Below are 63304 nucleotides of genomic sequence, written 5' to 3'. Positions count from 1 at the left end.
GTGACTTGGCCCAAGTGTAGTCAGGTGCCTCCTGAGTTCCCTCAGCTCACTTAGCCTGCCCCTTACCGGCGAGCCAACTCCAAGGGGCGCTAAAGCCAGCACCTCCCCAGCAGGCCTGCCTGTATCAGCACAGAGTAAGGACACGCTCTGAAGACATGGCCTGCCGAGTATATTCTGTGCCAAGCACTGCATGACCACACGGACACCATGACCAGGACACAGTTCCTCTCCAAGGGGTTTTTGTGGAGAAAACGGAGCTATGAACAGTCCAGGTCACTCAGGAAACCCAAAAGGATGGAGGAGCCAGTTTTGACCATGAGAGTTCACAAGAGGATTCTAGAAGTGCTATATGAGTGAAGTTGTGAAGAATGAATACTAGTTTTGGATCCACGAATATGTAGGGATGGCCAACTCTGTATGAGCCAAGATGCAAAGGTGAAATGACTAGCAGGGAAGATGGGGTGATGCAGAGATGAAGCCAGAGTAGGGAAGGACCCTTCCACCTCAGACAAAGGTGTTTGGTCTCATTTATATAAACTATTGGGAGCCCTATAGGGTTTTATGCAGGAGAATGACATGATCAGACTTCAAAGAATTTCTTCGGCAGCGGGGAGGGTAGCGGACTTGAAACAGGACCAGGGACAAAGAGGTCAGCTAAGGGGTCACTGCAATAGATGTAGCAAGAAACAAAGGCACTGGTAGGCTGGATGGCCCGGAGTTGTGCGTGTTTACCGATGGGGGCTGCGTAAGAAGTTTCCGGCTGGACAGCTGCATAGACGAAGTCAAAAAGGCAGTGGCAAGCAAGAGGAGCTCCGTCTGGACGGTCTTAGTTTGAGCCTGAACGAGGCCTTCCAGATGGTGGTGTCTAGCAGGCACCTGGCTCTACGGGATCTAGAGTTCCGGGGATGGAGCTGGGAAGTTGGGTCACTTTGAGGACCTCACCACAAAAACGGTAAAGCCACGGTGTTGGGAGATCGCATGAGTAAAAAGAGGGCAAAGGCATTGCTCAGATGATCACGAGCATATAAGTGGTGGCAAGGGAGCCACTAAGAAGGAAGTCAGGTGAGAATAGAGTTTTTTGGGGTTTTTTTTTAAGTCAGCAGTATGCGTGCAGGTCACTCAAGATGAGGGTTGAAAGGGGGCGCCTGGGTGGCTCAATCGGTTCAGCGTCTGCCCTTGGCTCAGGTCATGATCCCAGGGTTTTGGGATCGAGCTCCTCGGCGGGGCTCCCTGCTTCTCCCTCTGCCTCTGCCCCTCTTCCTCCCCCTGCTCTCTCTTCTCTCTCTCAAATAAATAAAATCTTTAAAAAACAAAAACGATGAGGGCTGAAGGGAAGCCAGTGGCCATGGCAGTCAGGTCACCCGTGACCAGAGGAATGCGACACAAACGAGTACTAGTGAGATTTATACCTGGGATAACGAATACATGTTTCACACAAGGGACAGAAATTACTGACGTGACGTGGGAGAGGGAAATGAAGTAACAAAGGCGACCGCAGAGTGTTCCTCCCAAAGCAACAACCCCACGCCTCGGCCGCAGCACAAGACCAAACCGACCAGCCTCCAAAACCCCGGGCTGTATGGCCTCTGCGAGTCACTGCAACTAAGAAACGTCTCCGGGAAGCTTCCCTCAGCTTCCCTAACTCCTCCAGGTCCGCTTACCAGTACTGTTACAGCGTACGAACTTCGCAGCTCGTGCTGCGTGCTGGTGAGCCACTTGGTGGGAATTCTCCAGCTTCCCTGCAGTTCAGGACCGCGGGAGGCTCCCCAGTGCACCCCGAGTGCCCAGTACCGGGCTCTGTATATGATGGATGCTTCTGTGTGATTTGGGCTGAAAGTACGCCTGCAAAAGCATCATGGCGGTGGTTTTTACGTCCGTGTTGGCTTTCATAGATCATTCCAGGGAAATGTGTACTACCTAGCAAAGGAAAATACCATTCGCTGAATCCTTTGAGTTCCAGAAAAAATACCATGTGGGGTTACACACAGAGGCCCAGGAGAGACAAACAGGAGAGAGTGAAACCCCAATACGCCTTCCAAGGAACCAATTCAGAGAAAAAGTATTAGCATTTGGTGGTAGAGGATTCCCATTATGCCACACGGGTGAGCTTTGAAATCACAGCCTGCTATTCAGCCTGAGTATTAATCCCGAAGGAACTCGTCCGTAGCTTACTTTTGAAAGTAAATCTAAAAAGAAACAGGTACCGCGGGGCGCCTGGCTGGCTCAGTCGGTAGAATGTAACACGCCTGATCTCAGCGTTGAGTTCAAGCCCCATGTTGGATGTGGAGCCTACTTAGAAAAAATTAAAAAAGAAAAAGAAACAGGTACCGAAGAAAATCCTGATGCACCCTCGAATCAAGAGGAGACTGGAGGACATCAGCATTCAGTCTCACTTCAGTATGCAGTATGGTCCCAGTCCTGTTCCCTAACTCCCCCAGGAGAGGAGGAAGCAGAACTGTGTGTGAAGAGGACCGACACCAAGCCAATGGTTCCCAACATGTCTCTTGAAACCCTTAAGTTTTGCAAAGACAACACACATTCTGGCTGCATTCAGCTTCCTCCTGCCTGCACTTCTGATCCCGGATGGCCTTCGCTCCTCTTGCCTCTTCCTGAGGCTCCTTTCCCTAACCCAGAGAAGGGGCCAATGAGGGCACCCCACAGGACTCCTGCTCTGGAGGACCCAGCAGACTCGGCAGGAGACCCAGCCCAGGAGCCTGTGAGCTTCCTGGTCGACCGCAGGCTGGGTAAACAGCTGTACAAATGTCCACCAACTGACAGCACTTGTCAGCAGATGTCCCCTTGGCCTTGCTGCAGGGGGAGGCCCAAAGTCCCACAACCCTGGGCCGGGTGGGAAGAACACATCACGGGGCCAACAGAAGATGGTCTCTTTATACAAACGAACTCCGAAGACTCGTTCTCAGGGAAAAAAGCAGGCCCCAGTCTCCGCGACAGAAAAGCATGTTGCCTAAACATGGTGATGAAGTGTTCCAATGGTCTGCAGACGAAAGGGTTAAAAGAAGCCACCGACACTCTGGCCCCTTTCAGTTACCAGCCACATTTGTTTTGTTTTTTTTTTAAGATTTTATTTATCTGAGAGGCAGAGAGCCCAACATGCATGAGGCTTGATCCGAGGACCCTGAGATCATGACCTGAGCTGAAGGCAGACGCTTAACCGACCGAGCCACCCAGGCGCCCCCACGTTTGCTTTCAAACACAGCAGATTCACAATGTTTTCACACAGTTTATTCAGAAGTTTAAAATGTGGGCATTTTCCCCTAAAAAAATCATCCCCTGCCACTCCCCCCACAGAGAACCACCACTCCTGTGAACTTCTCTTTACCGTGCTTACCACACACACTTGCAAAACACCTGGCGGTCAGAGCCTCAACTATTTGGTAATACAACGCGACTACGAAGTTACACAAAGAATCTCATATACTGCCTTTGCACTGCAGACCATGAGTGAAAGATTAAGGGGCAAACATTACCTTCGTCCAAAGTTAATACTTCCCTAATCTTTTTTTTCTTCCTCTAAAGACATTAAAACCCGAAGCAGTTTCATTTACTACTGTAACTCTGATATCCCATTTTTCTTTTGGGAATGGCTAAGCCGGGACATCCTTTCGAGCTGATCCGAACCTCAAGACCGGCAGAAAGCGGACTCCCAGGGGGGCTTGGCCATGACACTTGGCAACAGGCAAAATCACCACACAGGTGCAAATGATGCTTTCAGAGTGAGCAAACATTTTACAATAATGCATTAATATGGAGCCTCCACATTTTTCTGACGCAGCAAAATTCCTCTTAAGGTGGTGGCAGCTGTGAAAGAAAAGGCACTTTGTGCTAGAATTCCGAGGGTCTCTCAGGAGAGCGCCACAGCAGCGGGGCCCGGTCAGCCCAGGCTGCAGGCTACCCTTTAGGGTGGGGAGGAGCACCCCCCAGGAAGGCATCTGCAAAGGAAAAATCTGTAATCGTGATTCCAAGGCAAAATGGCTAAACTGGGGAGGACAAATACGAGACCGAGAGAGGAGACGAAACACAGCTGCTCCCCAGGCTGAGCAGGGAGCTTCACGGGGATCTGTAGCTGGCTCTGCACTTTCTCCTGGGCCGCTTCCTCCACTGCCAAGAAGGTTCTGGAGCCAGAGCAGGAGCAGCACCTTAGCCATGAGGGTTCCGGGCCTGCCCCTCGGCCTGCACGCTCCCTGCTGTGTCCCAGGAGCGGACCGAGTTCCTGCCCGCAGCCCTCGCGGCTACCGCCGGCCCGCGACAACGTCCGTCGTCGGGATTTCGGATACAGCCGTGAAGACGCGGGAAGGGTTTCCCACGGGATCTGGGACGCCCTGGCGAAGCCCAGGGGCTTGGGTCTTCTGAGAGCGACAACCGATCACGCCCGTCGTCCCCCATCGACACTCAGAAGAGCAGCATGAGTGTCTGCGACGGGCAGGGGGAGGCCATGGAGGACGGAGGGTCTTTATCCCAGCACCATAAATAAAGTGCACCGCGGATGGAGGATCAGGAGCCCTCGGGGGGCCGAGGCGTGGGGAGGAACCACATCGCCCCCCGGCGCACAGGGGCGCCGAGCACCTCCTTCAGCCACGATGCTGGCTGCTGAGGCTTTCGTTATTGCTTTATTTCCTTAGTACTGGGGAGCCTTTAGCGGGAAAGGAAAAGGAAATACTTGGCGGGCTTGGCGGGAAGCACGTCTGTCACAAAGTCACAGAAATTGGCTGATAGTCAATAAGTCTGCGTTACAACCTCAGTAATGCTTGATGATGGCTGGTTTTTTCCTCCTTCATTCTGATGAACTCAGGAGAACACGTTTTTTAAAACCTCTATCAAATTGGCTCACGAGGCTTCTAAAGAAGCAGTACAGCTGTTTCCGGCCGCCGTGGTAGAAGTGGCTGTCTCTGCTCTCCAGGTTCCCGATGCGTCATGGAAGACAATCCACTTGCTGTCACACTCCAGGAGAGTTGGCCGTGACACACTGGCGGGTTCCAGAAACCTCTTGGAAACGCTTTCGAAAGAGTGTGTGAGAGGAAAACCGGGATGTTGTACCAAGAACTCTGCTCCACCGCGCGTTCTGATTCAAGGGGACTATTTGGCCGCTTTCATGTAGGAAGGTATCGCCCCCCGAGCCGTCAGGCCCTCGAAGCGCTTGTACGTGTAATTGATGAAGACCCAGTCTTTGTTCTTGTAGTCGGTCTCGGGGTGATTACTTGTAGCCACTGGGAAAGAGACACATGTGAGAGCTGACTCACTGCCTACCCGAGGGGCCACCCCGAACCGAGGGAGGCCACTCTGAAGAGGACGAGCACAGTTTCTATTTGGGAGAAACTGTTTATCACTCTGCGAATCTTCTACATTTGCTTGTCTATGTTCTTTGAACCTCCTATTTTTCACAAATATTTTTAAAGTTTTATTTCCCCATTTCTGTCAGTTCAGGTTACCTAACCTTTAATTTAATAAATACAAACAAAAGAACAAACCTTTGTGATTCCCCCACCCCGTTCAGCCACTAAACACGGGAGTTTGGTGTTCATTCTCCACTCGACAGGGCGTCACTGCTCCCCACTGCTCCCCACTGCTCCCCAGCACTAGCACTGGGAAGACACTTACAAAGAGCCCGAAGCACTAAAACCCCTCTAGCTGACCCGTAAACACAACCCCCAGACCGGGGGAAATAACGCGCTTCTAATGCAGCAGGAGGCACTGTTGGTGATGTTACCTGTTGGCTTAAGAATATCAGATTCTGGAAACTCATCGAAGTTTGAGGTATCATCAATGCTTTTGATTTCAATAGATATTGCAGCAGGTCTCTCTCTGCCAAGAACAGACATGCCAGAAATTACTACGGTTAGTAGTCACGGGGATCACGGCTGATTACGTCTGTCTCCGCAAAGCCCCTGGCCTGACACGGGGAGACTGTCCACTGGCAGGCAGCAGTGACTTTCTCTGAAAAGCTTCTGACACTGAGCAACCACGCCACCTGGCCACATCCAAACAAAACGCGAAAACAGAACTAACAATGATCTGTAGCTGGGAAGAAAGACAAAAATAATGAGAAAAGTTAAAACCCGAAGTTAATGCGCGGCCCTCGGGGCTGCCTGTCTGTACGAAGGGTAACCGACCCTCCGGGCGCCCCCTCGCCTGGGCTCTGCCCTTCCACCAGAGGTGCGAACGAAGAGCGGGCTAAAGGTAACCGCAAAAAGGAGCCAAAGGTAAAACTGGGAATACGCAAATCGGAACACTATGGAAGAGCGGACAACGTCTTGCCCGTCTGCCTGGCCACGGCCGAATGCCGAGTAAGAAGGGCTGCCACTGGCCACACTCCGCAGCCCCCGCGGCCCCCACCGTGGCCAGCTCCGCTCTCCCTCCCCACGCCCCTCCTTCTACCACTCCTTCCTTCCCACCCTAGCTCCCTGTGGCCAGCAGAGCCCTGGCCCCAGCACTGCAGAAGCTGGTGCAGTCCCGGTAAGAGCAAGGCCCACACGCTGCTTAGGTGTTCCCTTCCCCGCGGAAGCCACACGTCACTTCACTTAGGAAGTCGCTGCTGGCTTCACCATACCTCCTGGCACAGGGCTGACGGGAAGCCCTAACTCCCAATCCTCACCACGAACGGTAAACAAGAGAAGACCCTGAATTTCTAAGAAGCCCTCTTCCTTACCTGGCTTGCCAAATAATGGCGCTTCTAAATTAGTATTAAGCAAAATACAGCCTTTCTGAAATAATCCTGAAAGTGTGTATATGGATATACCTGATATGTTCCCAGTCAACGCCTTCAAAAAAAGAGTTACTTTTGATTTCCTCAACTCCAGGGGCTCCAATTCTATGTTCCCACTCACAGCAGAATCTGGAAAAGACAGAGGCCTTTCAGCATACCTCAAGTAGTCTCCTTGGAGAAAGAGAAGGAATAATCTCCGCCCCCCCCTTTTTTTACAGAGAGAAATGGAAGAAAGCAGGGGACAGACCCAGGTAATAATTAAAGTTTAAAAAAAAATGAATTCACTCATGTCAAAAAACCTGGGTGGGAGGTGGGGGAGATGTTCTCTGACTAATACCTCAAAATTAGATCCTTGGCTTTCTCAGAGATAGGAACTTCTGGAGGAAAAGTCAAAGTTTCTTTCCAGTTCATCACCTTCTTATATGTCTCTTGAGGGGTCTCAGAACAGAAAGGTGGGTAGCCTGTAATAAAAAGGGAACTTCGGAGCTTTTACACCCCAGAACTTTGAATCTGACTGAGAACATTCTCCTTAATACGAATCTATACATCTTTAACCCTCCATAACCTCCTCTGTGACTTCCACTCATTCCAGAAAACATCTAAACTAATTTTTCTTTTTCCCCCCAAACTCCTAAGCCCAAAGTGAATTTGTGCTTCCGGTACCACAAGGGAAGCAGCCAACAGCTGAAGCTGGGAATAGAAAGGAGGACATACACAGCGTCACACACGTGGAAATCACTGTGCCCAAAGAAGAAACGAAAGGATGAAACAACATCACTGAGAAAGGACTCTGTTCTAGGACTATCCTTACGTGGGTACAGTGCAAACAAGTTGAATAAGAAAAAAGCACAGGTGTTAAAGGTGACCACCATGCCTCTTTTTGAGAACTACAGACAAGGGAATAAATACTGTCAGACCATATTACTCCGCGTGCCCTCCACACAGACCACATCCGCCTCCACAGGCGTCCAACCGATGTTCCCGAAGACAGTGCAGCCAGGAGCCACACTAGCCACCCACAGACGCACGCACTCAGTACGGCCATGGACATACTTCGTCTCCGAGTGCTCTCCGGCATGCGGCCACCCCCCCAAAACAGTGTCCCCTAAATGCACAGACACACCATCCGAGTAAGAGGGAGAGAGATCAGCGAGTTCCATGCGCTGAAGGCTTAGAGAGACGAAGGGGACAGCAAGAAAGTAAAGAGTATGCGAGGCAACGTCCGTTACTCTGCATATAATGAATGTTGAAGAAATGCCAGACACTGAAATAGCTGCTAGGAGAGGATGAAAAAGGGAGAACAGGAGAAATGATCCGCACAGCACCCCAGGATGCCAGGAAGCCGGACCGCAGAGCTGGCTACTTGCCGGCCACGAGCTTTCTACCTAGGAAACTTCCCATGGAAAGTCAAGAGGGAAAGTGCTTAGCTCAGCCGCAGCTGAGACAGTCCGCTAGCAATACGGGACTCCTTCTGGCGGCACGGAAAAGTCCTCCGAGAGCGCGCAACTTACCGATCAGCATCTCATACATGATGACCCCGAGCGACCACCAGTCACAGAGCTTGTTGTACCCGGTCTGCATGAACACCTCGGGAGCGATGTAGTCGGGAGTGCCTACTGTGGAGAAGGCCTGAAACACGGACCACACATCAGGGGCGCCCGCAGGCAGGAGGGTGCCCAGAGGCCTGTGCTAGAGACCAAAGGTTCCAGCACCGCCTACGGCTACCCAAAAGTAACTGGGCAGGATGGCCCCGTAGCTAACGGCAGGCCTGCTCTGCCAGAGCGCTTCCACAGCGAACAATGAAGCTTCGGGAGGCGGGAGACCTTCCGAGATACAGCCAACGCCATGGTCGCTCAGGACAAAGGTATCATCCTAACGACTAGTACCGTAACTTACTGAGCACGCAGTGAGTGCCAGGCTCCATACTTCTTAGATGCTTCTGAGCCCAGTTCGTCCTGACACGACCTAGCAAAGGACTTTAAGGATTTGTATTAAGCAGATTAAAAAATCTGACGCCCAAAACAGCTTTGTTCACAGGCTCAGAACTAATTAAGTGGCAGAGCCCAGTTTGAAAATGAAATGCCTTGTCTAAATCATCCCTCTTTCTATCATAAATATTCCTTGATTTGGGAAAATCATAAAGGGAAGCTTTATTATTACAAGCTAGTCATATCCCATAGGTTAGAGATTTAAGTCTATTTCCCAAACGTACTCATTTATGTAAACAATTCTCAGAGGGATATTTTCTAAATTCAAGTAATCTATTCTCATATACCAGGACTACAATACGACACTCAAAGCCTTCCCATGTGCTCACCATTTGGGGGTTTACCACATAGAAGCCTCTAATCTAAGCATTTTTGATAGTATAGAACTTCTAAGATAAAAAATAACATCTGTGTTGTCTTTTGAAAATGTTTATTATGGAATACTGCAAACATACAGAAAAAAATAGATAAAACAACACACATGTCCTATTGCCCACATTAAAGAAACGTTAATCATCTGCCGTATTAGTCTCAGATCAACTGTTTTTTTGAAAGACACAAAACTATAGAAACAATTAAACCCAGACAGCCCCTCCCCCTTCCCCAGTGAAGTCAAAACCACCCTGAAGTTGCTGTGCTACGCTTGTATGAAGATTTGCATAAATGACATAATATTACTTCCTGAGTATTTCAACTTTTAATAAAGCGCTTCACTCGGTACTTCATTAGTCTCCAATGCGACAACTTGTGCTGACTCGACATGATGTTGCGATTTATCCAGGTAGCTCTGGCTCACCCATTTCACTGCTGTACACACACTCCATTTCACAAACATCACAATGTTCGTTTTTACCCATTCTTCTGTTGCTTCCAATGTCTACGACAACACCTGAATAAACATACCTGTGACACCTCCAGGGCACGAGAGCAAGAATTTCTCTAACGGATACGCCAGAGGGAGTACCCCCGGGTCTTGCCTTATAAACATCTTCAACTTAACTAGACATCTTCCAAGTGTCCTCCAAAACGCCTATTTCAACTCCCCCAGTGGGGATGAGCTCCTGCTGTTCCATATCTCACCGACCCTTGGCTCTGTCAGACTTTTTAGCTTTTGCCAATCTGATGAATGTGAAATGGGACCTCGCTGCTCTAACTTACATGTGCTCTATCGCTCATAAGGCTGAGCGCGTGTTCGTTTACTGATTGGCCAGTCAGCTCTTTTTTCTCTGAATCCCCGTTCAGATCCTTTGCCCGTTTGCTTTTTAGTTGCATTGTCTGTTTTCTTATTGATTCGCAGGACTTCTCTATGAATCCAGGGCATTAATCCCGATTCGGGACATAATCCTTTATAGTTTTACATATTGGAAATAACTGCTCCCAGTGTGAGGATTATCATTTTTATTATGGTTTTTAAGTGATGTAATACATGTTATATACCAAAAAATGTGCAATTATCAAATAATGAAGAATAATAAAAATGAATAACCATGAGTTCAACTGAAGGAATGAATCATTACCAATGTCATTAGAGCTAAACGTGCACTCCTCTCCCTTCCATCCTTCCCCCTCTCCTAACCCCTATGGTTCAATTTTATTTATCATTCCTCTGCTTTTAAAAAGAAAAATTAATTTTGCCTTATGTCTGTGTCTAAATAGAGATCTTAGCTTTATTTTGGGGCTTTGTAAAAATGGTATCACTCTACATGCAGTCTTCTGCTGTTTGATTTTTCTTCTCAATGTTTTGTTCCTAAAATTGATCCATTATGTCCCATGTATGTAGCTGTAGTTCAATCACTTCCACTGCTATAAAATATTCTACCCCATAAGGTAACCATTTTCCTGTCAATGGGACATGGGGTTATTTCCAGTTCTTGCTATTACAAAAATACAATCAACATTCTTATACATGGCTCCTGGTTCACAAGTGCACATTTTTTCCAGACCGTATGACTAGGGGTAGATGCGCTGGGTTGTAGGGTATGCATGTGAACTGTAACAGAATTCCAAAGTAGTGGGACCATGTGGCTTATCTTTTCATTTGTTTATGTCTTTTGATATATAGAAGGGTTTTTTTTCCTTTAAAGTAAGATCAAGTTTTCCTTTATGATTTGTACTTCTGTATCTTAATATTTTTTAAAAATCCTTACTCCAAGATCATGAATATACCACCTGATACTTTCTTCCAAAATTTTAAAGTTTTATTTTCCATCTACAACTTATTTTTCTGTATACTGTAAGGTAGGAATTTATTTTTTCCATATAGAATTGTATACTGTTTTCTTTTAAATACATGTATTAAATAATACACATGCCAGCTGCTGTTTTTAAAGCTTTAAAGTCTGAGACTGCGCTCTCCCCAAGAATTATTGTCATTCTAATTACAAAGATTAAGAAACTACAGAAACTTCAATTTAGAAACTAGATTTATTCCAGCAAAGCTGAATGTTAAGTAAATCTCACTTGTTAAAAAATTCCTATTATAAAACCAGAGAGTGGGGAGCCTGGCTGGCTCAGTCAGTAGAGCATGCAACTCTTGATCTCGGGGTTGTGAGTCCGAGCCCCATACTTATGGGTACAGAAATTACTTAAAAAAACAAAAATAAATATATTAGCACTGTGGCCAAAGGTTAACTCTTGGCTTGCTTTAAAAATATTTTTTTAAATCGGAACATTCTCTACCTTTCATTAGCTTCCGAAACACAGGTAAGTGTCAGTCCCAACAATGCAGGAGCTATGGTTTGAGAAACAGTCTCTTCAGTGGAGGGTCTCAACCTTCGCTGTGCAGTAAAATCACCCAGAGTGCTTTCAAAAAATCAGACCCAGATTATATACCCCAAACCAACTGAATCTGTCTCCGGGAGTAGGACCCAGGCATCAGTAGGTTCCGAAGCCCTCCAGGTGATTCTAATGTGCAGCCAAGGTTAAGGTCAACTGCTCAACGGAGAGACGCAACAGAAGCATCTGACCCAATTCGTGCCTGCCACTTCCTAACCCTCAGCAAGCTCTGTAAACAGTTTTTCAACCACATACAGAGTTCAGACACTGAAAGAGTATCAGAGTCCCTACGGAAAGGAGACTCTGATGTGACTGACTATACCAACCTTAAGTATCCCCAAGTTAATGTCAGGAAAAGATATCAAAGACGGATTTCAGCTATGACATCCCCAGAAGTGTTTGGTTTAAGATAATGCCTCCCCCAGGGCCCCGGCTGAACAACAAAATCATTATACTCAAAGTACGGTCTGGCCTGAGGCCCACCCGTGGGCCTTAAAAACTGCAAGCCTTTCTTTTGATGCTTCTGAAACAACCTTAGAGGCATCCATTCTCACTAGGACGGACAGCTACTTACCAGTGACCTACTAACCAAGTTATTAAAGATACTACAGAGAACTCTAATTCAGTATTTTACGAAGAAGTCTGACTGAAATACAGTACTTGGCAAACCCGCCAAGTTGCCACTGAACAGGCTGCCAAGCAGAAGAGATACACCTGCACGACCATCCTTCCGAATTAGCCACTGCTTCCCACGGCCGAGGTTCTTGCTTTCTACAACCGTTAGTTTAGCCTTACCATCATTCATTTCATCCACTAGAGGTTTCTGGCAAAGCCTAAGGATGTGGTGATACACATTTCTATTATCTCTGGTCTATAATTTTCCAATAACTAGACACTGCGACGTACAGATTATACTTCAGATATAAACCAATGAATCAGAATGAAAGTCTGCCTGGACAGCAATATTTTGCTGGTGAATTTGTACTATTTAAATAACTTCCAATAGATCATCAAGGTAAATGCAGTAATGTTACTTATTTTTAAGCTTGTAAGGTATAATTTTATGTGTACTTAAATACGTATAAAGTTAAAAACACTTTCCTTAAATTCCTCTCCAATTTTTATCACTAAGTTCTCCTTTCCACCACAAAGTAGGAAAGGGTGGGGCAGGTGAACTGAAGTCTTGACTTGCCTAAGTGAATCAAAATTTTAAAAGTTTGAGAACCACTGCCTTAAAGCTCTGGGTAGGCATCTGTAAATTAGTTTTATCTTGAGAAACCTCTAGTTTAAATATATCCCCTTTACACCACCATAAAAATAGGGAACAGGTGGAACAGGAAGGAAAGGGGTTGTCACCAATGTAAAGGGTCGGAATGAAGTCCTCCATTAAAATGTCACACCCAAAAGAACCTAATATTATCTTCCCTCCTTAAAAAGATTACCTTTGGTGTCACCGGCAGTGTGACAGTGTTCTATTAAGGTAATCTTAAAAGCAAGGAATAGATATGCTGTAAACGTTTACTGAATGCAAATTTATGTACTTATTTTTAAAATTTATTCATACTCAGTTTGTAGCATTTAGGAAGCCACAGATATTACTTACTAGCTGACGTCTATTTCTTTTCCAGGTCTCTGCTTTCCTTTTGGAATTCATGTTCTGGAAAGCTAAAAGCAGAGAGAAAAAGTCCTCATCAAAGTTCAGACAGGGATGTTTACTGCTTTTGAAGGCTCTGGTTCAAGCCACACGGGACCTTCAAGTCTTGCCTTTCCACCCACACATCACTAACTCTAGACACGAGACCACACATCAGTACGTACGTATGTAACTCTAGACCCAGCAGCAGTGACCCTACACACTGCCAGCAAGTCTGTAAACCCAAACCAAAGGCACGGAGGCATCAGCTCAAAGAAGCACACAGTCACGTGGGTCATGCGGCCAGAGAGGATACGGGCCTTCATCAGAATTACGGGAAATACAGTTTCAGCAGCAGCAAAGGTCCCAAAGTGGACCTAAGACACTGATAATTCCTCAAAATTACCATCGAGTTTCCAAGAGTAATAACTGCTACATATTCAGAGACTTCTGCATTTAGAATACATTTTTGGCATAAGCTTCTCCAGGATGAACTGTAATTGACTACATAGTTTCAACGGTTTAACAGTGCGGGGGTGAAAACAACACTTATAAAGATCAATTTCCTTCTGCCATGACAGAAAGAAGCACCCAGGATAAAGCTAATCTGGAGTTGGTCCCAGGACTTTTTCCTCTGCTTTTGCTTGCCTGCCCTCTATTCATCCCCAGTAACCTTCTCAACAGAGCTCCAAAGAAGGTTCTTTTCAACATCTGCCTTAATATATTTGGTAGCACTCATCTTGCCTCATCATACAATAAAAACCACAGGCACACCTGGGAAGATATTTTCATTCTCTAGACTCATGCTGTGAAAATCTTCTAATCCGTCCTGCATATATTAGTTACCAGGGGAACAGCTCTTCTAGGCCCAGGAAAGGGATAAAATGGCTAACACCACTGTTTACACTTACTGAAATCACTGGGGAGGCTGTGGTTCAGATTCCTATAAAATTCTGTCCTATGTGCTTTTTTCAATCCTGTGCAAAGGCCAAAGTCAGAAAGCTTCACATGGCCCTAAGGGGAAGAAGAAACAAGGTACGGATGAACACTCAGGAACGTGGAACAGACGTTATCCTCCAGCTCCTTAGCAGATCCATTACAGCTCCACTACAAAGTATGCTTTTTTTGTATAGGGAAAAATAAATAAAAAATAAAATTTTAAAAGATCCTATTATACTAAATACTACTAATAAAAGAATTTCAATTTTTATATATTATCTTTTTGCCCACACATAAACTTGCCAACACAGCTGAACCCTCCATGGCATCTAAAGATACTTTTACCACTTCTTTAAAAAAAAAAAAAAAAAGATTTTATTTATTTATTTGACAGAGATAGAGAGAGAGCACAAGCAAGCAGAGTGACAGACAGAGGGGGAGAGGGAGAAGCAGACTCCCGGCTGAGCAGAGAGCCTGACACGGGGCTCAATTCCAGGACCCTGGGATCGTGACTTGAGCCAAAGGTAGACGCTTAACTGACTGAGCCACCCAGACTCCCCCGCCCCTTTTTTTAAGTAGGCTCCATACCAGCGTGGAGCTCAATGTGGGCCTTGTGCTCAAGACTCCCTGATCAAGACCTGAGCTGAGATCAAGAGTCAGACTCTTAACCAACTGAACACCCAGGCGCCCCTCTTTCACTACTTCTTAAACTCACTCAAATATTCCTCTGTGTTTCTACATGGTTTTCAAAATCACCATTTTTAATGTCTACATAATATTCAAATGACTTAGGAGCTGCCTTCGGCCCCGGTCATGATCCCAGTGTTCTGGGATTGAGCCCTGCGTCGGGCTCCCTGCTCGGCAGGAAGTCTTCTTCTCCCTCTCCTGCTCTTGCGCTCACACACGTTCTCTCTCTCACTCTTTCCCTCTCAAATAAATAAATAAAATCTTAAAAAAAAAAATTCAAATGACTTAGTACATCATTATTTACCTAACCACCCTCCTAATTCTGGATGCTTACTCCATTTCTGATTTTTCACTCTCATGTAATGTGGATTCTAAGGACCCCTGTGATAGAGTCTCTGTTCCCAACCCTAACCACGCATGGTACAGAGGATGGTGTAAATAAATGATTGTTAGTTAAATAATGAGTAAATGAACAAATCGTTGTTCATGTAACTTCTCCTCTTGAATTGTTTCATTATGATACAGTCCAAGGAATAAATTATTCCAAAGACAGAGAATTAATGTTATTGCATAGTTCCTGACAAATGTTACTATACTGTATTTTAATCATAAGTGTCTGGCTTTATCATTCTCTTCAAGGAAAACTCACAACTTCTCTGAGCCAGGCCCCATGCTTTAAACATGCCATCTCATTTATAACTCTTACGCCACCGTCAATGACTCAGACTCGTTAAGTAGCTTGCTGGTGAAATGGCAGAACCAATGCCAGAAATCAACCTATATTCCTTTTCTCCAGACCAGGATTACCTACTCTCTCCAACCCCCTGATCTCACCTGGAAAACGGAAATAATGGTATCTTCCTGGCAGGAATGATGAGAATTAATGCATGGAAGGCTCCTAACCTAGTGCCTGGCACGTAACCGGTCCTGAGGAAGAGGCAGGTGTTCTTGGGGTGGTGAAATTTCAGGTAGGTAAGGAAGTAAAGCCAAAAACAGGGCAGGGAATCCTGATGCTCAGGGATCTACACTGCTCAAGGTCTCACGATTGGAAGTGGTGTGGCCAAGGTTTAAGCCCCAGTGACTTCAACATCTGTGGTACACCTTCCTTCAGGACATCCTTATGCCTTAACATACCAACTTCTCAGGATACAAGGAGGCTACAGAAGCCCTGCTCAGATGGATCAGGTTTTATATTGTTTTGTTTTGAAGAAATCCCATTCGGTTTGGCCATATCTGTGTGTGTGTGTGTGTGTGTGTGTACGCACGCACGCACAACAAAGTAAACTGCCAAACAAAGACAGGTTTGAGCTTGCTAACCTGGTATCATTTTTTTTTCAGATTTGCAAATAACCTGTTGCACAAGTCAAGGAACAGTTTAACTACTAGTTCTCAAAACTACATTTTACCTGGATACCTCTAAGAAAGGAACGTGTCTTAAAAAGCAGTATGTGGAGCAAGTGCTAGTCAAGGCTACATTTTCAGGGAATTCTGTGGCTACTCTACGTACGCAGCAGGAACTCAGAACTTCTGCAGCTGCACTTCTAGAATCTGTATGGCTGAACACCTACATAAGCCTGCTCGTGGGAACATTTTTCTACAAGTCTGGGCTAGCATCCTGTAGAGAGCAAATGTGCACCTAAAGGGGTTCCACACTCCTCCTCAGCTACATTGAGGCCCCAAGTCCTTGGCTTTCAGTATGTTTGCTGGACCTCCACAGAGACTACAGGGTGCAACTAAGCCTGCTAAGATACCCGGGGCCCAGGACCAGGGCATCTGAACCCAACCACATGAAGTAGGGCCAGCACGCTATTAAAAATATATCTGAACAGAATGACATAGAAGAATAATTTTATATACACTAACATTTTAAAAGCAGAATACCAAGCTACTTTTAGGATATTAACTATATATAAATTATAGACACAAGCAGTAAAGGTACTGAAGCTATTGTACCAAAATAGTAGCTATCTTTGAATGATGAGATTATAGGTATTTTTCTTCTTTATAACTCTTCGTACTGTTCGAATTTTCTACTACGTATACACATTATTCTTATGATGAAGAAAAAAGCTACTAACCAGAAGAAATTATTTGGTAAATCTCCTGCCACCTTGAAACTTTATCTAAGTTTTTTAAAGAAAGTATACCAAAAAAAAAGGAAGGAAGGAAGGAAGGAAGGAAGGAAGGAGGAAGGAAGGAAGGAAGGAAAGAAAGAAAGAAAGAAAGAAAGAAAGAAAGAAAGAAAGAAAGAAAAAAAGTATACCAAAAGTTCAGGTTTTTCAAAGATCACAAGAAAATTATCAAAAGACAGCAAGAGGGGTGCCTAGCTGACTCAGGCAGTGGAGCATGCTTGATCTCAGGGCTGTGAGTTCAAACTCCACACTGGGTATAGAGATTACTTAAATAAATACAACTTTAAAAAAGAATGGCAAGAAAGAAAAATATCCTAAGAATTAAATTCACTGTCCTACGTAAAAGAAAAATTCAGTCCAGACAACAATTCTGTGTAACAGAGCATAACATCCTAAAAATTTTAGAGCTGGAAGGGACTCTGGAGCTTCTCTGGATCAATATATTCACTTTATAGATACATGAGGTCTGGACAGTGGGGAAACTTGCCAAGGAGCAGCCAGCAATCTAGCAGCACAGGCATTCTCTTCTCATTTGCTGTGAGTTTAAGAACCAAGCAAGTGAACTCATTTGCATATCTAAAGAAAAATACAAAGAGGCCAGTACAGAGGTTGAGTAGGACTCTTCTTTAAGCAGAGGGCAAATGAACTGGAACCTGAACTTTGGGATAGACTGTTGTTGTTTTTGTTTGCCTAACTTCCTGGTTCTTGGCTGGGTTCCTCAACTAATAAGGTTGCCCAACAGAGGGGTTCCCAACAGGTGAAGCATTAGTAGAGTTAATTACATGCTAGGAAAAGATGACTATCTTTGGCTTTATTATAAAATAAGCTTCTAAATCAATTTTCTTCTTAATCATTTTCAAAAATGTCCATTATTATTAAGAAGGCTGTTCGATCGAATTATAGAATCATACTCCTTTCAGAAAAGGGAAGTAACAGCAAACTTACCGGTAAAAAAAAAAGAGAGAGAGAGAGAGAAATATACAAGGCAGTTCCCAGCTCCCTTACCATGATTATCACAAGTGGCGCAGGTGTGAAAGCGGAGACCGCCCAGGTGAGGAAACACACACGGGCATGGCACTCCCCTAGCACAGTACCTTGCTGTCCAGGAGAAGGTTGTCTGGCTTGATGTCTCTGTGGATGAATCCAAGCTGGTGAATGGAGTCTATGGCTAACACTGTTTCTGCTATATAAAACTGAGTCTCCTCTTCCGTCAGGGTATCTTTTTTCATTAATAGGGTCATCATGTCCCCTGGAAACAAGAAGACACAAGCCACCACACACATACACACACATACATACACACACACACACACACACACACACACACAACAATACATGAGTAAGTGCCAGTTTTCAGATAGTTCTTCCCTATCTGCCTACATAAGGCAGTGCTAAACAGGCTCTTTTGTGTTCCAGAAACTGACCCCACACTGCCAATATAGGTGGAAATGGGAAGTAGTCTCTAACACTTAAAGGTAAAATTCACAGCCACAGAGATCAAAATGCTTTTAACCGAATCTGATGCTGACCACTGAGCAGTGATTTCCACTGTACTTTGGAAAGCAAAAGGAAATTTCTCTCCCTCCCTCCCTCCCTCCCTCTCTCTCTCTTTCTCACACTCACACACACACACACACACACACACACACACACAATTTGCTTAGGGTAATTATTTGGACTGGGGGAAAAAATTACTTTACTTTTCACTTTGCCTGCAAACTTCTCTGTACCTAGAACCAACTGGCATTTCCACACAGGTTATATTGCCACTGTTAATAGATAGAGGCCGAAATGCCAAACAAAAACTAAATATATGAAGAGGCTGAAAACAAGTTCTCCAGTCTCTACTTAACAAAACACTTGAACGTAAACAAATAAAAAGGTGGGATTTAGGTAGCAGAGTGTAAGTCAACAAAAGTTAAAAAGGAACTGAAAATGCTACCTACTGGGGTATGTAACGGCTGCCTCCCCAAAGTGCAAAGGGAACACCTCCCAAGATCAGTGGAGTTTTTTCTCCAGTGTTTTATTTAGTTCAATATACACCGATATGCTTTATGCAACTTTTACAACACAGTATCAGTAGTCTAGCAGTTAAAAGGTAAACTCCCTAGTTCTCCGCAAAGTCAAAATTTAATTATTTCAGCTTAATAACAGCAACATAAAATGGCGGAAAAAAAAAAAAGACTCTGATCCTAACTCAGTGGTTAGACAAAAGCAAAGCAAAGAAAGTATGTATAAGTAGTTTAAAGCTAAGAGAAACAGGAAAGATTCAGTTTAGATTCCATATAAAGCCATTTATGGTCAGAAAACAGGGAAAAGAGAAAGAAGCCTCTGATTTTAACAGAGCATCATGCTGCTTTCTAGATTTCATTTATAACTTTGGGGGAATTTTTTGTATTCTTGGAAAAAAGGGGATATTTTACGCTGAGGCAAAAATCAAACCATTTATTAAAATGCTCTCTTTTCTTGACCCAAGACTTGAAAAACAGGATTCCCGAATCACTCTCGGCAGCTACATATTCAGTCTGGAGGCACACCGGAGACGTGGAGCGGTGCACTCAGGCCAGCTCTAGGGTAGCTGTGTGGCCTCAGCGCTGTGGCCCAGGAGAGGAGCCAGCGGCCTCACCTGTGCGAGCTTGCCCAGATGATCAGAGAGCTCAGGGCAGATGGTCTATGGCTCTGCAGGCCAGCTCCACCGGGTGCAAAGGGCAGGGTCAGGAGCCATGAGGAGCTATGGAAGATGGCGCATGTGAGGCTTGAGGAGACACGTGTCAAGGGGCTGGGGACCGAGCCGGTTCCGATGGCATCTAAATGTTCAAAAGTTGCTCCTCGTTCTACCACACAGACTCCTTCCTAACTTTCGTCAATAGTTCATTAATTATTAATGAACAACTGATGACCCTAGATCTAAATAAAGGTTATCACAGGATCAAAATATTATGCCACAGTTGTATTTGCTTTGCTACAGAACCAAAAAGAGAAAAAGCTTTCTTTTTTCCCCACCAGTTTGCTCACAGCTCATCTGCTCCCTGGCACACAGACTGTGTTCCCCAGAACAGATGTATGTTCTCTCATGGGTTTACTTTGGAGCAGTCTTAGGACATACACATGCTGAATGTAAAACTTGAAATCTCAGAAATGAGAAACTGTTTCTGGCTACTAATACAGGTAATGAGAAAGTCACTCCTTATTAATATAAGTTACAGAAAAAGAAACAAAAAAGTTGAAGCAAAGAATGTAATAGCTTCAATTTGGTCACTGGGGTAACTGATTATACATGATTCCCATTGACAGGAGAGCAGGCAGAGTCCCTATTTTATTCCTATACATTGAAAAAGAAAAAGAAAAGAAAGAAATGTCCATCTGAAGTCATGAGAATGAATGAGAAGGTTACTTTAATGGCACTAAGAATTGTAGAAAGGCACCCCAGCACAAGACAGGTTACTGACCTCCTTTATAGACCTAAAAAAGATACAGAAAGCAACTCTGTGAGCACGATTAAAAGTAGGAAGGAGGGTTAATTGACGTGAGAGAGAAACCACAGAACAAAAAGGAAAAATGACCTTTCATCGTCAAGTAATTACCTCCAGGCAGGAACTCCATGATTAGGTAGAGGTTTAGCTTATCCTGAAAACTATAGAACATTTTCACAACCCACAAACTGTCTGCCTCCACTAGAATGTCGCGCTCCGCACGAATGTGGCCGACCTGGAGGTACACGCATTTGATTAATGACAAGCCTTGCTCTGCTTCATTCGACTGCATATTTGTTTAAACAATTTCAATACTGTTCGAGTATTAAATTGTGATGCAAAAGATCTAACTTCTGCTCAGGCAAACGTATGAACTCAAAACGGACAACATTTGACTTGAAGGTATTCAGTCATACACCTGAGTGATGAAAGGCTTAAAAAAATAACACAATGAACGGCTGTAATGCAAACGGCAACTTTCGCAGTGCTATAAATTAAACCTGATTAATTAAAACTACCATTGTTCCAATAACCTTTTATGACAAAAATTAAGTCCCCAAGATGAGCCCCCTCTTAAACAAGTCCCACCTCAGGCCTGCGGGGGTATCTGCAATGACAGTGCCCTGGTGGGCAGTTCCAGAATACTATTCCACAGCACTCAGTTCACTGCTGTGCACAGAGTAAGCGCTCAGTTCTTACTGAACTGAAATGTAAGAACACCTAAGAAAAGTTACTGATTCAAATTTCTGATATTTCCAGTTTTCTGCTCTTATAAACTATCTAGCTAAAGAGACCAAGTTGCCAAAGGTTTGGGAGAACTAGCAGAATTCATTAAAATAATGTTTTATTATCAAATTTACCTTATTTACCTTGAACATGTAATAGTAATCAAAACACTGCTGCATGTTATCACATCCCATCCCCCCCTTACCTAAGTGTCACCAGATGCAAAGCTGGGTTTAATCAGGTCTGTGTTTATTAAGACCCAGTCCAATCCTTGAATAGAGGTTTTGTTCTTAACATACACTGTGGGGCTTGAGTTCTACTCTACGTTCAGAGGTGAAGGTGTACCAAGGCTCACGAACTGGCACTTCTGCGGCAAACTCGGCCCATGGTTGTTGTTTTGTTTGCTACGACGTTCTATACGCTTGCTTGTTTTACTGGAATGTCTTCAGCAAAGTCAGGCACTTGCTCTTCCAGCTGGACGCAGCTCCCACCCCTCTCCCGTCTTACATGCAACCTGCCTCATTCTTCCCGCGGGCCTCACGGCACTTGAGTCTACAGATTTCGGTTTCAAGGCTCTACTAAAATTGTTTGGGAACTTTTTAAATAGCTTCGATGTCGCAGAAAATTTCCGTTTTGTACATCTCTACTTAGGGTACGAGGGTGGGAAAATGGAAGAGAAGGGTGGTAAGGGACAATGTTAGGAAATCATGAAGAAGCTGAGTAAGGGCAGATGCTTTCCCTCAGCTTTCATACAGAAGCAAAGATTTTGGGAAACACTCATGCCACCCACTCGACTGCAGCTGGGGCCAGGCCCTGGGCATTAGCAGACAGGAAGACTGCGCGAGTCAATCTCCACCTGCCTCTCCTCTCCTGGCTGCGGAGAAAGCCTCTACTTGCTGCAGGGAGCCAAAGAAATGGGGAGGCACTACGACTACCACTCGTCAGTCACCCTGGAGGACAGAACGGTGACTGCCACGTTCTCTGCTTGTCAAGGGGAAAGCTATAGGCCACCTGTGCACACCTTGCCCTTCTGTCCTAGCACTGAACAGCAGCCGGGAACCTCAAGATCTAGGAGTGGGGCCAGGCAAATATAGGGTCAGGGAGGGAAGAACCAGAGGTGCAACTCACATCACAGGCTCCCCTTCCCGGCTCCACACATATCTAATGGGGAGGGGAGTGACATGCTAGTTGTCTCCTGAGCACTAGAAAAGCAGAGATAAAAGTCCGTTTTTTGTCCCATCCTAATACGATACTGGCATCACCATTAGAGGTTGTCCTTTTGCAATGTAAGAGACACATGAAGAAACTAGCTAAATGCTGGTCTCTTATCCTTTAAAATTTATTTTCCGAAGAGCAAAATTTCCACCCTATGGATCAGAATAACAACCTGAACTCTCAGTAAATAGCTTTAATTCCTGTTCAGTTTAGTAAAAGCAAACCAAAAACTTCTCCTATGGATAAGACACCTCTACCTACAAAAAATTAGGCTCTGAATCCAAACTCTGTCAGCCCTACCGAAAAGTGATGGGTCTGCACCGGTCCGCTTCCTCTCACACCCTAGCACAGACTACGCTTCAAGGCGCCCAACCCAGGCAGCGTGTGTGGCCAGAAACTTTAACTGGACCACACTGAGATCAAACCCAGGGAGGAGAGTCCAGCAGCAAGGTGAGCTAACAATTCAGTTAATGCACTGTTTAAAATCCTAATTCTCGGGGCGCCTGGGTGGCACAGTGGTTAAGCATCTGCCTTTGGCTCAGGGCGTGATCCCGGCGTTATGGGATCGAGCCCCACATCAGGCTCCTCCGCTGTGAGCCTGCTTCTTCCTCTCCCACCCCCCTGCTTGTGTTCCCTCTCTCGCTGGCTGTCTCTATCTCTGTCAAATAAGTAAAAAAAAAAAAAATCCTAATTCTCAAAGAAAGTCCCTCTATTCTCATGTAGGAGAATTTTAGAAAATGATTTTGAAGAAGGTACAATATTAAAAAAACCGTGTTTACACCCTGTGTTTGGATCGTCCTCAGTGACCACACTGGGCAACTGACACGTGCTATGAAGGGTCAGTAAGTGAAAGTCGTCATGCACGCTTCTTTCTACAATGCGATTCTGAACACTAATTATTTGATAAAGGAATGTTTTCAGCCTTGGTTAAAACTACAGGAAATAGGTCTTGTAAAAATAAAACTTACTTATGAAATACAAAATATACTGACTAATCAATACAGTTTAACATGTCCCTTTTCAAGACTAACTGAAACTCTTTCAGTGCCTACACCCATACCACACACTAATTTTTAGATAATACATAAAATAGGGCTGTTGAGCATTGAGCGAGGTTGGTATTAGCATAAGCTATGGTGTCTGAAGGTTCAGTGCCAGGGTATTTGATACTCTGAACCAAAATTCCTACAAGTCGAAGCTTACGGGTAGCACATGAGAATTGAAGAGAAAATAAAAACTCCAAATTGTGACTGGCACTTAAAAGGAGGGCAAAGAACCCTCAGCGATTATGTCTCCTCTCAAGAGGCAGAAGGGACTGGGTGTGGGCCGGTCTCCATCCTTGCTCTTGCACTCTGTACTCAGAGCTCTCCTTGCCACAGGGGCTCTCTCTGCCCTCCTGGAGCATCTGATTACAGGACATATGCAGGTATCACCCACTACTGTTCTTAAGCAAACCACTGAATGAAATTAGATTAACAGAAAGGCAGCATTCTTGCTTTTAATATACTGCCCAATATTTAAAATTTTATTTTGCATAAAGTACTTCTGCATCTTATAAATCTATATGCAAAGTAGGTTTGGATTTTAGAAAGTGTTCTTAATCCTTAAAAGAGAATTTGCACTGCTTCTGCCGTTTGCATTAGATTTTTTCAAATTCATTCAGAAAGAAGACTGCTCTCTTGGGTAATAACGAGTTACGCAGAAGACCAAACTTTGGTTTGAGTGTACAGAATGAAGCATATAAGGACACATTTTAGATTGCAAATTCCAAATTCAAGTTTCTAAGTCTCAGTTCCAAGGTATATATATACAATTTCTCTCAGCATTCAGTAGGAACACGCTGCCACAGCAAGTGTGACCTCAAGAACAGGCTCTTTGTGACAAGCACAGCTCGTGATCAACTTGGAGACACAAACAGCAGATGCTAATAGGTTTTCCACTTTTAAAAGACCACACAGCATAAGGCATTATTTGTCCTTTTAATATATATGTGACTGCTTCTTTGTTGGGAAAAGAAAAGTAATATTACATGTATATGCATATATGACAGTGCTACAGGAAACTGTAATAAGAAAATACATTTCAAATAAACAAAAAGAACAGTTTTATGTGACAAAAAAATTTATAAGCTGACTAAAATCACTGCTACAATTGTGGTTTACCTGCTCTTTTTCAAGCATATCTGCTTTACGGAGTATTTTCATTGCATACACATGCCCTGTATCTTTCTTCTGAACAAGCCGCACCTAAAAGTCGTAAAAGAAATGCCAAGTCAAAAGTTCACAATGTCAAGCTAGTGCTTTCATGTGTTACAGGAAATAATTCAGACTGAAAAAGTATTACAATATTAATATAAGCAACCAGCAATAACCAAGCAGAAAAAAGTGCTTTTTAATGTTCCAAAATGGATGTATTTATTATACACCGTGAAGCCAGCCCTGGAAACATTCTCAAACATCTCCACATCTGAACAGCTTTGGCTCCCTAGCTGAACAAATCAATCTAATTTAAAACCCTCACGTTCGTACTTAAGAACTCATTACACCCGCGGCACACGTCATCCAGTCAGCTCAGAAACGCTAAGGAAGCGATGACTACAATGTCTGAAACAATAGCAAAAGCTCATGCGTAGGAAAAATGTCTAGAAGGAAAAAAAAAAAACCTAAAATGTATAATTAGGGAAATGGGGTTTTATGCGTTTTCCTTTCTCTTTTTTTATCTTCCAATGTTTTTAGAAAGAACAGATAACTTTACGATGAAAAGAAAACTAATGGTCTGCAAACCCAAAGATAAACTTCTTGGCAAGTCCCTGTACATCCTCCCCCCGCCCCCAGATATGTATGCTTCCTTCTCTCTGCACCTTTCTTCATGTTTTTCCTGAGTCCCACGTCCCTTCCTCATCAAACAGAAAGCCCTTTTAGAGGTGGTTACCGTACCTTTCCCTCTCTCCACAAACCAACAGGGATTCTGAACACTGAGGGATCAATTTAATCTTTCACCTGTGCTTCTAAGTACGTACTCACATTTCCCCTGGGTATGTGTTTTTAATCATATGCTGCTCCTTTTATACAAAGTTAATGAAACTATTGCATCAGTAAGTCGTTCACTTTGGGTGTATTCCATTAATGAAGATGACCTGGCACGGGCTCATTCAAACCCTCCCCAAAAGACTGCCCTTGTGACCGAGCAGGATGTATCTACAGGACCAGGTGGGACAAAGCTGCAAATGCTTTCAACTCTCTCTCACTACCTGTATAACCCATTTCTATAAATTCTGTCTCCTGGGGCCATCATTTCGAACAACAGCAATCTGGTGGGAAGAAATAAAGGGTGGAGATATGCTGTTAGTTTGCTCCTGGAGAGGCAGTGTGATGCTGAGAAAAGCAAGAGCTTTAAGTCCAGGAACTCCTTTAAGAAACAAACAGGCAAAGGGGGAAAAAGAGAGAGAGACAAACCAAGAAACAGACTCTTAACTATAGAGAACAATCTGATGGTTACCATAGGGGAGGTGGGTGGGGGGATGGGCGAAATAGGTGATGGGGATTACGGAGTGCACGTGTCGTGATGAGCCCCGGCTGATTACAAACTTAAAAAAAAAAAAAATTAGGAACTCCTGGGCCCAACATCTGATACTGCTGCTCATTGGCTGTGTGACAGTGGAACATTATATAGCCCCTCTGAGTCTTAATTTCATTATCCATTAAATGAGTTAGTGTCACGAGTCTAGGAGAGCAGCACTCAGTAAATAATAAATACTGATTTCCCTGTACCTTTTAACTGTCCCCTTAGATCAATACTTAGAGCATCAACATCATCTCTGGAAAAACGGAAGAACAACCAGAGATCTGGGACAGTGGAGGGGAAATAAAGGACAGAGCGAGCAGTTACAAGGTGGGGCTGGCACGCCTGACCCACCTGCCCCATATTTCAGTTCTATCAACGATCATGGGCTCAGGGTATGTCAGCAGCTGCAAAGATCTGTGCTGTTTTTATATCTGATACGTAGCTGTGGTTTTTTACCTCACCGAATGCTCCTCTGCCTATTACTTTTAAGGACTCAAAATCTTCCAATCCAAGTCTTGTTCTCTTCAAACGGAGAAACTCTGTTTCCTTCCGAGCATGCGCTGATCTCCTCAGTCGCTTCTAATGGTTAAAGGGGGAGAGAGGTGGGAAGGGGAGGAGCTGAAACCGCAGATCCACGGCAGTCTCGCTTGTGACTGGAAAGCAGGACCACACCAGACTAAGCACAACCTTCTGAACCCTAAAGAGATCGCGTCTCTCCTCCCCAGCCTTTGGACACAATAACCAAACCATGATGAACAGATGGCTGCCTCCTCTGAGGACTCTGACCAATCTACTTCGGCAATCAACTATCCTAACTTTTCTAATGAAGAAAGAATAACAATCAATATTTTCCTTTCAACTCTGGTATATAAAATAAAAGGGTGTGGGTTTTTCTTAATTTCCCTCTGGGTTTGGTGTTTGTTTGTTTTTTTTTACACACTGGGGTTCATTTTATGCTCTATATTGCCTACAAGTTTTCAGTATTTTTCACCATTTTCCTGGATTCTATGATTCATTCCTATTTTTGAAGGCATTTCCACTGTCATTTCAGTTCCTTGCACAGTTTCTTAACTCTATTTTCTCCTACCACGTCTGCAGGCATTGGGGGAAGGGCTGGTTTGAAGAGAGATTTGCCTTGATGATGGTCTCAGAAATCTGCTCCACTTCTATAGAGACTCTGCTGTGATCTCCCTAAGTATGCTATAATTTGCTTTTGTAAATTTTAATGTGATCTCATCTCTTTCTTTTCTTGGAATTCTAAATCTAGTTAATTTATTACAACTGTGCCTAGATAAATCTTCCTCTCCTAGCACCTAGTAATGAATTTCTCCCTTTGCATGAATACCTAAATCCAGAAGTATACCAGCCCTCGTAAGTTCCTCTGTTACTAAGCCAAGCACCCTATGTACCAAGGCTAACAACTTGTTGGACAAGATTTGCCATGCTCTGTTCAAGGAAAAATTTCCCAATATGAATTACCTCTTCATCTTTTAGGCCTTCTTCTTCCATCACTTTTTCTAACTTCTTTTGTCTAAAAATAAACAAAGATATTTAAAATAACAATTGAATACCTTTCTGAAAAGTCTATATAAACACAGTATTTTCTAAGGGTAAAAACAGGTAAATCTCAAAATGCCTCATTAAAACAACAAATTATAGGGGTGCCTGGGTGGTGCAGTCAGTTGGACGACTGACTCTTGGTTTCAGCTCAGGTCATGATCTCAGGGTTGTGAGATGGAGCCCCAGGTCAGGCTCTGCGCTCAGCATGGAGTCGGCTTGAGGATTCTCTCTCCCCCTCTCCATCTCCCCCTTCCCCCCTCCCCATCACTCGTGCACGCACGTGCTCTCTCTCAAAAATAAATACATCTTTTTAAAAAATTAGTTACTAAGTGAAAAGATTCCCACCCTTTGTTAGTTCTGCATTTTGACAAAAACTGTATAAGGTGTTAATGCAACAAAGAATCCTATTTCAAAATGAGAAGTTCTCTCTCTTTTTTAAAGTATTTCCTCCTTAGCAAACCACAAACAGCTGGTGTTTGATAACCTCTTCTATCAGGGTGTCTCTCTCCCTCACTGAAATCTACTTCCTTTTTTACATCTTCCTCCTCCTCCCTGCCACAAGCAAAGAGCAATAAACAACAGTAAAGACAGAATTTAGAGATTCAAGGAGAGAGGCAGGAGTGATCAAAACAGGCGGCTGTCAGCACTATTAGAACTTAAGACTCTAAATCCCTGCAGTATTAAACCTTAGAAACTGCACATCCGAGAACGTTTTTGACCTACAGTCTCACACTGATTTGATAAAATTAAAAGAAGAAAAATTTCCTTAAAGCCAATTCCACACAACCTGCATTTATTCAGAATGAATGAAAGCACATTGGCTGGGATCTCTATCCCTTATCAGCATCTCAGGTAACAGGCAATGAGCAGGACAGGGAAGAATCAAAGTAGGGAATACAGGACGCCTGGGTGCTGCAGTCAGTTGAGGGCACAACTCTTGTTTTCGGCTGGGGTCATGATCTCAGTCAGGGGATCAAAGCCCTAGCCAGGCTCTGCGCTGGGCAGAGTCTGTTTAAGACTTGCTCTCCCTCTCCTTCTGACTCTCCCCACTACGCACTCCGTCTCTCTCTAAAATAAATAAATACATCTAAAAAAAAAAAAAAAAAAAGAAAGAAAGAAAGAGAGTACAGGAGGCAACAGCTTGTAGTCTAACGTGCGGAGGCTTGTAGCACTTCAAATGCACACTAAAAGGGCTGGCTCTTAGTCTGCAGACAACTAAGAGCGCCAGGGGCTTGTGTGTGAAGGAGTGATGTGATGAGGTTTCTATTTTAAAATGACAGCCAGGGTGCCCGGGTGGCTCGGTTGGTTAAGCCGCTGCCTTAGGCTGAGGTGATGATCCCAGGGTCCTGGGATCAGGTCCCACATCGGGCTCCTTGCTCAGGAATGAGCCTGTTTCTCCCCTGCCTGCCGTTCCCCCTGCTTGTGCTTTCTCTCTCCCTCTCTCTGTGTCAAATAAATAAATAAAATCTTTTAAAAATAAAAAAATAAAATAAAAATAAAATGACAGCCAGCAGTAAGGAGCTGATGGACTGGCAGGGAAAGTAACTGACAAAGACTGAGGCAAACTAAAGCTCTCATAATGATTCAGATCTGGAGTCCAGATCTGGAACAAGGGCTGGAAACCCAGAACGAAGTGAACAGAGGTACGACAAAGATGACTAACTGGCAGTAGGAGTCAAAGGAAAAATCTTAGACTTGCTTGTGTGGGAGGATAATGATGCCACTAAACAAGATAGGAAACACAGAGAAAGGACCTCAGTAAGATAATGGGTTTTATTTGGGTCAATAAATACTTATTACAATAGTAATTAGTTAAAATTAATATCGTGTTAGAAATCACATTACAAATCCACAGGATCAGGTGATATATAACAAGTTGTGTCTAAGCTCTCAGAAGGTGAAAAGCTCTACTCTGACCCTGAGGGAAAAACAAAGGCCTTATGTGGCTTCCAGTCTGCCTACTTCTCTGGGTTCCCAGAATATTCTGTGATACGCATCTTTGCATGTTTATTGGAGGGATAAGGCCATACTGTTGGTACTTTCAGGAGTGTATGTTAACTAGCTGAAGTAGAGAAGAATAAAAAGAATCAAAGATAACATCCTGGCAAGAACTATAACTCAACCATGGTCAGCACTTTTCATGCCTCAAATATCAAACACCATCACATTTTCTGACTGTATTTTTTTTGAATGACCACACCAGGGCTAAGAAGTCCAATGTGCTGTCATACAATGTGTGTCCCAGAGATGGCTGCTTCTGACAATATTTTAAACCTCAATTCAAACTAAAAAGTTTTTCATAGCCTGACTGCAAGTGTAATCAAATCGGTTTCTGTACCTACCTGAGAGTAAAGTTATCAGAACCAACTCCGTGAACACAATCAGATTCTTTCATTAGAAAAAGTATCCAGAAAAACCCTATCATGCAGAATTATCCACGGTAATGATTTATTGGGTCCAAGCCAATGAAGACCTTAAAGACACCCAAAATGGCAAGCATAGCCTAAAATGAGGCTTACAAGTGACATCCTCTGTGAGATGATACCAAGAAATTACTGTTAACTTTGTTAGATTCAGGGTGGCATTGCAATTATACAATTAAATGGCCATATTTTTAGAGACGTATACTGAAGTACGTAGGATTGAAATGACAGATGTCTGAAATTTGCTTTAAAACACAACAGCAAGAAAAAATAAAATGGAACAAATTTAACAAAATCTTGATAATTACTGAATCTGAGGAATATATGGGCGTTCACTGTATTGTCTTTCTGTGTGTGTGTTTAAAAGTGTTCATAATGAAAAAGAAAAGCAGGCCCCTCCACTGGTATGTCTCTGATCGAAGACCCAGTTTAGCTAACACTCCAGCCTTTGGTGAAGCCATTCTTGCACTCAACCCCAATGTTCCAGAGCAGAAGCCAGGGACAGAGACTGGCCACTTTCACACTTAGAGGCTGCACCCAACCTCACCCCATCACGGCCTTCCACGAGCTCTATTTATTTGCCTGTGAGCCCACTTCTCATAGAACACAATAAGATCTTTGGAAGGCAGGGCCCATATCTGAATCCTCCTTCTCCACTAAGAATAGTGCTTTGTACACAGCAACTTTATAAAATGCACGTTGCCAAATGGGGGGAAAAAGAAAATCAGAGTGTGTAACACCGTGCAGACACATTCCTGACTATGTGTAATTAGCCCCCTTTGCTAATCTTAATTTAAGTTCACCTCACAGCACAGCTTGATTCAGAGGTTGCACAGATGGGAGAAAAGGGCTAGTCCATTGTGCAAGAGCTGACTAGCCAGTACTTCTCATTTCTGTTGATGAGACATTTAAAACCAGGAAAAATAGTACAGAAATAAGCACTAGCTGTTATTTCCATGACCAAAATTGAGAAAATTCTCAAGAAATACCCTAAAAATGAATTTTACACAGGTTTTTTAAAAATCTCAACAAATTGAGGTGCCTGGGTGGCGCAGTCAGTTAAGTGTCTGACTGTTGGTTTTGGCTCAGGTCATGATCTCAAGGTCGTGAGATCATGCCCCAGGTCAGCTCCGTGGCTGGAGCTGAGTCCCCTTGTTCCTCTTCCTTTGCCCCTCCCCACTGCTCTCTTTAAAAAAAAAATCTCAACAAATTACTTTGGTTTGACTGAGACGGCTAGTCAGTGAATAACATTCAAAGGTCAAGACTTACTCATCTCTGGGACTTAAATAAAACTAACATTTGCTCACTAATAATAATCACATATTGCAGCTCAGTATCAGATCAGACCAAACACAGAAACAGGAAAACCGAGGTAAGAATGCCTAAAAGGAGTAGCAGACAGTGCTGGTTTTCAAAGGGTAAAATGTAGGAAAGTTCTTATTTGATTTGGGGGCAGGAGGGGAGGGAAGCATACCATTACTTCCTATGAAATTGGATTTTTGTGGCTTTAATTCATCCACCAAAATAGTTTTCATGAAGAACAGAACCAACACAGAATATTTTATGAGAAAAAAAATGTCGGCCTCCTAAGTTTTGATTTCAGGCTGCTATAAATTATTTTTTGTATGAATAACTAGGCAATCATCAATATTTACGGGGTACCTAGGATCACATAAGAGAGAGACCTGAACGCGAATTGCTGTTCCTAGATAACTTTACCATCCGAGGCAAAACAAAGATTAAACAAAGATGAACTTGCACTCCTGAGGGGTTCACTATAGCCTACCAGTGGCATTAACAGGAGGCCATCAGACACGAGGCTCAGGGCTTCAACTGTTTTTAAATCGATCAGTAGAACTTGTGCACTGTTTCTAAATCCACCCAATGTCCTCATATTCTACTTCTATACAGAAAACCATTCCTAAATGATTTTTATTCTTTCTTCTACCCCTAGGCTTTGGTTTCATCTTCCCTGTCGTTAGGTACGTTGTTTCAACAACCTAGTGCTCTACTGTAAATGGAGCAATGCAAAAGGTGCAGTGCCTACGTGTGGAAGAAATAAGAGAATTTAAAGGCATCCAGACAAGACATATACAACGAAATTTTATTACAACCTGATCTCACAATTTACTAGCCCAACACTTACTTCAAACCACTCATCACATACTAGTGATAGTATTACTCATAATAAAATGTTTCTTTATCACTGATTGTCTCATATTATTTAAACTCTGTTTATTTATCAAGGTTCTATAACATTTCCACCCATAACATGAAAAAGCCTGAAAATCCATTTCTGACGGGTTTGGGTTTTTTGTTTTTGTTTTTAAGTAGTGGAGCCCAATGAGGGGCTCGAACTCAGAATCCTGAGGTCAAGACCTGAGCTTAAATCAAGAGTCAGACACTTAACTGAGCCACCCAGGTGCCTCATCTAACAGTTCTTTTTTTTTTTTTTTTTTTTTAGATTTCATTTATTTTTTTGACAGAGCACACACGCAGAAATAGGCAGAGTGGCAGGGAGAGGGAGAAGCAGGCTCCCCACTGAGCAGAGAGGCCGATGCAGGGCCCCATCCCAGGACCCTGGGATCATGACCTGAGCCAAAAGCAGACGCTTAACCGACGGAGCCGCCCACGTGCGCCCACGCGCCCCCTGACAGTTCTAATTGTCCTTTACTTACTACTGTGGTAGTAACTTCTGCCAATCACTGTTTTCCTTTTTTAATTTTTAAATTTTCTAGAAATAATAAAACCTAAAATAGTCTTATCAACTCGTATCAACAAACCCAAAACAAAGTATCAACTCATATTCAAAAAAAAAAAAAAAAAGGCACCCAAAAAAAGGCACTAAATGAAAAAGATTAACAAGGAAATATCTGAAACCTTCAAAGTATCTACCGCTTTTTTTTTTAAGATTTTATTTATTTATTTGACAGAGAGCGAGCGAGCAAGCACAAGCAGGGGGAGGGGCAGAGGGAGAGGGAGAAGCAGACTCCCCAGATGATCAGGAAGCCCGAATCGGGACTCGAGATTCTAGGACTCTGGAATCATGACCTGAGCCCAAGGCAGACGCTTAACCAACCCAGCCACCCAGGCACCCCTGCTGCTTTTTTTTTTTTAATGATAAATGATGATTTGATAACAACAAAAATTACCAAAAACAAACATTCGAATCCTCTTAAATGTTTAACATTCTCTTCTTACAACTGTCTTTTGATTAATTTGGTCTTTAAGAAAAGCAAAACCACCAATGCTTTTGGAAGGTGTTTCCATCTTAAGAATCCAAAACAAAAAAGGCACTGATTTCAACTCATTTTTGGGTGTAATTTTAGTGTAAATCACAATGTAACACTTATTTTTTTTTTAAAGATTTTATTTATTGGGACACCTGGGTGGCTCAGTCGTCAGGCATCTGCCTTCAGCTCAGGTCATAGTCCCAGGGTCATAGGATGAGTCCCTCATTGGGCTCCTTGCTCAGCGGGGAGCCTACTTCTCCCTCTGCCTGCTGCTCCCCCTGCTTGTGCTCACGTGCTCTCTCTGGCAAATTAGTAAATAAATAAATCTTTTAAAAAAATAAAGATTTTATTTATTTGAGAGAAAGAGCATGAGCAGGGGGGAGAGACAGAGAGAGAGGGACAAGCCGACTCCCAGCTGATTGCAGAGTCCCACATAGGGCTCAGTCCGATGACTGAGATCATTACCTAAGCCAAAGTCCGATGACTGAGATCATTACCTAAGCCAAAGTCATATGCTTAACCAACCAAGCCACCCAGGCACCCCCACAATGTAATACTTATTAATAACATAAACAAAACCATACGTCATACTGTTCCTAGAGAATGTGATATGTATTAATAATGAACCATAAGGCAGAGCCAATAGGATTAAAAACCAACTATTATTAAATAAAACAAGGTTCAGTCAGTTGAGCATCCAACTCTGGGTTTCAGCTCAGGTCATGATCTCACGGTCATGGGACTGAGCCCTCATCGGGCTCTGTGCTCAGTGCGGAATCTGCTTCAGATTATTTCTCCCTCTCCCTCTCCCTTCTGCTCTCTCTCAAATAAATAAATAAAATCTTTTTAAAATAAAAAAATAAATCGTGGTGCCTGGGTGGCTCAGTTGGTTAAGAGTCTGACCTTTGGCTTGCTCTCTCTCAAATAAATAAATAAAATCTTTTTAATATAAAAAAATAAATCGTGATGCCTGGGTGGCTCAGTTGGTTAAGAGTCTGACCTTTGGTTTCGACTCAGGTCATGATCTCAGGTACTTGAGATCAAGCCCCACATCAGACTCCATGCTAATAAGCAGAGTCTGATTCTTGCCCTCTCTCTCTGCCCCCTCCCTGCTCACACACGTGCTCTTTCTAACATAAAAATAAATAAATATTTAAATAAATAAAATTAGTAACTTAATCAGAACTCATAGTATTTGTTTTGTAACTACAACACCAGAAACTCTATTTCGATAGAGTGGTTGTATTAAAAAGAACTAGCTGTCTCCAACAGCATGCCTCAAGATATACTGTGCAAATGTACCTTTGAATTCCCCATCGTCCTAACATAGGGCACTTGCCTGTTTCAATGAGCAGCAGCAAGAAGCCACCAGCTATAAACTATTTTGCATTTCCACATACAGATCTGCAATTTTGTCTAATCATGATTTACACCCTCATGAAGCATGTGCTTGCAAAAGCCCTTATCAAAATATTAGCATATCAAATCTAGCAACATACAAAAAGAATAATACATTACCATCAAGAGGGTTTTACCCCAGGAATGCAAGGTTAGTTTAACATGCAAAAAATCAGTCCATGTAATTCATCATATTAAAAGAATAAACAATGATGTAGAAGATGCAGAAAAATTATTTAACAAAATTCAACACCCACTCTAGTTAAAAACTCTCAGCCAACTAGAAACACAACCTCCTCAACCTACAAAGGGCATCCTTGAAAAACCCACAGGTAACATCACAACAAACAGTGAAACAGTGAGTGCTTTCACCCTTAAATCAGGAAGAAAACGAAGTTGTCTACTCTCACCACTTATATTCAACATTGTTCCTGCTATCCCAGCCAATCCAATAAGGCAAGAAAAAAAAAAGAAAAGGTGTATAGATTGGAAAAGAAGAAGTAAAATTCTCTATTTGAATATGATGTGATTGTTTACATAGAAAATCCTAAGGAATCTACAAAAAGCTAGTAGAATAAATAAATTAGCAAATTGCAGGATATAAGGTCAATATACAAAATTCAGTTATATTTCCATATGCTAGAAGCAAACAATAAGGAAACAATTTTAAATATCCACTTAAAACAGCATCAAAAAAACCCCAAAATACTAGTAACAGAAGAACAAAGTAACATGTAAGACCCCCCACACTGAACACTACAAAACACTGCCAAGAAAAATTAAAGACCTAAGAGAATGGAGAGACATAGCATGTCCATGCATCAGAGATTCAATACTGCTGAGATGTCAATTCTCCCCCAAACTGATCTACAGATTAGATACAATTATAATCAAAATTCCATCAAGCTTTCCTCTAGAAATTCAAAAGCTCATTCTAAAATTTATATAAGGGGCGCCTGAGTGACTCAGTCATTAAGCGTCTGCCTTCGGCTCGGGTTGTGGTCCCAGGGTCCTGGGATCGAGCCCCGCATCAGGTGCCCTGCTCAGCGGAAAGCCTGCCTCTCCCTCCCTGCTCACCCTGCTTGTGTTCCCTCTCTCGCTGTCTCTCTCTGTCAAAATAAATAAACAAAATCTTTAAAAATAAATAAATAAAATAAAATGTATAAAAAATGCAAAGAACCTAGAATATCCAAAATAATCTTGGTGGGGGGGAACAAAACAAAACAATGAAATTGAAGACTTACACTAACTAGATGACTTCAAAACTTACAACAATACTACAGTAAAGAAGTCAGTGTGATACTGGCATAGGGACAAACAGATCAATGAAAGAGAATAGAAAACCCAGAAATTGGAGCACCTGGTTGGTTTAGTCGGTAGAGCATGTGACTCTTAATCTAGGGGTGGTAGGTTCAAGCCCCACATTGGGTGTGGAGATTACCTAAAAATAAAATCTTTAAAAAAAGAAAAAAGAAAGAAAGAAGAAAAGAAAACCCAGAAATACACACACACTGCATGGTATCTAGATGCCAAGAATCTAATGGGGAAAAGGAAATGTCTATAACAAAGGGTGCTAAAACAACTGGATATCCATAAGGAAAAAAAATAAATCTCAACTCCCATCTCATACACTTATTAATTCAAGATGGATCACAGAACTAAATGTAAAAACTAAATTATAAAACTTCCCGAAGAAGATATAGAAGAATATCTTTATGGGGCGCCTGGGTAGCACAGTCGTTAAGCGTCTGCCTTTGGCTCAGGGCGTGATCCCAGCGTTCTGGGATCGAGCCCCACATCAGGCTCCTCTGCTATGAGCCTGCTTCTTCCTCTCCCACTCCCCCTGCTTGTGTTCCCTCTCTCGCTGGCTGTCTCTATGTCAAATAAATAAATAAAAATCTTAAAAAAAAAAAAAAAAGAAGAAGAATATCTTTATGACTTGGGGACAGCAAAGTTTTACTATAAAAGAAAAAAAATGCCAAATTAGATTTCATCTAAATTTAAAACTTCTGCTCATCTAAAGACACTATAAAGAAAATGAACAGGAGGGGCACCTGGGTGACTCAGGCTCAAATGGTTAAGCCTCCAACTCCTGATTTCGGCTCAGGTCATGATCTCAGGGTTGTGAGATCGAGCCCTGTGTTGGGCTCTGCGCTCAGCACAGAGTCTGCCGGAGATTCTTTCCCCTCCCTCTCCCTCTGCTCCTCCCTCGCTCTCTCTCTCCCTCTCTCTCTCAAATAAATAAAATCTTAAAAAAAAAAAAAAAAAAAAAAGGCTGACACAGAGACATTTTGTTAGCAAAAATGTAAAGCAACTGGAACTCTCACAAAATGATAATATTCTGGAAAAAGGTCTAGCAGTTTCTTATGAAACTAAACGTATACTTACGTATATTTATGATCCAGCAATTCCACTCCTAAATATTTACCCAAGAATTGAAAACAAATGTTCACAAAAAGATCTGTACACAAATGTTCATAGAAACTTACTCAAAATAGCCCCAAACTGAAAAAAGCCCAGATGTTTATCAACAGAAGAATGTAAAAACAGAGGTGTAGTCAGAAAGCAGAACGGTGCTCCGCAATGTAAAGGAACAAACTATTGATACAACAGCAACATGGATGAACCTTGAAAACATTAGGCTGAGTGAAAGATGCCCTACTCAAATGAGTACTTACTATATGAAAACGTTTACATGCTCCATTTGTATGGAATAGGCAAGACTAATCTACGACATAAAAAAAATTACAACAGTGGTTGCCTGGGTTTGAAGGAACATCTCCAGGAATCAAAGAAGTTTCTGGGATGATGGTAATGTTCTAGGTCTTGAGAAGAGTTTAAGTTCTACAGGTATATATACACATATGTCAAAACTCATTGCACGGTACCCTTCAGACTGCATTTCACTCAGTGTGGAACCCCACACCGAGTGTAGAGATTACTTAAAAGAAAGAAAAAAACACACTTAGAGGAAGATTATGCATTTTACCATATGCAAAATTTACACTCTCTTAAATATAAGTATTGAACTCATTTTTTATACAATCAGAAATATTCAGAAGTAAAACATACAGAAATCTCCAACATACTTTGAAGCACAGCAAAAAATTAAGATGACTTAATAAATGGACAGAGGGATGGACAGATGAATACACCATACAACAATGAATGACGATTACAGAATCCAGATGATGTATATAAGGGTATTCAGCATATTAATCCTCCAACTTTTCTGCACTTTTGATAATTGTCATAATAAAATGTTGGGAATAAAATTTTAATTACGAGTTACTACATGAATAGTGTACACTGGATCAATAACAACAGGTTCCAAGTGATTAAGTGATTACTATGTGAGAAGCACTATGGTGGTTACTCACATATGTTATATATATAATATATACAAAATCCCCACAGCCATCCTGCAAGACAAGTATCCCCATTTTCCAGAGAGGGAACTGATACACAAAAAGAGTAAGAAACTTATTCTAGCCTCAGACAGATACTAAATGATAAAGGCAGGATTCTAAACCCAGATCTGATTCCGTAAGGGCTGCTCTTTCTGTTACATCATACTGCCTTAACAATGAATCCAAGGATTTGGCCCAATTAATTTTTTATACTACTATGGAATTCTGTGTTATTTTTTTCCCTAAGAGTTTACTTTTAAATAGCCTCTGCACCCAATGTGGGTGATCTACCAACTGAGCCAGCCAGGCGCCCCTGTGCTATTGACTAGTAGTAGAAATAAGTGGGTTAATAGCAAGGGCTTTGGAAATCAATGACACTGTCCTTCCATTGGATTGAGATAGGCTATTACATGGCTGCTGCTATTCTTATCTCCTTTCAACAATATTATGAATGTGTCTTATGATATTAGACATGAATGCCAAAACCATGACACAATTTTCTCAAACACGGTTCTTTACCTCATTTCTCGTTCTTCATGCTGAGCGATAAGGTTGCTGTAAAAATTCTCCAGTGTCACTTTGGTCATGGTCACCCTTTCCTTTGTGTGATTACTCATGGAGGAACAAGGTGTTGAGCCTGTCATTGCCATGGCTGCTAGAAACAAAAAAAGAAGAGGTATTAGTTTTGGAGTTAGAATCCACCAATTATACACTCTCCTAACCTACTGGTAGGAAAGAAAATTGGTACAAGTTTTCTGGAGGACAAGCATAAAATATACAACAAAAGCCAGACAAACAGAATACTTGGTGAAAGTAATCACTTTCTGTAATCACTGTCCTATGATTGTCCCAGAAATACCAACTCTATGTATAAGGCCTAAAGAAATTATCTCACAGGCCCTTAAGAAATGCACAAACTTGTGCATTACAGGAGATGTTTATTATGCCATCATTTGTGTTATAGGAAGTTGAAGCCAATTCAGTAATTTCCTTACTGTGGGTGCACATAAAGAAATAACATGCAGCAGTCAGAAACAAATCTAGCTATACCTAAAATTGACATGAATATATCTTTCAAACATATAATTTTAAAAAGGAAGAGAACAAGATCACAATACCATAAATGTAAATTAAGAATATATAATACAGGGGCGCCTGGGTGGCGCAGTCGTTAAGCGTCTGCCTTCGGCTCAGGGCATGATCCCGGTGTTCTGGGATCGAGCCCCACATCAGGCTTCATCGGTGGGAGCCTGCTTCTTCCTCTCCCACTCCCCCTGCTTCTGTTCCCTCTCTCGCTGGCTGTCTCTGTCAAATAAATAAATAAAAATCTTTAAAAAAAAAAAAAAAGAATATATAATACAGGGCGCCTGGGTGGCTCAGGTGGTTGGGCATCTGCCTTCGGCTCAGGTCACGATCCTGGAGTCCCAGGATCGAGGCCATGTCAGGCTCCCTGCTCAGCGGGGAGTCTGCTTCTCCCTCTGACCCTCCCCCCCATGTTCTCACTTTCTCTCGCTCTCTCATTCTCTCTCAAATAAATAAAATCTTAAAAAAAAAAGAATATATAATACAGACACAGTATAATTCTTTGACACCCAATAATCTACCTTGGAGAAATCAAAGGCCCATAAGGATTCATACAGAGGGGGTTCAATGTAGCACCGTAACAACAAAACTTGAATATCCAACAACAGAATGGATTAAATAATGAAAAGTCCTATAATTAAATAATGAACAAATTAAAATGTGTTTGAATGTTTAATGTCAGGGGAAATGTTTTCAACCTAAACAGAAGTAGGTTACAAAACAGAATATATACCATGATCTCAATTTTACTAGATGTGCACAGAATTATTTGCAATATTTATCAAAATGTTACTAACAGCATAACTCTAGGCAGTAAGAATGCAATAGATCATTTTACTCTTGTTTGGGCTTTTCCATATTTTACATACTCCCTTCGATGAGCATGTACTATTACTGTTAAATTACCAACAACTTCTGAAGATTTTATTTTTAAGTAATCTCTCCACCCAGTGTGGGGCTCAAACTTACAACCTCAAGAGCTGCATGCTCTACTACTGACTGAGCCAGCTAGGTGCCCCCAAATTACCAATAACTTTTAAATTTATATCATTTCTACAGTTTAAAAAAAAACTATAACTAAGATGCTCACCTACAGGTATTATGTACTCTGACATGTCTTACGGTATCTGATAAATGCATGCCATTTGGATTTACAAGTTAAAACAAAAAACCGTGATAAAAACAATGTTACAAAGAAAAAACCTGAATCATAATTTTAGTGATGGAAGATTTCTTAAAAACAAAAGACCCTAACTCCCTCGTTTTACATATGAGAAAACTGATACCAACAAGGTTTAAATAGCTTATAGAACATTTTTTTCCTAAATTTAAATCTCATTTTCCCCCAGATATTTTTGCCAGCCCATACTGTGGCACTTGGCCGGACCATTCACCAATCTGGACTTGCTCCAGCATCGGCAATAATGCTCAATATTTTATCCTTATCATGCCTTCCTCCAACATGACTTGCCTCTAAGTCTGTCCTTTCATCCCAGTATAAAGCTGAGTAAAAATCAGGAGGGGCCAAAGGCCATTTTCAAAGATAGTACACTTTATGAAAGTTTCCTTAAGGTTCTCCCCTTAATACTTAGCAGCTTTTTAACCTATCTCATAGACTGAAGCTATTAAGGAGTGTGCAAACACTTATTATTACTAAGACAAAAGGCTTAACATTAAGCAATTTTATTAAAAGATATTCAGGGGAAAATCACCTAAAAGGATAATACTTTCAGAGCAAAGAGATTCAAAATCAAGGCTCTACTTCAAACATTTTTATTCATCAAGTGCCAAAATTATCAGTAATAACAAATGCAAGAAAGTGAACTCAGCTCTACCTGACTATGTTATTTGTTACAATGTTATTTTTTATGGGGAAGTTTCTGCTAATACCGAAGCAAACCCAAATATTTTTAGGATATCAGTAGAATTGTTTAAAGACCTCTGGTTTATGAAGCTTGGGTGTGGTTCCTTATTTGTCAGCCTGTACCCCCTCCACCCACAATGAAAACCACATGCACTCTAAGTCTAGTGAAGAAATTTTCAAACCAGATTTAAAAACAAGTCTGAAGCAAGGGAGTGAGTGCTTTGTACTCCTCCTTTGTCTGAACATTTCTAGAGACCTTTTTATATACACATATATGTGGTTACATTTTAACAACTAAAATTATTCAACATAAAAATGCAACTGAAGTATTTAAACCTAAGACAAACAGTGCCTTTCATATAATAGGTGGTTAATAAATGTAAATTGAGCAAGTTAATGATTTTTTAGTTGTCAACAAAACAAAAGAACAAAATTACATTTACACTGATAAGTATATAAATACTGGGGTGGAGAAAGTTTTTACTCATTTAAGTCACTGGCATGGCTTTCAAACTTTTAAGAAGATTCACAGGAGGGGCGCCTGGGTGGCACAGCGGTTGGGCGTCTGCCTTCGGCTCAGGGCGTGATCCCGGCGTTATGGGATCGAGCCCCACATCAGGCTCCTCCGCTATGAGCCTGCTTCTTCCTCTCCCACTCCCCCTGCTTGTGTTCCCTCTCTCGCTGGCTGTCTCTATCTCTGTCGAATAAATAAATAAAATCTTAAAAAAAAAAAAAGAAGAAGATTCACAGGAGATTAAGTGTACTCAAAGACACTCATGTAGCAGGCCAACAAATTTTCTAGCAGAACGATTTTCAACCTTCACATACAGTCTCTAATGTAATGGCAAAGGTTGCACTATCCTTCCCTTTGACCTTTCTTCAAAATCTCCTCCTCCTCCCCTTCCTCCACTCATAAAATGATTAGCCTATTCTAATAACCTTTCATCAAAAGATACAATTACTACTGCCCTATAGCAATTTATAGCTTTACTGGGTCAACCAAGTACTTTTTATAAGACAGAGCTTTCCCTCACACTTTTGATACTGACCTACAGGCCACTGGAGGCCTCTTCCCTATTTGTTTCATTCTCCACCTCTGCAGAATTAGGGAATAGACAGGTAAGAAATTCTTAAAAGTTTTAAAAAAATTTAACAAAAGGATGTGATCTTCAAAAGTTAGGGGTACATACTGCAAACATAAAAGTAGATCAAATGAAAACCATTGTTTTATTCAACCTAGATGGTTATCCTTGGTTGACTGACTTTACAATGGTACTGTTATCTCTATGGATACCCCTTCCCTCACCAATTCTTTATTTCTTTGTGACTGACAATCCAGTATCTTCCATTTGGGCAAGTGAACATAGATACGATTCCTTAAGAATCACATATCTTATTAATTTCTTCTCCTGAAGTGTAAGCCACGGGAAAGCGAGCATCTGTCTTCCACTACTTTTAACATCCTTCTCCCATCTTATGCACAATGCTATCCACTTAGTAAGCACCTTATAAAAGATTTGCTAAGAAAGCACTCATCTTTCCTGACCATTACTAGGAGTTGAGAATACGTATGTATGATGGGGATAGAGCCAGAAGGTGAAATGGTTTTCTATACAAAGTTGGAGGATAGAGTACTGGTCCTTTTATGAGTGGAGCCTGTTATCGTGGTGTTTGTTTTTTTAGGGAAACGACATCTACTGCCTGGCTAATTTTAAATCGCAGCCAAGGTGAGCTGAAAGGGAGGAAGCGCAAGGTTTACCTCACTTCAACCTTCCTCTGTACATTTCAAAAACAACAAGTTTCTCTTTGTGTCTTTTAGTCAATTCAAAGTGCAAACGGGGAGATCTGATCTCTCTACGAGCTGTTTCTGCACACTTTCTGACACAGGCTTTCCTCTAAGTCCTTACCGACTTTCCTTTTCCACTCTTTTCTTTAAAAAAAAAAAAATCGTCAATTTCCCTGTGATTCTAAGATTATCTGAAGCCCAGTACCCTAAGACTAACCATGGGGAAGGGGACGACTCAAAGGAACCACACCCCAAGACGGGCTTTCCACATCTCTGCCTCACACAACAGCTCTTAGGTTCTCAGACCCCCGAAAAAAGAAAAGAGGTGGAAGCTGGTAACGACTGAGATCCCAGAGGAGACCTGAGCGGCTTCGGCGAGCAGACAAAGCTGGCAACATGGAAAAGAGAAGAGAGCCTGGCTCCCCGCCCCAAGTGTACAAAAAGAAAGAAAGAACGGGGTGGGGAGCCTGAGACTGGGACAATGTGGCGAGGACCGACAGGGGAGGCTCCGAAAACCGGGAGAAGGGGGCTGTCAGTAAGGTGAGGAGAGCGGCCGAGGGGCCGTCAGGACAGGGCTGGTAAGAGGGCGCCGGCGGGAAGGGAGAACCCCCAAAAAGAGTCGGGCGGCGATAAGGGGGACAGCCTGGGATGGACTGAAGACAGCGGCAGCAAGACACTCACCAGAGCCCCGGGGAGGAAGAGCCCCGGACAGCCGCAGACGCCGGCCGGGCCAGTGATCTCTCTCGACGGGCGGACAGGCGAAGCCCCAGCGGCAGCACCCTGCCAACCAGAGGAGAGGTTGGGGTCTCTGAGGCAGGGGCCGAGGGGCGGGTGCGGGTAAGGACAACAGGAAGCTCTCCAACTGCCGGAAAAGACGGCAGCGCGAAGGGGCCAAGGCAGCCGAGTCCCCCGCCGCGTAGAGGGGCTGGCGCGGCGGCCAAGGGCCAAGACTGCGCAAGCGTGACTCCCAGCGACGCGGCGGGGATTTCAGGACTGCGCGTGCGCGGCCGCGCCGCACCCACTCTCCCCGCCTTACCTGAGCAGGAGAGGCCGTGTGGAGGGCAGAAGTGTGAGGTGGGGCGCCGTTTCTGGGTGGGCTAGGCTGGGCTCGGGGGAAGGTGCCCATTGTTTTCTGGTTTCTTTGTGTGTTTGCTTTATTTGGAAATAATTATAGACTCACAAAAGCTGCAAACTTAATACAAGGAAGTCCCGGGAACCCATCACCCGCCCAGCCTCCCTCACCATCTTACATAACTACACTACATTATCAAAACCAGGAAATTGACATTGGCACAAAACAACTCACTCGACCAATGCAATTGACTGGATTTAGACCTTCCTCGGATTTAACCAGTTTGCCGTGCCCTCATTTGTGCATCGGTGTGTGCTTGCGTGCTCGCCTTCATCTGCAGTTCTAAATCGTATCACTTGTGTAGTCGTCATTCCCCCACCTTCCCCTAATTTTTGATTGTCGTAGCAATAAGTCGGCTAGAGCCCTGGGTCCCATCTTACTCTTCCTTAAAGTGAGGACTAACACACCATACTTGGGATCTGGAGAGCTCTCATAGCATTAGGCCATCAGGAGGGCAGCCCAGTGTGCACAGAAGAAACGGCTTTTCAAGGCTAGGCAACCGCTTAGTCTGTACCACCTCGGGTAAAGAGGTCCCAAGCCTTTGGACACTCACTCTTTCCTTGAGAACAGAACACAGTGCTCTTGACCAGAAAGTGTCAGGCCCCTGGAAACAAAGATGAGTAAGATATGACGATGGCTGCCTGCCTTCAAAAAGACCATGTAGGAAGCAACTTGTGCAAGTCATTCATTAGGGTATTTTGTGCTAGTTTGGTGCCTCACTCTTGAGTAATTGTAAGACTATAGAGCTTGGTTTTACCCTTCAAGCTTGGGGTCCTGGGCTTTATTTCCTTAATGGTCTTAGAAACCTAGGCATTCCTTAACTGCTTTCATCTTCCTAGACTTCAAAGCCCCAGTTTCGTTTTGTCTCGCTTCATACAAAAACCACTTCACCCTTCATTCTCTCTGCCCAAAGGCCCTTCTCCCCCAATGCCTTTTGTCAAAGTCCTACCCGTCCTTAATGACTTAATAATAGTGCAAGATGTTTGCATAGTGCTTTTCAGTTTAGAAACCCCATTCACTCATTTCATCTCAGTTCATCCTCACAAGTCTTTGGCAGGTCTTTGGTAGAATGAGTTTTTACACATAAAGTAACAAACTCTCGAGAAGCAAAGTGACTTGCCTGAATTGTCACAGCTAGTAAAGCAAGCAGCAAAGAGGGGAGTCCCATTTTCTGATTGCAAACCCAATGTTCTTTCTGCTTTCCCCTTTCCCCAGCTGTGGGAGGCTTTTCTTGGAGCCTTCCCAGTTTCACAAGAGAAATTTCATCCTCTGTTCTCTATAGTTCTGTATTAATTTATCTGTACCCTAACTCTGATAAACACTAAGGTTTTCCTCAAAATAGCTCAGCCAGAATATGCTGCTCGTCTCTTGTAGGCTCCCTCGTGGCCGAGAAGTAGGTACAAAACTTAAATGCCACCAGTCACATACCCACCCCAAACCGTGAGTTGGACACAGAAGCGAATGTGATCTGACCCTAAACCCATGGGACTGGGCCTTATTTGCCTCCCTCTACTACTGATGTGGTGGGATCCTTCCTTTATTCTTTTTTTTTTTTTTAATATTTTATTTATTTATTTGACAGAGATAGAGACAGCCAGCAAGAGAGGGAACACAGCAGGGGAGTGGGAGAGGAAGAAGCAGGCTCATAGCAGAAGAGCCTGATGTGGGGCTCGATCCCGTAACGCCGGGATCACGCCCTGAACCGAAGGCAGACGCTTAACCGCTGTGCCACCCAGGCGCCCCGGGATCCTTCCTTTATTCTACATGCTGATATTTTGTTCATCATGCATCTTTTGCATTAATTTTTATTTTTTTAAACATGGCATTAAAATATTATTTCGATTACTGAGGCTTTGGCCACCCTCATAAATCTTATACTAAGATAAGTGTCTTGCTCACCTCACCCTACTCCAGACCCTGGAAAGATCACTCTGAATCCATTCTGGTTAGAGTGTAGGTGCTCCATACAGCTTCTAGAGACCTTCATAGAGGTCTCGGGCCACGGTTGTGCCACATGGCCACACCCTTCCTGGGAGAGCAAGTACTCAGCGTTTTTTATATTCTGTATTGGAGGCAGACAAAAAAGAGAGGGAGTGAGGGGCGCCTCAGTGGCTCAGTCGGCTGCCTTTGGCTCAGGTCATTATCTCAGGGTCCTGGAATCTGGCCCGTATTGGGCTCCTTGCTCAGCAGAGAGTCTGCTTCTCCCTATCTCTCTGTTCTCTCTGTCTCTCTCAAATAAACAAATAAATCTTTTTTTTTTTTTAAAGGGGGAGTGAAAGTGTATATTGGGTGATCCAGCCAATACTATCTGCCATGGAGTATATATTACTTTGCTCCTCTCTTTTAATCTAACTTTTTTTTTTTAATTTGACAGAGAGACAGCCAGCAAGAGAGGGAACACTAGCAGGGGGAGTGGGAGAGGAGGAAGCAGGCTCCCAGCGGAAGAGCCTGATGTGGGGCTCAATCCCAGATCGCCGGGATCACGCCCTGAGCCGAAGGCAGACGCTTAATGACTGCGCTACCCAGGCGCCCCTTAATCTAACTTCTTAATCTAAATGGAGAATGGCATATTACAGGATGCTTTTTTTTTTTAAGTTTACTTATTTTCTTTAGTAATCTCTACACCCAACATGGGGCTTGAACTCAAGACCCCAAGATCAAGAGTCACATGCTCCTCCAACTGAGCCATCCAGGCACCTGTATAGGACCCTTATTAATTGACTTCTGATTAATGGGAACACTGAACAGACTCAATCCCTTTATATTTTCTATTCTGTATTATCTCTGTCCTCATATAATTATAACTACAATATAATTCACCTAATCAAGATTCTCAGTTTGGTGGGGGGTTTTTTTTTTTTTTGGTTTTGGTTTTTTTGTATCTTTTTTTGCCACAAAGTATGTGTTCTTTTCATTAATCGTACAAATAATTTGCTGCACTATCCCAGGGCAAAGTGGAGAATTTGGCAGTCTGACTGGAGGTCTCCTGAGAGACCCACAGGCCAGTAGCATTGGCACAGAGTGCCCGGGATTCACAGTACAGCTTGTCGCTCTCTCGCGTCCATCTTGCAGGTGGCTTTTCTTCGTCCATATTATGACTAGAGTGTTCTCGAAGATGACGGGGGTGGGGAATCCTCCAAGTTCTTAGGAAATTTCACTCCACTTCTGCTCAATGGTTTCTTGGGTCAACAGGGTATTCTGGTCTCTGTTTTCTTCAGCTGGGCGTTATGGAAGCTAGGGATTTCCCCCATGCCCGGCTTGTCTGCCATTTTCTTAAAGCCATCCGTGGAGTTCCCCTTTGAGCCCTGTGCCTGGTGCACCCACTTCTGTTGCTACAGCAAGAGACCTCCGTTTTCGTGGGTTTTTTTAAGATTTTTTTTAAAGATTTTATTCATTTGAGACAGAGAGATACAGAGAGACAGCATGAGCTGGGGGAGAGGCAGAGGGAGAGGGAGAAGCAGACTCCCCACTGAGCAAGTACTCCATCCCAGGACCCTGAGATCATGACCTGAGCTGAAGGCAGATGGCTTAACCATCTGAGCCACCCAGGCACCCCTGAGATTTTATTTTTAAGTAATCACAACATCCAAAGTGGGGGCTCGAACTTACAACCCCCAGATCAAGAGTTGCATGCTACACCAACTGAGCCAACCAGGCACCCCCAAGATTCTCAGTTTTATAACAGATAATCTTCAAAAACTATTGGAAAACCAACAACCTTTGGGTATACTGTTATTCTTCATCTCCATGGGACTTGAGTTACTTGGTCGGAATATTAGCACTTTTTTCCCTAAGATTATTTATTCATTTATTTATTTATTTATTTATTTATTTATTTATTTGAGAGAGAGGGAGAGAGAAAGAGAGAGAGAGCACAAGCTGGGAGAGCAGGAGAGGGAGAAGTAGACTCCCTGCTGAGCAGGGAGCTCAATCCCAGGACCCTGAAATCATGACCCAAGCGGAAGGCAGACACTGAAATGACTGAGCCACCTAGGTGCCCCACCCTTTTTTTTTTTTAAGTAAGCTCTATACTCAAAGTGGGGGTTCAAACTTACAACTCCAAGATCAAGAGTTGCATGTTCTGCCAACTGAGCCAGCCAGGCGCTGCAAATATTAACACTTTTATCTTGCTCTTTTCCCCAGTTTCAGACCCACTAACCTTTTCCTTCTCTTTAAATGTTGCCTCAGGGGTACCTGGGTGGCTCAGTCGGTTGAGTGACTCTTGATTTCAGCTCAGGTCAGGATCTCAGGTCAGGATCTCAGGATCAGGAGAGGAGCCGTGCCTCAGGCTCTGCACTCAGCCGGGAGTCTGCTTGAGATTCTCTCTCTCCTTTCCCTTTGCCCCTCCCCACCCTGAGTGAGAGCAAGCCCACTCTTTCTCTATCTCTAAAAAGATAAATAAATCTTTAAAATAAAAGTTGCCCCAAATTGTTCTTTGTTCCAAGGAAATCACCTGTTTCCCGTCCATCAGGCTGACCTGCAATTGCTTCATTGGCTGAAGCTCACCCTCTTGTCAAAGACCACAGTCCTCCAAAGAACAGGCATCTTAACCTTCACCCAGTGGGGGCGATGACATCAGTTGCCTCTGAATATACCTTCTGTAAGAAGATAGGAACTGTCCTTGGTGCCTGCTAGTCCAGCGTTGCCCCAACTTGAACATGCACACGAATCCCCTAGGATCCAATTAAAATACAGATTCTAACTTAGAAGGTCTGGGCAGAGCTGAGAGTCTGCATTTCAAATAAGCTCCCAGGCAATGCAAATGCGGGTGGTCCATGTACCACATTTGGGGTAGGAAGGAACTTGAGCGTATATCCAGGTGCAAAATAAGAAGGGGAAAGTGCCCGTGATCCAGCGGCCCTACCATGGCCAGACTCAGGTGAGGCAACTGAGGCACCTGGGCTCAACATTGAAGGAGGCTCTTAATCAGGTGCAGCAAATGCACTGCATGACCCTGACAGTGAGCACCTCCTTACATTGTGTGCACAAGGCACCTTGTTTGCCTGCCCTAGTCCCTACCACGTCACATTTTCATGGGTATCCTTTCAGACCACTTTCCCTTTTTTTTTTTTTTTAAGATTTTATTTATTTATTTGACACAGAGAGAGACAGCCAGTGAGAGAGGGAACACAAGCAGGGGGAGTGGGAGAGGAAGAAGCAGGCTCCCGGCAGAGGAGCCCGATGCAGGGCTCGATCCCAGGACTCTGGGATCATGTCTTGAGCCGAAGGCAGGCACTTAATGACTGAGCCACCCAGGCGCCCCTCAGACTACTTTCTAATACACATACAAACAAATGGGGATCACACAGTGTATGATTATGCTATATGTAGTGATACCTATGATATTACCCACACACTACTGTTCTTAGTTGTTCATTTACACCGAAGTGATATTTTGAAAACCTCGAGCTCTGACAATTTTATTTCAAATTCATCTAATAATCCTGTTCCTCTAAAATGTACATTGTTGCTTTCTCTGAGTGGAAGAATTGGGAATGACTATTTTCTTCTTTTTACTTTACTTTCCAAATTTTCCACATGGTACCCACATAACTTTTAATTTATTTTTATCAAAGTACTACACATACAGACTTGGGGAAAAAAAGAAAAGCAATCTGCAAGACTTGTAATGATAAGCAGCAGTTCCTCGCCCCATCACTCCTATCAGATTCACTCAGCAGGAGTAGCTGCTTTCGGGTGGCACAGTCGGTTGAGCATCCAGCTCTTTTTTTTTTTTTTTTTAAGATTTTATTTATTTATGCGACAGAGAGACAGCCAGCGAGAGAGGAAACACAGCAGGGGAGTGGGAGAGGAAGAAGCAGGCTCCCAGCGGAGGAGCCCAATGTGGGACTCGATCCTGGAACTCGATTCTGGAACTCCAGGATCACGCCCAGGTAGACGCTTAACGACTGCGCTACCCAGGCGCCCCGAGCATCCAGCTCTTGATTCGGGCTCAGGTCATGATCTCAGGTTGGACTCTGAGCTCAGCACAGAGTCTGTTTGAGATTCTCTCTTTCTCCGCCTCCTCTCTCTCTCTCTCAAATAAATAAATCTTAAAAAAAAAAAAAAGAAAAGAAAAGCAGCTGTTTTCAACACGTAGTTTTTTCCTATTTATCTCCTTGCTTCTAAATAACAGTGCTGTTTCTGAAATTTTCAGTCTTTGATATTTTTTAATTTCCTCAGTGAAGGTGAGGATGGAACTCAACACAACTTCCACCACAGCTATTCTCCTTAAATCAATATTCAGTGTTTGTAACTGACCCAAAAAAGGCAGAATAATTACTCTGCCTTTTTGTACCACTTTTTGTTTTCCCTGAAGTTAATAATTGCCTCAGTTTTTTTTCTCTTGCAGTTTTGTTTTAAAATATAAATATTGAGGGGCACCTGGGCAACTCAGTCGGTTAAGTGTCTGCCTTCAGCTCAGGTCATAATCCTGGGGTCCTGGGATCAGGGCCCTGCATCAGGCTCCTTGCTCAGTGGGGAGTCTGCTTCTCTCTCTCCCTCTGCTGCTCCCCCTGCTTATGTGCTCTCTCTCTCTCTCTGTCAAATAAATAAATAAATAAATTCTTTAAAAAAAATATATCTTTCACTGGGTTGCCTGGGTGGCTCAGTCGGTTAAGTGTTCAACTCTTGATTTTGGCTCTGGTCATGATTCTCAGGATCTTGAGATCAAACCCCGCCTCCAGCTCCACTCTTGGCATGGAGACTGCTTAAGATTCTCTCTCTCCCTCTGCCCCTTCCGTCTCCCCACCTTGTACTCATTCTCTCTCTCTCAAAAAATAAAAACTAATACAATAAAATATCTATGACTGATTTATCTGCAGGCTCTCTGTCAACACTGGAAAATATTTTTCTCGGATTCTGGTTAAACTCACAGTCTATCAGCCCCAGTTTTTTCTCTAGGGTTATCCTTCCTGGAGCTCTCTGTGTAAGTCAGGGTTCTCCAGAGTAACAGAAGGAATAGGATAGAAAGAGAGAGATTTGTTTTAAGGAACTGGCTCACACGATTATGGGGGCCGGCAAGTCCTAAATCAGTAGGGCAGGCTGGCAGGCAGGAAATCCAGGCAAGAGTTGCCGTTGCAGTCTTGAGTCTGAAGTCCACAGGGTAGGCCAGCAGGCTGGAAACTCAGGCAGGATTTCTATGTTGTCATCTTGAGGCAGAATTGCTTCTTCCGGGGCGCCTGGGTGGCACAGTGGTTAAGCGTCTGCCTTCGGCTCAGGGCGTGATCCCAGTGTTGTGGGATCGAGCCCCACATCAGGCTCTTCCGCTATGAGCCTGCTTCTTCCTCTCCCACTCCCCCTGCTTGTGTTCCCTCTCTCGCTGGCTGTCTCTATCTCTGTCAAATAAATAAAATCCTTAAAAAAAATAAATAATTGCTTCTTCCTTTGGATACCTCAGCCTTTGCATGTAAGGCCTTCAATGGACTGGATGAGACCCACCTACCTTATAGAAGGTAACCTGCTTAATTTAAAGTCAAAGGATTATTAAGTGTTAATTGTAACTAAAATATACTTTGACAGCAACATTTAGACTAGTGTTTGACCAGTTCGAACACCATAGCCTAGCCAAGTTGACCCATGAAATTAACCATCCTCCTAAGTGATCTCTCTCTTACCATAGTTTTGTTTTCTCATTAGTGTTCCCCTCCCACTCAATTTCATAGGCCTTCCCCTTTAAAAATCTACTGTAATATTTAAATATTGGGAGAGTAGTGGGCACCTCCTCCAGCCCCATCCAGCTGCCTTCTCATGTCCATTTCTCTCCCATGGTCCTAGGAGAGCAGAAGGGACAGTGCGGAGCTCACACAGCATATACTATGAGATAACTGCCAATAACCATGCATAGCCAGGAGAAAGAGAATTTATTCGCAGCTGCAGTCCTGCAGGAAGCATTCGTATAATTGACTGGGCCTGCCACAGCTGTCTGATCTTTTTTATCCCAATGCTTAGGCTTCAAACCTGAAAACCTCAAAGTAAAGAAAGCACTAAAGGCAAACGTAGCTTTTCATATGGTTTCTTGGATGCAGACTTACAAGTATGCCTAAGCATAAAACAATAATAGCTTTGATCATATGATTTTGCCTGCTTAGAGATTTTTATTTTCTTTAAACTGCTTAATGATGGGGCCAAAATAATTGAGAAGTCTTAAGAAATAGATTTTAAATTAATTTTTCCCAAATGACTGTGCACACCCTTGTGCATGTGGGTGTGTGTCATGATGAGTCAATGCTTCTCTGGGAACTGAGGGTGAAGAATCTCAAAAACGAAGGATGCGAAGCATGGCAGGTTCAGTAACCAAACGGTGCATAAACTTTTCTCGCCTACCATTTGGTAGTGAAAATATTAGGAGGGAAGAAATTATACAAACCTATGGAGAAGGGAAAGAAAGAGAACAATACTTGCCGAACAAAAAGAGTGATGAAAACAAGCTCCCCAAAGAAAAAAATACACGTGTTCTTAGCCAAAAGGCCGAGAAGCGATCCCCAAAGGAAAATAAATCAAAACCAGAAGTGAAAGGGGTAAGATGTCACTGACCTCACTGTGCTTAGATGGGAACCTTCCTGTAAAACAAGGGAGTTCCTGAGGTTTCCACTGTTGAAAGGTGTTCTTTTCATTGGTGGAGTGGAGAGCTGCGAGAGTCAAGACTCTCAGGCTCCCTTAGGTATGTACTAAGTCTTCCCATATTCGCAGAGGCCCCAGAACTGTCCTGCCCACTGATGGCTGATATCATACATTCCCTAAAAATGGAGGCGTGTCAATCCCTTTTGTTCCCAATAGAGTTAATCCCATTTGCTCCATAACAGAGAAGACACACCAAAATGTTCTATATCCGTAAGTTTGAAACGTGCTGGGTTAAGTACAATTATGTGAGTTTCTTTATGGCAGACCTTCTCAGGACCTTTAATAACATTGTGACTCCCCATCGGGGACATTTATTATACAAGATTCTATAGATGTATTTGAGATGTTTCATGGATCACTAGTTAACATTTCCCTAAACTAGTGCTCTGAGGAACACAGAACTAGATAGTTAACCACCATGGTGTGTGTGTGTGTGTGTGTGTGTGTGTGTGTGTGTGTGTTGTTATAGGAGAGAGGGCCAAGATCACCTGCTAGTTCTTGTGTAGCTTCTGATCAAAGGAGCAAAACGACATCCAACAGCCTGTTACCATCTCCTGGCTTTGAACTATGATCTCATCAATTTCCCTTTAGTTCTAAATTGCTAACAACTGTTTTGGAATCCAACGTCCAAGCTAAAAGGGAACCTAGAGATCACTTCAACTAATCCTTCCATTTTACAGATGTGAAACAGGCCTATGGACAAGAATTAGGGTAAGCAAATAATGAATCATGGAACATTACATCAAAAACTAAGGATATGCTGTGTGGTGACTAACATAACATAATAAAAAATTATTATTAAAAAAAAAGAATTAGGTTGCCCAAAGTCATGGGTACATTAAATTGCAAAGTTCTGCTAGAGCCAGGTTTCCTGACTTCCTGTCCACTGATCTTTCTCCTGCTCTCTGGTGCCTCCCCATATGATTGAGTCCACAGACTAGCAGTGGGCTGTCATGGCACAATTCTGACAAATCTGCCTATTATCAAAAATGAGATCTAAGCCAGCTGATGGCCCCCACGATCTCTAACAAACCTCAATGTGATAAAATAATTCAGACAGTCACAATCCCTGGCATTTGAAGCAGCAGGATCTGACCTGCGGTTTCAACACCAGATTCTTCATTTATCTCTGAGGCCACAGCTTCATGATGTCTTCCTTGAAAACTGAATTTTAAGTAATGTAGATGTCATGCCCATCTCTCCTTATAAAGTTTTATTTTTAAAAAAATATTTATTTATTTGACAGAGAGAGAGAGAGAGAGCACAGCAGGGGGAGGGGAGAGGGAAAGGGAGAAGCAGGCTCCCCACTGAGCAGGGAGCCCAATGCAGGGCTTGATCCCAGGACCCTGGAATCATGACCTGAGCTGAAGGCAGATGCCTAATCGACTCAGCCACCCAGGCGTCCCTCTCCTTATAAAGTTTTAAAATAGGGTTTGGAGTGTGGAGCCCAATGTGGGACTCGAACTCACCACCCTGAGATCAGGACCTGAGGTGAAATCAAGAGTCAGATGTCAACCACTGAGCCACCCAGGCACCCCAAAGAGGTTTTTCTTTTTTTTTTAAGTTTGCTCATTTATGTATGTATTTATTTATTTTTAGTAATCTCTGCACCCAACGTGGGGCAACCTGAGATCAAGAGCCTCGCACTCCTTGGACTGAGCCAGACAGGTGCCCCTCCTTCCAGAGTTCTTTACGCACATATGGAGAGAGAGTCATTTTTCTCCTTATTTACACAAATGGCATGATCTCTTAATTAGGCAAGTCTCTTCCCATTCAGGCCTTAGTTCCCCCGTTTATAAAGAAAGGATACTGTACGAACTCCCTCCACCCGCCCTCTGACATTCTCACATGCTGGGCATGCATTAAGCCCCCTGCTACTCACTCTGCCCCTCTTGATAATATTTGGCCTTTTGGAAAGTCACACTTGCATGGCTGGTTCTGTCAGTTGACCTCAAATTTAGAACACTCGGGGTGTGGTTTATAGACTCCAGTATTTCATGCTTTAAGAAAATCCGGGACGCAAATGTCAACATTTCCAAAGCAAATGAGGGAGTGGCTGTTTGTATTACAAACGAACCTTGCAAAGTGATTCACCAGAGGCTTCTTCTATGTATTTACATATATTTTATTCATTAAACAAATAATACTTATGCTTGCTACAAAATACAAAAGAGTGCACAATGGAAGTGCCCCACCTTCATCCCTGGTCACCAAGCTCTCCTCCCCACGGGTCACCTCTGTTGTCCGTGTCTTGCGTATCTTTCCATAGTTGCTGCATCTGCAAACATATCCACATATATCCTTTTTTGGACCCAGCATTCTAAACACACTGTTTTGCACCTTATACTTTTTCACTGAAAGAAAACATCTCGGAAATCCTTTCGTCTCAGGACAAATAAAACTGCCTCCTTTTTTAAGGGTTGTATAATGTTCCAATGACTGACACACCAAACGAATTAATCTAAAAGGGGTTCTTTTCAATAGTGAACTCTATCAGTCCCCCGGCAATCTGATTTCATCCCTGAAGTCCTCTGTTCAGCTGCCCTGTGTTGTAGGAACGAAATTCAGGGCGCTTCGTTTTGTGCGGGAAGTGCAATCCGAGGAGGCATCCAGGCCTACGGGCTGACGTGTGCCAAGCAGAAACGCACTAGTGTTTTCACCTCCGAACTCCTAAGCTTGAATCTCAGATTGCTTCAAGACTCTCAAAGCTTAATCTTCCTAATTTTTAGAATAAGATTCTCCTAGGGCACCTGGGTGGCTCCGTCGGTTAAGTGTCTGCTTCCGGCTCAGGTCATGATCCCAGGGTCCTCAAATCGAGCCCCGAGTCAGGCTCCTGGCTCAACGGGAAGTCTGCTTCTCCCTCTCCCTCTGCTCGTGCTCTCTCTCTCTCGCACTTGCTACTCTCTCTCAAATAAATAAAATCTCCTCTCCTTTTTTTTTTTAGATTTTATTTATTTATTTGTCAGAGAAAGAGAGCACGAGCAGGGAGAGAGGCAGGCAGAGGGAGAAGCAGGCACCCAGCTGAGCAGGGAGCCCGATGTAGGACTCGATCCCAGGACCCTTGGATCATGACCTGAGCGAAAGGCAGATGCTTAACCACCTGAGCCACCCAGGCGCCCCTAAACAAAATCTTAAAAAAAAAAAAAAAAGAATAAGATTTTCCCTCTGCCTAATTTTTAGAATAAGCTTATCTCCCTCTCTCCCTTTTCCTCCCTCCCTCTCCCCCACTTTCTCTCCGCACCCTTTCCTCATTACTGAAAGCTGAACAATCTAACGTAGCTTTTTTTTTTTTAAGCACTTAGGTTTTGAAACTTCCCTCATTCTCCAAAGCTCTGACTAACCCCCCTAATGACCACTGGCAGCTCTTACCCTGGGTGGTTCCCAGCTCTGCCCTCACAACAATAAAACTCCTCTACTGTCATACTCACTCTAAGAACAAGAAAACCTTGGGGCACCTGGGTGGCTCAGTTGGTTGGGCTTCTGCCTTCAGCTCAGATCATGATCCTGGGGTTCTGGGATCGAGCCCCGCATTGGGCACCCTGCTCAGTAGGGAGTCTACTCCCTCTCCCTCTGACCCTCCCCCCTGCTCATGCTCTTGCTCGCTCGCTCTCTCTCTCAAATGAATAAATTAAAAAATCTTAAAAAAAAAAAGAATAAGAAAACCTTGATCAGAGGCAGGCGATGATGATAACAGCCCCCTCCTGCCTTCAGGGTAGCCATGGGACCCAGACAGCCTTTACCATCATCCATTCACCACAAGAGATGTACAAATATTGTTTTTCTTTTTAAGATTTTTATTTATTGGGGCGCCTGGGTGGCACAGCGGTTAAGCGTCTGCCTTCGGCTCAGGGCGTGATCCCGGCGTTGTGGGATCGAGCCCCGCATCAGGCTCCTCCGCTATGAGCCTCCTTCTTCCTCTCCCACTCCCCCTGCTTGTGTTCCCTCTCTCGCTGGCTGTCTCTGTGTTAAATAAATAAATAAAATCTTTAAAAAAAAAAAAGATTTTTATTTATTTAGGGGCACCTGGGTGGCTCAGTCAGTTATGCGTCTGACTCTTGTTTCGGCTCAGGTCGTGATCTTGGGGTCATGGGATTGAGCCCTGCGTTGGGCTCTGTGCTCAGCGCAGAGTCTGCTTAGGATTCTCTCCCCTCCCTCTCTCTGCCCCTCCTCCTGCTCTCGCTCTCTCTCTCTCAAATAAATCTTTTTTTAAAGTTTATTTATTTATATACTTACTTATTTTTAAAATTTATATTTGAGGGGCGCCTGGGTGGCTCAGTCATTAAGCATCTGCCTTCAGCTCAGGTCATGATCCCAGGTCCTGGGATCGAGCCCCGCAGCGGGCTCCCTGCTCCGCTGGAAGCCTGCTTCTTCCTCTCCCACTCCCCCTGGTTGTGTTCCCTCTCTCGCTGCCTGTCTCTCTCTCTGTCAAATAAATAAATAAAATCTTTAAAAAAAATTTATATTTGAAAAAAAGATTTATTTGGGGGGGAGAGAGCATGGTGGGGGGGGAAGAGGGAGAAGGAGAAGCAGACTACCCACTGAGTGCGGAGCCCAACAGGGCAGGGTTCCCAGGACCCCAAGACCATGACCTAAGCCAAAGCCAAAGGCAGATGCTTAACCAACTGAGCCACTCAGGCACCCCAAATATTATTGTTTTTTTTAGCGTGTGACCATGAGAATGGTCGAGGAGCCCTGATGAGCATGAGAGGAAACACTGTCCTTAGCACGGTTTGGCACGTGGTGTGATCTGGTGAATATGATTGATTACTTGGTTGAATAATTTAATCGGGCCCTGGGAACTCAATAGAGAGTGGGCATTATGATTACTATATATCTTCTCACTTTTTTTTGTGCCCCAACCCAAAGAAAGAAGACATGACACCCACAGGTATGTTATAATCCTAATCCTAGTTGACCTCTTATTTCACTTACTTATTATATTTGCTTCCCTTCGTTCTGTGATACGATGTTCTGCTCTGCTTCCTACCTCGGCATCTCCTCGGCTGATTCTTCTTCCTCTGCTGGGCCTTTAGATGTTGAACTTTTTCCAGGTTTGGCTCTTTCTCCTCTTCTCTCTCCCTGAGCCACGTCAATGACTCCTGGGCAAACCCAGTTCTGATGAACCCCAGATCGATGGTTTCAGCCCATATCCTTTCTCTAAGACCCATGAACCCACCTGCCTCTCTGTCAGCCCTTCTTGAATGGACTGAGAGGAAGCATCTGCCACCTAGAGGAACGAGAGCTCACGATAGGAATAGAAGGACTGAAATAACAAGGTGTTCTGTGCGCATCTAGAATTTGTACCCACTCTACTAGATATTTCAAATCTTTTCCATCTTCTTTAATTCTTTATTTTTTCCAACCTTCCCACCCACCAACCCATCGCAATTAGCACATCCTATCACTTCCCACTTCCCAGAGACCATCAGACAGCTCCCTCACCTTCTGCCACCAAACCTACAGATACCTACACTCTCAACATTTTCTCCTCCTACTTGGGCCAATTTCCTACAGGGGCTTTGGTTTATGTCACTTCTAGTTCCTCAGGGGTCCTTTGCTACTGAATGTCTACCCTCTCTCCCCTCTCTCCTCCCCACTCTTCTTGCTGCCTCCTAGCAATGTTTATGCATATTCAAAGGCTCCCCAACTTAAAAGCCTCTTCCTTTGACCCCATATCTGGCTCCCACCTACTGCCCTTTACCATTCCTTTCACAGCCAAATTTCATGAAAGAGTTGTCTCTGTTTACCCTCTTTAGTTCTACACCTCCCACATGTCTCAGCCTCCTGCAATTTTGCTTTTCCCCCCTCCATCTGCTGACTATCCTTGACAAAGTCAACACCAATGTCTTCTCTATTCTTTAAATCCAGTGGTTTTCACGTCGCTTGACCTCTCTGCAGGGTTCGCCACCACCGGCCAGTCCCTTCTCCTTGTTTCATTGCTCTTTTCCTTTTGACAACATTTCACAGATGGTCCTGGGTGGCTCACCAGGTCAATACCAGCCCAGGGGCTGAATTTGCGTCCTACCTTCACAAACGCCTCGTTATCTCAAACTCACCCTCAGCTCAAGGCACCCTTCCCTTTTCCCCCAGACCTTTCTGCACAGTTCCCTGTGTTCTGCCTGAGTAGCAATTATCACAGATTGCAATGAGACATGTTAGGGTCATTCTACACTCCCAGCTTTCCCCCTGAGCTGTATCTAATATCCAGGGACTGCTGTCGTGGCAAGACACCGGGGAGGGCGCCTTTCTGCTCCCGTCTATCACCAGCTGTGCTGTCCAGACAAAATGTACCAAGGGCTCACAGTCCTCATGAATACTAGTTTAAAAGCATCTGAATGTCCTCCTTCACACTCCTGATACATTGCAATTGTTTTTCCTATGTTTCCCCAGACTTTGTCCAAAGCGATCACTGGAGATGATTAAAGCAGCAGTCCCTGAGAGCGGCCTGATGGTGGCCACACAGCCTCTCGGTATGAAATTTCACCTCACAGCAACCGCTGAAGCCACCAGAACTGTTATCGGGTCATTCCCCTCATCCTCGTTCCTAACTCCCACCCCAGAAGGCCTGGTCCAGTTGTGGGGAACACAGCACGGCACCAGGAATATACAAGCTTCTGAGTTCTCCACTCACGATCTCCTCAGTCGGGGGACCCTGATCTGCCCTAGAGGTCAAACCTTGAGTGTTGTCTTTTCAAGAGTCTTTTCTGTTTCCCACAGGGTCCTGGCTCCAAAGCCCCAGGAAAAGACTCCTCTTTCAGCTGGGTCCGCCCTGCCTTGAATTGAGGCGACAAAGATTTAGTTCACCAAATGGGCAAAAAGGCCATGGAGAAAAGAAAATCCTGGGGACAGAAGCCATCAGTGGATATTCCAAAGGAGCCCCCTGACGCAGTACTGTGGATATTGAGAATCTAAAGAAATACCGGTTTGGAGATAATAGATGACTCCAGAACTGCCTGATGTCTGTAGTCAATGAACAGATACGGCAGCAGAAAAAAAATCATTTTGCCAGAGAGTAGAAAAAGAAGAGCCATTTCATCTTCAGCATTAGAGAGATATTTCTGGAGGAAAATGTGAAGATTCTGTGGTGGTTGAATTGCAGAGGGTATGAGTCATTTGTAAATATTAAGGAAAATAAAACATGTACTTGTGCCTAAATGTAGCTAGCAAGAAATAATCACCCACATATCTCCCTTTCATCATCTAATTAATCTAATTACCTCCTACCATCTCTTGACCTTTCTCTTCCCACATATCCCTATTTACTGTGTATTACCTCAATGAAACAGCACCATCACCCCAAACAAAACAATCCACAGCTAACCAAGAGAAGCCACATGTTTGAGAAAGAGTCCCATTATATTTCTGTATTAACACAGCTCTTTTTTTTTTTTTTTTAAATCTCAAACCCTAGAAGGAGAATATAAGATGCGAGTCGAAGGCAAAGTGACCTCATGCTTTCCTTCCAATACTTCTGGTTCTCGATGGGGCAGGAAGCCAACTCCAGAAGCCTCTTGCTTTGTGATAATCCTTCAGGACACGGCAACACAAGAAGCACAAAGTGTCTGCCTGAAGGTGGCTAAAACTCGACACGGGCCAGGATGGGGTCTATGCAGCTGCCTTCTCTCTCCCCACCAGAATGCACCTTGAAATCTGCCTCTCTTTGACTCATGGAGAAAGACTTAAAAATGGTTAAATCTCTTTTCTTCTTGTTGACATCCACACAGTGCAAAGCTGGCCTTTAGGGGCCCCAGGCAGATGACTTTCTCCCGGGATACTCTATCTGCCTTTGTTTTTAGATGCTCTGTTTTTTTGTTCTTACTTAGACTTCCCTTTGGAAAAACCAAAATAATTGGACTCTGGGGAGAGTTACGTTGCAGAGCTGAGGCTTTAAATGAACTGACGAACTACTTGTCTCCACATCATGTTTTTCATTTCAAAACCCTGGTTAGAACCTGGCTTCTAATTGGAGTATTCTGTTTTTTCCACCATCATCATTATATTATTGTTAAGAATCCCTTATTGCATATCTACTCAATAAACCTTGTGCCAGGCCCTCCAGCAGATCCCCTGGCATCCATTAAGAGGCAAGCATTGTTAACCCTATTTCAGAGATCTGAACATGAAAGAAAGGGCCAGTGAGGGGCAGACAGAGGCAAATTAAACAGGAAACTAATGAAACTAAGGAAACTGAAGGTATCCTCTCTTCCATGGGTCTCTTTCCAGACCCTGCATCTAATTCTGTATCCATAAGCTTTGCTCTTCTTCTTAAAAGGAGCTTTCAATATTGTACAAGCTTCAGTCCCCACCAAATCTGGTTCTGTCCATGCCGCGGAGCCAGTGTCTGAACCTAGAATTATCTGACTTTGAGGTCTATGCCCTTCACACACAACTCTCATTCATCATGAAGTGCAAAAGTCAGAAAATAGGCTCCCTAAATCCGCATCACCTTGAATACACCAATACCCTTAACAGAGCACTCTGTTCAAATGCTACAGGAATCACTTGTTTGGAGAATCGGAGACAGGTATCAGCAGACACTCATTTCTCACCATGTGTCTGGTGGGATGAGAGGCATGTGAGAGAGTGGTTCAAAGGGCAGGCTTTGGGGCTGACTCCCTGGGTTAGAATTCTGGTTCTCCCACTTCATCCTTAGCTGTGTGTGCTTTGGCAAGTTACTTAACCTCTCTGCGTCAGAATTTCCTCTTCTGAAAAATAGGTACAAAAATAGTTCCTACCGCATAGGAATTTACGCATGCCTGTGTGTACTAGAAGAGCTAAAAGGGTTTTTCAAACTGCAGGTCAAGACCCATTAGTGGATCATGAAATCAATTGAATAAGTGAACCAGCATTTTTTTTAATGAAGTAAAATCAGAATACATTTTAAGAGAAGATAACAGAATGCATTACACACAGTCAGGGTAGGTGACTGTTTTCTGAAAGCTTTTGTTTCCATTGCATATAGTCCGAAATAGATATGCATGAGAGTGCTGCATTGCTCTGTAAATGTTTTTGTGAGTCCCCTGGATGAATACAGGCAAAGCGATTAGAAGTACACGGAGCACTTTGTGAACACTCAGGCCGTGTTAGTTACTACCATAGTGGTGGACCCAGCGAAGTAGCCATAGGCGTGTTTAATAGCCCTAATGCTTTATCTGTACTTCCTGTTGTCTCGTGTAATCCTAATATTCCTTTACAAGCAATGTTCTGTTCGTATAAAATTCTGCATGTGCAGAGGAGAAAGTTAAAAAATCCAAGTAGGCAAAAACAAGAGACTAGCATCATCCCATCATCAGAGATCACCACTGTTAAGATCTGAGTAAAAATCAATCTGTATCTTTTTCTATATACACAGTTTTTAATTAACTAAAATTATCTCCTTCATATTATTCTGTAACCTTTTTTTCAGTCACCAACCTCTTCCTCTTCACTCTTGCAAACTTTCATTTTATCTAATATCCAAACTATATTCAAACTTCCCCTAAAATGTCCTTATCAGCAATTTTCTTTTTTGAGAGCGAGAGAACGAGAGCACAGACATAGGGTGGGGAGTTGGGGAGAGAGGAGCAGGCAGAGGGAAAAGACTCCCTACTGAGCGAGGAGCCTGATGTGGGACTTGATCCCAGGACTCTGGGGTCATGACCTGAGCCCAACGAAGGCAGCCGCTTAACCGACTGAGCCACCCAGGCGCCCCTCAGCAAATCTGTGGAAACCCGTATGGGTGCAGTACTGCTCGATGACCTGGTTGTTATGATCCTCAGTGGCTTCTCCTTTCATCATGACATTGACTTTCAGAGAGAACAGGCCAAGTGTCCTGCAGAACATTCCACTTTCTGATTTCTCTCTTTCCTTCCTTGTGCCAGTGTTTAGCTTGCACCTTGAACTGACTGTAAGTTAAAAGTTGTATCTAGGGGCACCTGGCGGGCTCAGTCAGTCGAGCATGTGACTCTTGATCTCAGGGTCATTGAGTTCAAGCCCCACGTAGGGCATAGAGCTTACTTTAAAACAACAAAAAAAGTTGTATCTAAAGATGTGAGAGACTCAATTTAGACATTTTGCCTAGGGGCGCCTGGGTGGCTCAGTCATTAAGCATCTGCCTCTGACTCAGGTTATGATGCCTAGGTCGTGGGATCAAGCCCTGCATCGGCTTCTCCCTCTCCTGCTCCCCCTGCTGTGTTCCCTCTCTCGCTGTCTCTCTCTCTGTCAAATAAACAAATAAAATCTTTTTAAAAAATTAAAAAATAAACATTTTGGCTAGACTACACTTTAAGTAGTGTTGTGTATTCATATCACATCATCAGAAGACACCTAGTATCTAGACCCACTACGGATGCTAAAATTCACCAGTCTCCAGGGAATGACAGTCAGATTCTCCCACAATATGATCACATCTACTCCACCTCCAATCCGAGACTGAAAATGAACCAATAGGGTATTAACTGACCCTATTTGTACATTCAGTTTTCTATCAACCATTTAATTGTGTTTTTTTATGATTTTATTTATTTATTTGACAGAGAGAGAGCAGGAGAGAGTACAAGCTGGGGGAGCAGCAGGGAGAGGGAGAAACAGGCCCCCGGCTGAGCAGGGAGCCCAACTGCTCAGGACCTGAGCGGAAGGCAGACACTTAACCGACTGAGCCACCCAGGCGCCCCTCAACCACCCAATTTTTAACAGCTTCATTTAGGTATAATTGACATGCAATGAAAGGCACATTTTTAAAGGGTACTGTGTTGATTTTCTATTGCTGCTATGAAAATTATCACAAACTTAATAGGTTAAAACAGCACAAAATGTATTTTCTTACAGTTCTGTGGGTTCAAGTTTCAACACGGGCCTCATCCGGTTTAAATCAAGGTCTCAGCAGGACCGCATTCCTACGTAGAAGCTTGAGCAGAGAATCCGTTTGCCTGCCTTTTCCAGCTCCTAAAGGCTGCCCACAT

The 63304-nt window shown here is 43.4% G+C and overlaps 1 protein-coding gene and 1 pseudogene across 3 annotated transcripts; both read right to left on the bottom strand.

Annotated features, from left to right (window-relative positions):
* Nucleotides 1–3228: 3228 nt before the first annotated feature.
* On the bottom strand, nt 3229–43625 carry STK38 (serine/threonine kinase 38). Of its 3 annotated transcripts, none has more exons than XM_040644683.1 (14): nt 43292–43612; nt 38397–38532; nt 27333–27384; nt 26310–26432; nt 24452–24535; nt 20460–20583; nt 17970–18124; nt 14029–14131; nt 13088–13149; nt 8233–8350; nt 7059–7182; nt 6755–6850; nt 5726–5820; nt 3229–5225 (listed from the first exon to the last, which is right to left on the bottom strand). In XM_040644683.1, the coding sequence occupies exons 2-14, from the start codon at nt 38525–38527 to the stop codon at nt 5095–5097; spliced, it is 1398 nt and encodes a 465-aa protein (XP_040500617.1). In that variant the 5' UTR covers nt 38528–38532; nt 43292–43612; the 3' UTR covers nt 3229–5094. The 3 variants fall into 3 exon arrangements, with proteins under 3 accessions (XP_040500617.1, XP_040500618.1, XP_040500619.1); XM_040644684.1 differs by having other exon boundaries at nt 38397–38529; nt 43292–43611; XM_040644685.1 differs by lacking the exon at nt 3229–5225 and having other exon boundaries at nt 5774–6036; nt 43292–43625.
* A 2792-nt stretch (nt 43626–46417) lies between these two features.
* On the bottom strand, nt 46418–47099 carry LOC103665444 (annotated as a pseudogene).
* Nucleotides 47100–63304: the final 16205 nt, after the last annotated feature.

This window comes from Ursus maritimus, unplaced genomic scaffold (genome assembly GCF_017311325.1).
Source record: "Ursus maritimus isolate PB19 unplaced genomic scaffold, ASM1731132v1 scaffold_30, whole genome shotgun sequence".
Classification (NCBI taxonomy): Eukaryota; Metazoa; Chordata; class Mammalia; order Carnivora; family Ursidae; genus Ursus; species Ursus maritimus.
Note: the sequence above shows the minus strand (reverse complement) of the source record. Positions and strands in the feature narration are given on the sequence as shown.

Coding starts and splice junctions, on each gene's coding strand:
- STK38 (XM_040644683.1), bottom strand. CDS start 38,527: ATGGCAATGACAGGCTCAACACCTTGTTCCTCCATGAGTAATCACACA. Junction 20,584..24,451: donor ATATGCTTGAAAAAGAGCAG/GTAAACCACAAT, acceptor GTGTACCTCCAG/GTCGGCCACATTCGTGCGGA. Junction 7,183..8,232: donor CATGTATGAGATGCTGATCG/GTAAGTTGCGCG, acceptor TTTTTATTACAG/GCTACCCACCTTTCTGTTCT.